At 44.9% G+C, this 72,089-nt stretch overlaps 1 protein-coding gene across 1 annotated transcript; it reads right to left on the reverse strand.

The window, feature by feature from the left end:
* Positions 1-36,453: 36,453 nt before the first annotated feature.
* Positions 36,454-55,445, reverse strand: TRIB1 (tribbles pseudokinase 1). Its single transcript, XM_058177075.1, has 3 exons — positions 54,738-55,445; positions 49,581-49,873; positions 36,454-41,738 (listed from the first exon to the last, which is right to left on the reverse strand). The coding sequence occupies exons 1-3, from the start codon at positions 55,107-55,109 to the stop codon at positions 41,270-41,272; spliced, it is 1,134 nt and encodes a 377-aa protein (XP_058033058.1). The 5' UTR covers positions 55,110-55,445; the 3' UTR covers positions 36,454-41,269.
* Between the last annotated feature and the right edge of the window lie 16,644 nt (positions 55,446-72,089).

Consider the following 72,089-nt stretch of genomic DNA (forward strand, 5'->3'; position numbering starts at 1 on the left):
GGGAACGTATATGACCCGTTTCGAAAGCTTTCTAGAAGCCAACGAACTGCAAGGAGTTCCAGATAACCGAAAAAGGGCTTATTTCTTAAGCCACTGTGGTCCGGAGGTCATTGATATCGCGGAAGCCCTGGCAGAGCCAACGCCGTTGCAGTCGGTGTCGTGGCCAACTCTACAGACTTTACTGAAAAACCACTTCGCACCAACGCCGTCCAAATACGTGCGGCGGTTTGAATTCGGAGAGCGAAGGCAGATGGAGGGCGAATCCATCGGTGACTACATGGCCGCCCTAAGAAAAGCGTCCAAGGACTGCGGATACCGCGACCTAGACGAGGTGCTCCTCGAGCAACTCATCCGAGGGGTCAAAGACATCCGTTTGCGGCGACGGCTGCTAGCAAAGAGCAACCTAACGCTGGCCAACGCTCTGGACGAAGCCAGAGCACATGAAATGTCCTCCCAAGCGGCAGAGACACTGCAGAAGCCGGTCCCACCAAAGGCGAGCGCGAAGGCAACTCCGGTGCACCAGGAGGAGGTTCAGACCGAATCCGACGGTGAAGATGAGGAAGGGGTCTGCCGCACCGAGAAACGCGACAAAGGGGACCGAGACGAATGCGGAAGCTGCGGGGGTCAACACCAGCGCCAACGCTGCAAGTTTAAGGACGCGACATGTCGGCGGTGTGGGAAGAAAGGGCACCTAGCTCAAGTTTGTCGAGCGGCCCAACCTTCCCGCCGAAAATTCAAATCGGCCAATCAGAGCGCGGAATCGGCAAGGCGACCGCGATTGGCTCAAACAAAAAGGCGGATTCCAACCAAACAACTGTGGTCATAGGCGCGCCTCGCAAAGTGGAGAAGAAGATCTTCACCAAACCAAAAATAGAGAGTACGGTGCCGGCTTGAAGTAGACACGGGATCAGCGATCACCATCATGTCCTGGGACACTTTGGCAAAGTCGCTGCCGTCCGTCGCGGCGCCACCTGCAAGCACAACGGCTACGAGTCCACGACTACCAGGGAATCGCATCCCTGTTCGAGGGACCACCTCCGTCCGAGTCGAGTACGGTCCACACAAAAGACCCTGCCCATCACGATCGTCGAAGGAACTCTGCCCAGTCTGTTGGGACTAGACTGGTTTCGTGCCCTGGGCATGGGAGTGACTGGCATCTACAGAAGTGACTGTAACCTGAAAGACATTCTCTTTAACGAGTTCAAGATGTCTTCAAGGACTGCCTGGGCAAGTACAAGGGGACCCCTATTTCCTTCAACTTAGACCCCAGGTAGCCCCATTAGGCTTAAGGCGAGGAGAGTCCCTTTTGCCCTAAAACCAAAAATCGATAAGGAGCTGGATAAGCTCATAAATCAGGGGATTTTGGTGCCAGTCGATCACGCAAAGTGGGAGACGCCAATCGTCACCCCAATAAAGCCGGACGGGTCAATTAGAATTTGCGCTGACTACAAGGCGTCGCTTAACAAAGCCTTACAGAAAAGCGCTTACCTGGTTCCCGTGGTGCAACACTTATTGCACTCTTTGGGGCAAGGGCAAGTCTTTGCAAAGTTAGACTTGGCCCAAGCCTACCAACAACTGCCCGTAGACGCCCGCACAGCCGAAGCCCAAACGATTGTGACGCACAGGGGGGCCTTCAAGTGCACCCGATTGCAATTTGGGGTGAGTGTGGCACCAGGGCTGTTCCAAAACCTAATGGAACGACTACTGCAGGGGCTCCCAGGGGTAGTACCCTACTTCGATGATGTCCTAATTTCAGGGGAAAACATAGAGGAATTGGGGGAGCGTTTAAGAAAGGTTTTGGGCATATTCCGGACAGCCGGATTAAAAGTCAAGGCAAACAAATGCCAGATAGGGGTCGAATCCGTCGATTTCTTGGGCTACCGGATAGACAAGAAAGGAATTCACCCTACTGAGAGCAAGGTCAAGGCAATTAGGAAGGCTCCAGCGCCCAAAAACAAAGCAGAGCTGCAGGCATTCCTGGGGTTGGTGAATTTTTACGCGGTCTTTTTAAAGAACAAAGCAACCGTTGCGGAACCGCTGCATAGGCTCTTAGGGAAAAATACTGTCTGGTCTTGGGAGAAGTCGGAAAATGGGGCTTTTGAAGCAGTAAAGAACCTGCTCTCAAGTGATAGCCTGCTCATCCAATATCACAACTCATTGCCCCTAGTGCTGGTTTGCGATGCTTCCCCTTATGGGGTGGGGGCTGTACTCAGCCATAGACTTCCAAACGGCACAGAAGCCCCTATAGCTTTTTACTCTAGAACGATGTCCTCCCAGAGAGGAACTACAGCCAATTAGATAAAGAAGCACTAGCCATTGTGTCAGGGGTTAAAAATTCCACGAATATGTCTTTGGGAGGATTTTGAAATCGTGACTGACCACAGACCGCTACTAGGGATACTGGCTGGCGATCACCAACGCCTGTGGCACTTTCGCCACGCTTGACCCGATGGACTATATTCTTAGCCGCTTATTCGTACAAGCTGCAGCATCGACCAGGAAAAGAAGTGGGGCATGCAGACGCGTTAAGCCGATGCCCACTACCAGGGGCGCATCAAGACCCCACTCCGGGACGCCCATCCTACTTATTGACTCTTTGGACTCTGGCCCAGTCACATCTAAGGAAGTGGCTCGGCATCATACCGGACATTGTGTTAAGGACTGTACTCGGTTGGGTACAGAGAGGGTGTCAGCCGGGCGAACGGTTCAAAGAATTTGTTAAAAAGCGAGATGAGCTCTCGGCTCAAGGGGTGCCTGTTATGGGGTGATCGTGTAATAATTCCTGATAAATTAAGGGAAAGGTATTGGACCTCCTCCACGAGGTCACCCAGGGATCGTAAGGATGAAGGGGTTAGCTAGAAGCTATGTGTGGTGGCCACTCATGGACACAGAGATTGCTGAGAGGGTAGGGAAATGCCAGGCTTGCCAAGAGTCCAGACCTCTACCCCAACGGCCCCAGTCAGAGAATGGGAAAAGCCCCAAGGGCCCTGGTCAAGAATCCACATTGATTTTGCTGGCCCTTTCCACGGCCAAATGTTCCTAGTGGTGGTTGATGCATTCTCTAAATGGTTGGAGATCATACTCATGAAATCCACTACGGCCAAGCAGTAATCGCAGCCCTCGCCACCTATTCGCAACTCACGGGTTGCGGACACTCTGGTGTCCGACAATGAGCCTCAATTCACGGCAGCCCAGTTTGAAGAATACCTGGCAGAGGAGGCATCCGACATGCCCTCTCTGCGCCTTTCCACCCTGCGTCGAATGGCCTTGCAGGCGTTCCGTCCGGGCGCTAAGGAGGCATTGTCAGGCTCAAGCCAGGTGACTGGCAAACAAAGATAGACTTTTCCTGGCGTCAGCACAGAACCCCAAGCACGGCCACAGGCAGAAGCCCAGCCGAATTGCTAATGGGACGGAAACTCCGGTGCCCACTTGACCGTTTGAATCCCATTACACACCAGAGGGTTACAAGGGGAACTAGAAAAACAAGGAAATGGGCATAGGCGACCGGGTGTGGGCCCGAAACTATGGGGACGGCCCTAGTTGGCTCGCAGGACAAATTATAAAGACAACCGCCCAAAATCGATTTGGTAGAACTACCAGACAACCGAGTGTGGAGGCGCCACATAGATCAGATAAGGAAACGAATAACTGATCAAACCGAACCAAATAAAACAGATCATGACCAATATCCGCTTGAATTCACAGCTGACAATGACCGGGAGGCGCAAGACTTAGCTGAGGTCCCAGAGTTCCAGCGACGCCATCAGGTTCCCGAGGGAAACAGCAGGGAAAGTTACAAAAGTAATCCAAGGCCGGATGGCCAAGAAAAAGAGGCTGCCAATAATCCAGGGCCCGTTGGCCCAGAGAAAGAGCTGGGAGGAGAAAACAGCCCCTCCGACCAGCTCAAAACACCACCCAGAACTGAACCGCGCAGGTCAGAAAGAACTAGGAGACGCCCAGGTTATTTGCGTGACTACGTCGAAAAATAACATGTAAATAAATATGTAAATAGAGGCAAAGTGTTTTCTGGGAGGGGAGGAGTGTTATGTATTCATGTTTGTACCTTTAAATATTTGAGCGGGAAATCAGCACGTTGCTGATTGGACAAAGCCTCCAGCAGAACTGTATAAAAGGAGAGGTTTTTCCCCCAGCCTGTTGCTGGGTTCACCCTATATTAAAGAGCTGTTGTCACTACCCTGGTCTCCAGCCTCGTTACTTCCAGAACTTAACAACCACCTTAATGGAAAGAATGGCTGGTCTGAGTGCTTAATATTTAAAAAATGACAGCGATGTTTCCAGCTGTTGACATCTATGGTGCATGGAAGTACTGCTGAGTCATGATAGAATAGAATAGAATAGAATTTTATTGGCCAAGTGTGATTGGACACACAAGGAATTTGTCTTGGTGCATATGCTCTCAGTGTACATAAAAGAAAAGATAAGTTCATCAAGGTACAACATTTACAACACAATTGATGGTCAATATATCAATATAAATCATAAGGATTGCCAGCAACAAGTTATAGTCATACAGTCATAAGTGGAAAGAGATTGGTGATGTGAACTATGAAACGATTAATAGTAGTGCAGATTCAGTAAATAGTCTGACAGTGTTGATGGAATTATTTGTTTAGCAGAGTGATGGCCTTCAGGAAAAAACTGGTCTTGTGTCTAGTTGTTCTGATGTGCAGTGCTCTATAGCGTCGTTTTGAGGGTAGGAGTTGAAACAGTTTATGATGAAACAGTTTATGATGAAAACTCAAAAGCATTCAAAGATTCACCGGCTAAGCTATTTTAATACATACATGTGGAATTTATTTAATACCGGTTAAACCTTAGGATCGCAATCAGACAATTAGGAACAAGTCTAGTCTGACTTTTTAAATGCTTGATAGTTGACCAGGGCCATCACCTTTTTAAACTAGAGTCTAGTTAGAGAAAAATCTAGTCTAGAGAAAAGGACTAGGGATGACATGATAGCAATGTTCCAATATTTGAAGGGCCGCCATAAAGAATTTGAAAAGATTAATAGATGAACAGAGTTGGAAGGGACCTTGTAGGTCATCTAGTCCAACCCCTTGGAGGTCAGCCTATTTTCCAAAGCGCCAGAAGGCAAAACAAAGAAAAAATGGATGGAAACTAACCAAGGAGAGAAGCAATCTAGAATTAAAGAGAAACTTGCTAACAGTGAGAACAATTAACTAGTGGAATGGTTTGCATTCAGAAGGTATTTTTTTTTATTTGCATTTATATCCCGCCCTTCTCCGAAGACTCAGGGTGGCTTACACTATGTCAAGCAATAGTCTTCATCCATTTGTATATTATATACAAAGTCAACTTACTGTCCCCAACAATCTGGGTCCTCATTTTACCTACCTTATAAAGGATGGAAGGCTGAGTCAACCTTGGGCCTGGTGGGACTTGAACCTACAGTAATTGCAAGCAGCTGCTGTTAATAACAAACTGTCTTAGCAGTCTGAGCCACCAGAGGCCCAGTTGTGGGGTATTCCATCACTGGAGGCCTTTAAGAAGAGATTGGACAGCCACTTGTCTGGAATAGTATAGGGTCTGAGCAGGAGGCTGGTCTAGAAGTCCTCCAAGGTCCCTTCCAATTCTATTATTCTGTAACCCACTATTTCTTAGCCTAATCTAACTCAACTGGGTTTTTGTGTAAAGACTATTCAGAGGAGGTAGGAATTTTTCCTCCCACAAAAAAAAATAAGGGGGGGGGAATTCTTTTGAATTCATGAGCAGAAAAGGTTATCTACAAATCTAATAAAATATATTTGTGCCCCTTTAGGAGTTGGTGCAGGATGTCTCCCAGGTGCTGTGAAAATTGCACGATGAGATCTTTTTTTAAAAAAAAAAACACTGCTGAAAGCAGCAAAAATTTAAAAAAGTATTTCTCCCCTTGGCAATTTTAAGATATCCAGACTTCAAACTCACAAAACCCCTGATAATTGACGTCCATTCAAAGGTGACAAAAGACCATAATCGTTTTTTTATTTGATGTCCACACATCTTAAAGTTGCTAAAGCTGAGAAATACAAGTTAAATCACAGTGGGCTACATCTATCCCCAACATTATGTCTGGAAGAGTTAATGGTAAAAGGACATCAGGGCATCAAAGAACACAGTGGTTGGACACCATCAAAGCTAATACCAGCCAGAGCACAGATCAACTCAGAGAAGTAGTGCAAGATTGGAAGATGTGGAGAGATATGACCCATAGAATCACCAACAGTTGGAACAGTGGTGGTATTCAGCCAGTTATATCCGATTCAGGCAAACCAGTAGTGGCGGCTGCAGGAGGCTCCGCCCACCCAGACATCATCACATCCAGTTTTTGATGCTCTGTGCATGCACACATGTTCACATTTGCAAACCTGTAGCGAAGATAAGTGAATGTCACCCCTGAACCGGACACAACTGAATGGATAACATCATCATCATCATCACTTGTTCGCTGCTACAGGAGTCATAGTTCAAACATCTGGAGAGCTGTTTCTGTTGACTCTCATGAAGCTTCCCTGATATGCCTGCTAATTGTAGCTAAGCAAGTTACTAAGCAAGTTAGCATTCACCACACTGTCTCGGAGTTGCAAAAGATTACCCTACGTTCAAAGGCCTTAGTAAACCACAGCCAAGTAGACTGGAATTTAAATAGATTACTGGGAGGCAGAAGCTGACAGTGAAATTTTTATCTTTCAGTTGACAAAAGAGAATTTGTTTCAGAAAGTATTTAAAAGATAAAGAAATGCTCAGTGTAATTCTCAGGAGTGAAGAGTGATCTATATATTCAGTGAAGATGTGGCCATTGTTACTGTAATGTATCTTTAAAAGTTTTGGCGGGAAAATAGCACGTTGCTGATTGGTTGAAGCCCCCGGTTAAAATGTATATAAGGAGAGGTTTTTCCCAGCACTGGCTGCTGGGTTCACCATATAGTAAAGAGCTGTTGTCACTATCCTGGTCTCCTGCCTCGTTATTGCCCGAATCTAACACTGGCGACGAAGGTGGGATCTCGAGGCTAAGAGCGCCAGGAAAAGAGCTGAACTCACCAGGAAGACGCGAACCCAGCAAACAAGGGGCGGAAAGCAGCGATGGCCAGCTACACACCGCCCGCGCCGTTTGACCCATCCAAAGAGAAATGGGGGACATACATGACCGGCTTCGAGAGTTTCCTCGAGGCGAAGAACTGCAAGGAGTTCCAGACAACAGAAAAAGGGCGTATTTCCTGAGCCACTGCGGTCCCGAGGTCATCGACATCGCAGAAGCCCTGGCAGAGCCAACTCCGGTACAATCGGTATCGTGGCAAACTCTGCAGAACCTATTGAAGAACCATTTCGCGCCAACACCGTCTAAATATGTGCAGCGTTTTGAATTTGGAGAGCGCAGACAGCAAGAGGGCGAATCCATCATACAGGTTACCTAATGGCACAGAAGCCCCCATTGCATACTACTCCCGAACCATGTCACCAACTGAAAGGAATTATAGCCAGCTTGATAAGGAAGCCTTGGCTATAGTCGCAGGGGTAAAAAAATTTCATGAGTATGTATTTGGTCGTGATTTTGAAATCATCACGGACCATAGACCCTTGCTAGGTCTGCTGGCAGGCGACCGCCCAACGCCGGTGGCACTTTCGCCAAGACTGACCCGATGGACTATCTTCCTGGCAGCCTATTCTTACAAATTGCTACACCGGCCAGGAAAGGATTTGGGGCACGCAGACGCACTAAGCAGATGCCCGTTACCAGAGACTATTGAAGACCCCACTCCAGGAATACCAGTTCTGCTAATTGACTCTTTGGACTCTGGCCCAGTCACATCCAAGGAGGTGGCTCGGGCTTCGTATAAGGACATTACAATACGAACTGTACTTGGTTGGGTACAAAGAGGGTGGCCCGCTGCGCCGGGCGAACGTTTTAAAGAGTTTGTAAAGAAACGAGGGGAACTTTCGGCTCAAGGGGGGTGCCTGCTATGGGGGGATCGAGTGGTGATCCCAGAGAAATTGAGGAAAAGGGTGTTGGATCTCCTTCACGAGGGTCACCCCGGGATCGTGAGGATGAAGGGTCTAGCAAGAAGCTATGTGTGGTGGCCCTTAATGGACTCGGAAATTGCTGAGAGGGTAGGGAAATGCCAGGCCTGCCAGGAGTCTAGACCGCTACCCCCAACGGCCCCGGTTCGGGAATGGGAGAGACCCCAAGGGCCCTGGTCTAGGATCCACATCGATTTTGCCGGCCCTTTCCACGGCCAAACCTTTCTGGTGATAGTCGATGCCTACTCCAAATGGCTGGAAATCATTCTCATGAGATCCATGACAGCCGAGGCCGTGATCTCAGTCCTACGGCACCTATTTGCAACCCATGGGTTGCCTGACACGCTAGTATCCGATAACGGCCCGCAATTCACGGCAACCCAGTTTGAGGGGTACTTGGCAGAAGAGGGCATCCGACATGTCCTCTCGGCGCCTTTCCACCCTGCGACGAATGGCCTTGCAGAACGTTCCGTCCGGAGCGCAAAAGAGGCATTGTCCAGACTCAAGCCAGGCGACTGGCAAACAAGAATCGACACCTTCCTGGCCGTCCAACACAGAACCCCCTGTGTCACAACTGGCAGAAGCCCAGCAGAGTTATTAATGGGTCGGAAACTCAGGTGCCCACTAGACCGTTTAAACCCAAACTACACACCAGACGGGTACAAGGGGGGACTCGAAAAAACAAGAGGAATGGCAATAGGCGACCGAGTGTGGGCACACAACTATAGCGAAGGCCCGACCTGGTTAGCAGGAAAAATCCTAGAAATAACAGGTCCTAAGTCATATTTAGTGGAGGTAAAGGATGGCCGGGTATGGAAGCGCCACATAGACCAAATAAGGAAACGCATAACCGAACAACCCGAATTAGACGAAACAGGCCCTGACTATACAATGTTTGAATCCGCAGCTGACTCAAACCCGGGGCAAACGCGGGACTTAGCTGACTTCCAGGAGGTCCAGCGACGCCAACAGGTTCCATCAGAAAACAGCAGGGACGACTCTGCAAATAATCCAGGGCCGGATGGCCCAGAGGAGGAGCTGAGAGGAACAGACAGTCCCTCCGGTCAGCTCGACTCACTCCCAGAGAATGTATTGCGCAGGTCCGAAAGAGTCAGGAGACGCCCAGTCTACTTGCGTGATTACGTTGAAAAATAAGATGTAAATTTTTATGTAAATAGTGGTAAAGTGTTTTCTGGGAGGGAAGGAGTGTAATGTATCTTTAAAAGTTTTGGCGGGAAAATAGCACGTTGCTGCTTGGTTGAAGCCCCCGGTTAAAATGTATATAAGGAGAGGTTTTTCCCAGCACTGGCTGCTGGGTTCACCATATAGTAAAGAGCTGTTGTCACTATCCTGGTCTCCTGCCTCGTTATTGCCCGAATCTAACAGTTACGATTGTAAAGGTTCTACTCAGTCTTCTCATCACCTTTCTATAGTCTCCCTAGCTTCCAAGCTTTCCATGAGGAAAGTGTAGGGTTTCCTGCCTGGGCAGGGGGTTGGACTAGAAGACCTCCAAGGTCCCTTCCAACTCTGATATTATTATTATTATTATTATTATTATTATTATTATTATTATTATTATTATTATTATTATTATTATTATTATTATTATTATTATTATTATTATTATTATTATTAAACAGGAAGCAGGTCTTCCCTTGTTTATTCAGCAGTGACTCATGGCAAAGGGTGTGTACACTACATTTATAGTGAACACAGCAGTATCAACGCACAGTAGTCTGAATCTAGCAGCTATTGAGGTCTGTCATTCCCAAACTTCAGTAGTTGATCTTCTGACGTATTTAACATTTATTCCCAAGCTTCAGAAAATCGATCTTTCCAAATGTTGAAAGAAATTGGCATGAAGATTAGAACTGTTGTGGGGGTGGTGGGTGATTATGGTTGATTGACCAATCAGCCAGATGTTTAGACTAAATTTGGTACTTTTTATCCCCTTATCAAGTTGTTCCCAAAGACCTGGGATAAACAGATGCCGTGTTTGATGGTGTTATAGTTGTTATTATAGAATAGAAGTTCTTCTAAGTAAAGCTACCTTTTGTGGTTGACTAACGGTGCTATCAATGCCAACGGTGTTCAAGTGATGCTCCAGATGTTTTGGGAGTGCACCCAAGGGGTCTATCTATCGCTATTGGTACCATCTTTGCTTTCTTTTGCCACAGTCATTCTATTTCTATTCACAGGACTTTGTATTTTGTTACCTTCTCCAGTTCCTTTTCTTCTATTCTGCTGTGTCCAGGTACTGCCACGTCTACTACTATCCAGACTTTTTTTTTTTTTTTGTCTTTCTTATCGACAATTCTTATTATGTTCCTTGGTATCTGCATTACGGTTAAGGAAACACTGAAACACTGCCCTGCAACAGCACCGTGTTTTGCTTTAGTGGCAGAGTTGAAAGAGCTGTTACCTCAAGTGACCGCCTAGGTTGTTTGGGCACTCAGACTATTCACCACGTTGCAACCTGTCTCCAGCAATAGCTCGGAGCTTGTTTAACCTTTGCACAGAGTGTTGCCCAACTCTACATATTTCCTCTTCTCTCCCCCTCCCACCACCTGCCACCTCCCAATGCACATACTGGTAAAGTTCAACATTTATGCTTTCAAAACAGGTGTTACTAAAAAGGCACTGTTCTTTCAGAAAGAAAGAAATTGCTGCATTGCCTTTTGTGTTCTGCGAGATATTTACTTCTCTTTTCCTGATCTGAGCCTTGCCAGCCTCTTGCAGCAGTGGTCACCAACTGGTGGTCTGTGGACCACTGGTGGTCCGCGAGAAAATGTTGGTGGTCCACAGAAAAATGATTTGCATTTTTTATATTGCACTAAATCAGGGGTCCTCAAACTATGGCCCCTGGGTGGGATACATACAATGAACATTTGTGTTGCTGCAGAGAGTCTCCCCCATTGGGGTCTTTTTGTGTGGGTCAGAGGGGGACAGAAATTCTGACTTGGGGTCTGCTTCAGCCTCCTGGGGCGGGGTTTTGGGTGAAGGCTGGAGGGAAGTGCCCCTGGAGGCGAAGAGCCGGAGGACCTTGTTCCAGTGGGACTGCATCATGGCCTGGAACTGGCTGACCATCTCAGCCCACTGAGCCTCCAGGCGCTGGTACCTGGCTTTACAGTCCTGCAGGACTTCCCTCTATTTGGAAAGCCTATGCTCCTAGTCCTCAGTGAGGTGCTTCTGCTGAGCCTCCTTCTTGGTTAAATCCAATTTGAACTGAGCTGTTTTGCCAATTCTTTCTCATGGTGGCTAATTAGCTGTAACAACTGCTTCCTGTTGGGACCCTAAGGAGCCTGGGTGGGGAGGCGAGTTGGCCATGCCCACCCAGTTACATGCCCACCTAGCCACACCCACCCAGCTGGTCATTAGGCAGATCATATTAGTGGTTCACAGGATTTAAAATTATGAACTTAGTGGTCCCTGAGGTCCAAAAGGTTAGTGATCCCTGTCTTAGAGTCCCCTAAAATGGGAATATTCAGCTTGTCCTATTATTTACAATTATGGACCTACCCCCACCCTCTGGCCATGTGGAGCCTTTAAAAACACTTGGGGGTATGCCCTCCAACACCTCACAGATTCTGTTCTTTTGGGTTTTGTGGTTAAGGCACCAGACTAGAAAGTGGAAGTTCTAGGGAAAGTTCTAGTCCCACCTTAGGCATGAAAGTTGGTTGGGTGATTTTGGGCCAGTTGTTCTCTCAGCCCAACTCACCTCATGGGGTTGTTGTTATGAGGAAAATAGAAGGAGGAAGATGTGTTGGATATGTTCATTGCCTTGAGTAAAAATAATAAAGGCAGAAAATGATAGCTAGCTAGATAATTAGATAAATAATAGATAGATAGATAGATAGATAGATAGATAGATAGATAGATAGATAGATAGATAGATAGATAGATAGATAGATAGATAGATAGATAGATAGATAGATAGATGATAGCAGGAGTGAAATCCATCGGGTTCTGACAGGTTCTGGAGAACCAGTAGCGGAAATTTTGAGTAGTTCAGAGAACTGGCAAATGCCACATCTGGCTGGCCCCAGAGTGGGGTAGGAATGGAGATTTTGCAATATCCTTCCCCCAGGAGTGGGGAGGGAATGGAGATTTTGCAATATCCTTCCCCTGGAGTGGGGAGGGAATGGAGATTTTGCTATATCCTTCCCCTGGAGTGGGAAGGGAATGAGATTTTGTAGTATCTTCCCCCGCCATGCCCACCAAGCCACGCCCACCAAGCCACACCATGCCCACCAAGCCACACCCATAGAACCGGTAGTAAAAAAAATCTGAATTTCACGATAGATAGATAGATAGATAGATAGATAGATAGATAGATAGATAGACAGACAGACAGACAGACAGACAGACAGACAGACAGACAGACAGACAGACAGACAGACAGCTGAGTCCGCGGCTGACTGTCGGGAGCGAGTCATTGGCCCCGATGGAGAGGGTGCGCAATTTGGGTGTTCTCCTGGATGCACGGCTGTCTTTTGAAGATCATTTGACGGCCGTCTCCAGGAGAGCTTTCCACCAGGTTCGCCTGGTGCGCCAGTTGCGCCCCTTTCTAGACCGGGATGCCTTGTGCACAGTCACTCACGCCCTTGTGACGTCTCGTCTGGACTACTGCAATGCTCTCTACATGGGGCTCCCCTTGAAGGGCATCCGGAGGCTGCAGTTGGTCCAGAATGCAGCTGCTGGTGATAGAGGAGCCTCGTGGCTCCCAGTGACACCATCCTGCGCAGGCTGCACTGGCTACCTGTGGCCTTCCGGTGCGCTTCAAGGTGTTGGTGAGCGTCTTTAAAGCGCTCCATGGCATAGGGCCGGGTTACTTACGGGACCGCCTGCTGCTACCGAATACCTCTCACCGACCCGTGCGCTCTCACAGAGGGACTCCTCAGGGTGCCGTCGGCGCGACAGTGTCGTCTGGCGACACCCAGGAAGGGCCTTCTCTGTGGGGCTCCGCCTCTGGAACGAACTCCCCCCAGGACTTCGTCAACTTCCGGACCTCCGAACCTTTCGCCGCGAGCTCAAAACTTACTTATTTATCTGCGCTGGACTGGGTTAGTTTTCTTAAGTTATGGGTTTTTAATGGGTTTTATCTTTAAATTTTAATTGTGGCCAATTCAAATAAGTTTTTTATTAGTATTTTAATTGTATCTACAATGTATTCATTTTTTACTTGGCTGTGAACCGCCCTGAGTCCTTCGGGAGAAGGGCGGTATACAAATTTAAATAATAAATAAATAAATAAATAAACAATTGATGATCAATATATCAATATAAATCATAAGGATTGCCAGCAACAAGTTATAGTCATACAGTCATAAGTGGAAAGAGATTGGTGATGGGAACTATGAAACAATTAATAGTAGTGCAGATTCAGTAAATAGTCTGACAGTGTTGAGGGAATTATTTGTTTAGCAGAGTGATGGCCTTCAGGAAAAAACTGTTCTTGTGTCTAGTTGTTCTGGTGTGCAGTGCTCTATAGCGTCGTTTTGAGGGTAGGAGTTGAAACAGTTTATGTCCAGGATGCAAGGGATCTGCAAATATTTTCACGGCTCTCTTCTTGATTCGTGCAGTATACAGGTCCTCAATGGAAGGCAAGTTGGTAGCAATTATTTTTTCTGCAGTTCTAATTATCCTCTGAAGTCTGTGTTTTTCTTGTTGGGTTGCAGAACCGAACCAGACAGTTATAGAGGTGCAAATGACAGACTCAATAATTCCTCTGTAGAACTGGATCAGCAGCTCCTTGGGCAGTTTGAGCTTACTGAGTTGGCGCAGAAAGAACATTCTTTGTTGTCCTTTTTTAATGATGTTTTTGATGTTAGCTATATAATCTTTTTGTATGATACTTATATATATTGTTGTGACAAAATAAATAAATAAAGTTTCTTCCCGAATACCATTACTCTGCTAAACAAATAATTCCCTCAACACTGTCAAACTATTTACTAAATCTGCACTACTATTAATCTTCTCATCGTTCCCATCATACATCTCCTTCCACTTATGACTGTATGACTGTAACTTTGTTGCTTGTATCCTTACAATTTATATTGATATTGATTGTTTCCTGATTGCTTATTTGTACCCTAGGACTATCATTAAGTCATCAGACTATTTACTGAATCTGCACTACTATTAATCTTCTCATAGTTCCCATCACCAATCTCTTTCCATTTATGACTGTATGACTATAACTTGTTGCTGGCAATCCTTATGATTTATATTGATATATTGACCATCAATTGTGTTGTAAATGTTGTACCTTGATGAACGTATCTTTTCTTTTATGTACACTGAGAGCATATGCACCAAGACAAATTCCTTGTGTGTCCAATCACACTTGGCCAATAAAATTCTATTCTATTCTATTCTATATAGTATATAAACATATATATGAGTAAATATTAGGAGGTATAAGCATATATATATATAGGAAGAAGAAAAGAAAAACAATAGGACAGGAACAGTAGGCACGTTTGTGCTCTTATGCATGCCCCTTATGGTCCTCTTAGGAATGGGGTGAGGTCAATAGGAGACAGTTTTTGGTTGAAGCTTTGGGGATTATGGGAAGAGACCACAGAGTCAGGTAAAGTGTTCCAAGCACTGATGATTCTGTTACAGAAGTCATATTTTCTGCAATTTAGATTAAAGCGGTTAACATTAAGTTTAAATCTATTGGTTGCTCTTGTATTATTGCAATTAAAGCTGAAGTAGTCTTTAACAGGAAGGACATTACAATAGATGATTCTATGAATTAAACTTAGGTCTTCTCGAAGGCGACGGAGTTCCAAGTTTTCTAAGCCTAGGATTTCAAGTCTGGTGGAATAAGGTATTTTGTTGTTTACAGAGGAATGGAGAACTCTTCTTGTAAAATATTTCTGGACACGTTCAATTGTATTGATGTCAGAGATGTGGTGATATTGTTCTTGTGTCTAGTCCTTCTGGTGTGCAGTGCTCTATAGTGTTGTTTTGAGGGTAGGAGTTGAAACAGTTTATGTTGAGGATGTGAGTGGTCTGTAAATATTTTCACAGCCCTCTTTTTGATTCGTGCAGTATACAGATCCTCAATGGGAGGCAGGTTGGTAGCCATGATTTTTTCTGCAGTTCTAATTATCCTCTGAAGTCTGTGTCTGTCTTGCTGGGTTGCAGAACCAAACCAGACAGTTATAGAAGTGCAGATGATAGACTCAATAATTCCTCTGTAGAACTGGATCAGCAGCTCCTTGGGCAGTTTGAGCTTTCTGAGTTGGTGCAGAAAGAACATTCTTTATTTGATGAAAAAAAGGACTAGGGGAGACATGATAGCAGTGTTCTGATATCTCAGGGGTTGCCACAAAGAAGAGGGAGTCAAGCTATTCTCCAAAGCACCTGAGGGTAGAACAAGAAGCAATGGGTGGAAACTAATCAAGGAGAGAAGCAATTTAGAATTAAGGAGAAATTTCCTGACAGTTAGAACAATTAATAAGTGGAACAACTTGCCTGCAGAATTTGTGAATGCTCCAACAGGAAGTTTTTAAGAAGATGTGGGATAACCATTTGTCTGAAGTGATGTAGGGTATCCTGCCTAAACAAGGGTTTGGACTAGAAAACCTCTAAGGTCCCTTCTGTTGGATTCGACGATGGAAGAGACTGACACAGCTCTTTATCTAACAACAGCTCTTTATTAGTAGACTAGTACAACCCAACAGAGTGCTAGTCTGGCAGTATCCTCTTTATATAGAGGGCTGCCAGACAGTTTAGCCAATGAGCTTCAAGTATTTTCCTGCCTTTTTGGAGGACCTGAGTGAAAACTATAGCAAACTCCTTATATGCTATATAACACCTTCCAACTCTGTTATTCTATTCTATTCTATTCTATTCTATTCTATTCTATTCTATTCTATTCTAGACATCTTTCCACTGCTTAGGAAACTTGTAAGTGACCACATGAAGGCAAAGCACTATTAGATGCTTCTACCTTGGACTGGTCTCCTTTTTTAACTGCTCCTTTGTAACTTTTTTGCACTTATTGATTGCAATCCTTCTTAAGAAAATTATATTGGCAACAGAAATGGGCAACTAGTCAAAAGAATAATTTTTAGCCCTATCAACTGGCCAAGCCCTACTTGCAAACTGAGGTTCTTGGACAAAACGTATACGGTCTAAAATTGACTTAAAAGATATTCAGGCTTCTTTTTTCTCTCTCCATCCTCTCCTTCCTATGAGGTTGTAACTGTAAAATGCTTTCACCATAAAGTGACGTGTAAAGGCCTGAAGTAATACCAAGAAGCTTTAGAACCAGCAAAGCTTTAAACACTTGATTACATGTATAGTTTCTTTGTGAGTCATCTTGGTTTTCAAAGCTTTGTCATCGCTTATCTTTGGACTCATTTTGTGAAACCTGTAGACTGAGTTTTGAAATGATTCCATTGATCTAAAAATAAGACCAGGGCTGTGTCTCAATGGGCCATTTTGTATTATGGGTGGGGTCTTCATTTTCCCCGTTATGAAGTGTCCCCTTCTCTCAGTTGGAACAGGGCAACATGGGTTTGTGTCCTTGTTTGCAAAAAAAATCAGTACTTTGTGGCCCATGGAATGAAAAAGAGGACATTTTAGCCCAGGGGTCTCCAACCTTGGGAACTTTAAGCCTGGCGGATTTCAACTCCCAGAATTCCTCAGCCAGCTAAGCTAAACTCTAGGAGTTGAAGTCCACAAGTCTTAAAGTTGCCATGGTTGGAGACCCCTAATTTAAAGGCTGAAAGCAACGTCCTTTCAGCATATGGCACTCTTCTGTCTTTGTGATAAAGGAATTCCTTTTTTTTTTTAGGCCGTTCCATAAGTAGTTAGCTGTGCTTTGGATATAGGAAATCTTCAGATCTTCTTTCTTACCTCAGACCAGTGTTTCTCAACTTTAGCAACTTCAAGGTGTGAGGACTTCAACTCCCAGAATTCCCCAGTCAGAATTCTGAGAGTTGAAGTCAACAGAATAACAGAGTTGGAAGGGATCTTGGAGGTCTTCTAGTCTGACTGACTGCTCAAGCAGGAGACCCTATACTGTTTCAGATAAAGAAGACGATCTCTTTTTAAAAACCTCCGGTGTTGGAGCACCCACAACATCTGAAGGCAAGCCATTCCGCTAATGAATTGTTCTGTCAGAAAATATTTCCTGAGCTCTAAGTTGCTTCTCTTCCTGATTAATTTCCATCCATTTCTTCTTGTTCTGCCGTCAAGTGCTTTGGAGAATAGGTTGACTCCCTCTTCTTTGTGGCAGCCCCTGAGATATTGGAATTTCACCTATCTTAAAGATGCCAGATTTGATAAACACTGCGGTAAACCCATGGCATGTAGAGACCCAACAGCAAATCCACCTTGTTTTCAGGAGAGAAGTGGCAGAGCCCCATGGGAGAACTTATACATTATACTAAATTCAGATTGGAGAAAATTCTGGAAGGAGAAAAGCTTCTAAGGAAACTTTACCCCACATCGATCCCGTTGAAATGAATGATTTCCAGAACTAAGTTTATGAATTCTTTTGCAACTCTGCATCAGTGGTGGGTTGCTAGTGGTTCGGCACGAATCGGGCGAACTGGTAGCGGCAGGCTACACTCACCCACAGGTCTCTGTCCATGCACAGACGCAGCACGCGCACACCCATGAGCAAACCAGTAGCAACAGGATTTGAAACCCACTACTGCTGTACATGTGCTTGGCCTACATTTCCCAGAATTCCATCTGCTGAGAATCCTTGGGATAAGAACCTCATATATTTGAAGGGCAACCGGTTGAGGAAAGACCGTTTCCCAGAAAAAGCCTATGTTGCTGAGGAGAAATTGCTTCCTTTGAGTTACAAAAGGGTCATTTACCATGGGGACTAGGGCTATATTTGACTTATGAAGCAATGTCAGATTTTACAGGCTTGAATTCCTTGGCTAATAGCCAGGAGCAATGTGTAATAGTTTAGCCACACTGTTGTTACTTAATCCTTCCCTAATCTGAAATTTGCGCAATGGGGCAAAAAAAAGAAAAATTACACAGAGCCGCTGAATATCATCTTAAATGCCAGAATTGTTGGTAGTGGTTGTAACAGATGATTGGAGATGTTGTTTCTTGGAAATTAAGACTTTTTTTTTTTTGTAATGGAAATTTGAACTAGTGATGAGCTGGCCTATAGCACTTTTAGTTCAGTTTTTGGTATGAAGATGTCCTCTAAAGCAGAGGTCTCCAACCTTGGCAACCTGAAGCCTGGAGGACTTCAATTCCCAGAATCCCCCAGCTAGCAAAGCTGGCTGGGGAATTCTGGGAGTTGAAGCCCGCCAGGCTTCAAATTGCCAAGGTTGGAGACCCCTGCTCTAAAATTCAAATGGTTATAAACTTTCCCTCTAATCTGGAACTATCAGATTCACCCCTAACTCAAAAAATGCCAGAATGGGATTCATATTTTAACTTACACATGCATCAGTCCATGTCTTTTCTTCCTCTTTCCTAAATGTCTACGGAGATTCTCAGTCATGGTTGTCCCAAAAGTGCTTTTTTCAAAAGGCAAGTGGACTTCCTTTGTTTTTGCTTAAAGATGTTTATCTTCTCATCCAAGGAGCTTCTTCAGGATGAGAAGCGAAACATCTTGATTGCAGAAAATATGACTTCAGTAACAGAGTTGTTAATGCTTGGAATACACTACCTGACTCTGTAGTCTCTTCCCAAAATCCCCAAAGCTTCAACCAACTACTGTTGACCTCACCCCATTCCTAAGAGGTCTGTAAGAGGCATGCATAAGAGCACAAGAGTGCCTACCGTTCCTGTCCTATTGTTTCCTTTCGTTATATCCAATTAATATAGTTATTAATACTCATACTTATATATATGCTTATATATTGTACAGTTATTTCATGCTTACGCTTATATATACTGTGTGACAAAATAAATAAAATAAATAAATAAATAAATAAATAAAAATGCACCTTCAAGGAAAGACAAAGAAAGTCCAGTTGCCTTTTGAAAAAAAAACAACTTTGGGTTCCTCTTCCCTATTTTCCTCTTCCCTTAAAAAAGCTTAAGCACACAATAGCCCATTCTCCCCATCACTCATTTTGGTGCTTAGAAAAAAGAAAAGCAAAATGAAAATATTGTTTGGAAGAAATATCCCAGTCCAGTTCCAAGCCGGGAGAAAGACATTGGAGACAAAATGGAGGCTGGAGGCTGATTGGGAAGAGGGTCCATTTATTGATGAAGCAGAAGCACATGGGTGGTTCTGGGCAGCTGACCACATGGAGTTGAGAGTGAGGGGTATTCATACCTTCTCTTGGGCTTTGAACTTGATCTTCTTGTTCCTGTGGAAGAACATGTATTCTATTGGCTGTTGTATGGGTCATAGCTGGCTCTGTAGGTTGTCTGAGCTAAGTTTGGTTGATGTTTGGAGGGTGATGCAATGTCCTTAGGAAATTGTGCAATGTGATGAGCTCTGCTGCTAGATGGTAGAGGGTTAATTCTATTATGTCCTGAGGTGTCATGTCTTAATCCCATCATCCTGGAGCTGAAGGTCTTTTGTTTTGTAGATGGGCTGGCCCAATCTTTCTCAATGGACACAAAATATCTGCTGGGAGGGAGAGAGCTGGGGCTCTGAGTTTCTGTCTCCCTTAAGATTTTTATTTCTCTTTTAGGGAAAATATTTTATTCTGCCTTTTTTTAATATTTCTCAAAATATTTCATTCTTCTCAGAGGAGGATGACTTCCCACAATATCAATTGGAACTTTGTTTAAATATTACAAAAGAATACAGTCTAAAGGAATAAGACAAAAGCCATAAATCCAATGTCTTGCACAAAAGGGAGGATCAACTATGGAAAAAGAGTAAAAGAAAAGGAAAAGAAAAAAAGGAAAGGAAACTAATAGGAAATGTAGGAAATGTGTAATCAAGAGGCCAACCCGCTCTATAAAATGACTGGGTATAATTGGAATGTTGTCTTTAAAAACTGACCAGGAAGGTTCCTTTTCCTGATCTGCCACTATTATGGAGCCATCAATCATTGGCAGTTAAGATCTTGAATTTCAGTTGGCAAGTAACAGAAAAGGAATCCCATGGAAAGATAGATTATGTGACCTCTGTGGATGGAAGCTGCAAAAATCCGGTAGACCACTAGATGGCAACCAAGAGGGACATCTAGTGGTCATGCAGAGTTTTGAAACTCAGATAGCCCTATGCATTGCTTCTATGAATTGCTTTGAAGAAATGGTTTTCTGTGCCTATATGATATTTATACCAAATAAGTTTTTTTTTTAACTGTCCAATTAATGTTCAGTATCTAGCTTGGATTTGGTTAGTACTTGAATAAAGGACAATCTAGGACCGCATTTCTCAATCTCACCAACTTTAAGCTGGCGGGGGGACTTCAACTTCCAGCTGGGGTGCTGAAGTTGGCTGCTAGGGAATTCTGGGAGTTGAAATCCACTCAACTTAAGGTTGTTGAAGTTGAGAAACATTCATCATCAACGTCTTTTAATGACCCCATAATCCCTTGCGGTGTGGTGTCTGGACAACAGAATGGAGCTGAGCAGGGGTGAAATCCAGTAGGTTCTGACAGGTTCTGGAGAACTGGTAGTGGAAATTTTGAGTAGTTCGGAGAACCAGTAGTGGAAATTTTGAGTAGTTTGGAGAACTGGCAAATACCACCCCTGGCCAGCACCAGAGGTGGGTTTCAGCAGGTTCTGACCAGTTCTGGAGAACCGGTTGCAGAAATTTTGAGTAGTTCGGAGAACCGGTAGTAAAAGTTATGACTGGCCCCGCCCCCACCTATTCTCTGCCTCCTGAGTCCCAGCTGATTGGGAGGGAATGGAGATTTTACGTTATACTTCCCATGCCACGCCCACCAAGCCATGCCACGCCCACCAAGCCACACCCACAGAACCGGTAGTAAAAAAATTGAAACCCACCACTGGTGGGAATGGAGATTTTGTAATATCCTTCTCCCAGGAGTGGGGTGGGAATGGAGATTTTGCAATATCCTTCTCCTGCCATGCCCATCAAGCCGCACCGCACCCACCAAGCCACATCCACAGAACCGGTAGTAAAAAAAATTAGATTTCATCATTGGAGCTGAGTGCTTACTGGCCGGGTACCCTTCCTGTCACCAGAAGTTGAGAAACACTGATCTAGGAAATTGAGAGATGCTGACCAGACTGAAAGAGCATCCTAAACAATGGCCGTGGTAACTATTTGCAAAACATGAGCACAAATCCTGCATGGACGCATTGATTTAAGTTAGCAGGAGCTCAAGGTGAAGAAAACTTTGTAAAGGTTTCATAAGGGCATTTCTTGCACAATGCTTTCAGAGAAGGCCTCTGCTTTGCAATTTATGGAAAGGGGCATCCATGCACTACCATGTTTAATTTCTGAATGTCCCGTACTTCCTCACCAGTTTTTATTGCTCACATTAAATGACCACGGAAAGACAAAATTGATGATTCCTTATGATTAGGTGTACTGTGAGATCTCCATCTAGAGTTCCCTTCAGTTTGAAGAAATCGAAATAGAAGTCACAATTGGTAGGGAAATGCAGACGACGACGATGATGATGATGATATCCATTCAGTTGGGTATGATTCTTGACAATTATATGGGCCAGGTCTCTCCCCATCAGAAGTGGTATTCAGCAGGTTCTGACCAGTTCTGGAGAACCGGTAGTGGAAATTTTGAATAGTTCGGAGAACCGGTCAATACCACCTCTGATTGGCCAAGCCCCCATCTAGTCTCTGCCTCCTGAGTCCCAGCTGATCGGGAGGAAATGGGGATTTTGCAGCATCCTTCCCCTGGAGTGGGGAGGAAATGGAGATTTTACAGTATCCTTCTCCTGCAGTAGGGTGGGAATGGAGATTTTACGTTATACTTCCCATGCCACGCCCACCAAGCCATGCCACGCCCACCAAGCCACACCCACAGAACCGGTAGTAAAAAAATTGAAACCCACCACTGGTGGGAATGGAGATTTTGTAATATCCTTCTCCCAGGAGTGGGGTGGGAATGGAGATTTTGCAATATCCTTCTCCTGCCATGCCCATCAAGCCGCACCGCACCCACCAAGCCACATCCACAGAACCGGTAGTAAAAAAAATTAGATTTCATCATTGGAGCTGAGTGCTTACTGGCCGGGTACCCTTCCTGTCACCAGAAGTTGAGAAACACTGATCTAGGAAATTGAGAGATGCTGACCAGACTGAAAGAGCATCCTAAACAATGGCCGTGGTAACTATTTGCAAAACATGAGCACAAATCCTGCATGGACGCATTGATTTAAGTTAGCAGGAGCTCAAGGTGAAGAAAACTTTGTAAAGGTTTCATAAGGGCATTTCTTGCACAATGCTTTCAGAGAAGGCCTCTGCTTTGCAATTTATGGAAAGGGGCATCCATGCACTACCATGTTTAATTTCTGAATGTCCCGTACTTCCTCACCAGTTTTTATTGCTCACATTAAATGACCACGGAAAGACAAAATTGATGATTCCTTATGATTAGGTGTACTGTGAGATCTCCATCTAGAGTTCCCTTCAGTTTGAAGAAATCGAAATAGAAGTCACAATTGGTAGGGAAATGCAGACGACGACGATGATGATGATGATATCCATTCAGTTGGGTATGATTCTTGACAATTATATGGGCCAGGTCTCTCCCCATCAGAAGTGGTATTCAGCAGGTTCTGACCAGTTCTGGAGAACCGGTAGTGGAAATTTTGAATAGTTCGGAGAACCGGTCAATACCACCTCTGATTGGCCACGCCCCCATCTAGTCTCTGCCTCCTGAGTCCCAGCTGATCGGGAGGAAATGGGGATTTTGCAGCATCCTTCCCCTGGAGTGGGGAGGAAATGGAGATTTTACAGTATCCTTCTCCTGCAGTAGGGTGGGAATGGAGATTTTACACTATCCTTCTCTTGCCATGCCCACCAAGCCATGCCATGCCCACCAAGCCACACCCACAAAACCGGTAGTAAAAAAAAAATGAATCCCACCACTGCTCCACATCTTCCAAACTTGCACTATTCCTTTGAGTTTTTTATGCTCTGGCTGGTGTCAGCTTTGATGGTTTACGTCAAGTGCCTGATCTTCGGACTTTTCGCCGTGACCTATTTATCCAAGCGGGACTGGCCTAAAATTTTATTGGAGTTATTTATTTATTTATTTATTTTTAATGTTTTAAACTGTTTTAAATTTGGCCACTTATAATATGTTTGTTTTAATTTCTTTTAATGTTTATACTGTGATTTTTACTTGGCTGTACACCGCCCTGAGTTCTTCGGGAGAAGGGCGGTATAAAAATTCAATAAAATAAATAAAATAAATAAATAAATAAATGGTGTCCAGCCATCATGTTATTTGATGGGCTGGTTTCCTTTACCGTTAACTTTTCCAAACATAATTGCTTTCTCCAGAGAATTTCCCCACATGGCACGATCAAAAAAACTTCCTCAAGGAAAAATATACTTCCTCTACCTGTTCATGCATAGGAATACCAAGAAATGATAGGGAAAGTTTTAGAATGTGCTGAAACGGATAAGTTAACAAAAGAAATCAAAGAGAAAGAAGAGACAGATTATTATACAATCTGAAATAAATGGTATAAATGGCTTGAATCTAGAAATAAAGGAGGAAAATAAAGGGGAGAAAATAGAAGGTATAGAATGTATTAGGAATGTATAATATGTAAATAATAAATATATAAGAATCTAGAAAAGTATAGCTATTAATATTAGAAAAAAGGAATAGTGATGAAAAGGGAGAAACAATAAGTGCAAGAAGTAGGTAAGATAGTGTATAAAAATGTATAAATTTAATTTTATAAGTGATAGGGATTATAGAATAATAAGGGATAATGGAACAAGAAGGATATAAAGATTATAAAGGGAATTTGGAGAAAACGTAAACATTACGAGATCACCGCTATGAAACAGTTGTAAAAAGGGAATGCACATTATGTGTTTTGCGTTTGTTATGTTGTATTGTGTTACAAATAAATAAAAAGGAATACCAAGAATAAAGCTATTTAATGAGTACTTATTGGACTTTTAACCGATGCTTCGGTTGATTAAATAACTTGAATGGCAAAAGCTTGCATTGATGCACTTCTTGGAGAAGAATGACAAAAGGAACAGTTCTCAGAAACTACGAGAAATTTAAAGTAAACTTCAAAATCTTCCCGCAAAGCTCTAAATTGATTCATGCAATTATAAATTTAGCCTCTCCGCAAATGTTATTTTGAGATTGTGCAGGACATCACTGATTCAAATATCAATGCTAAAGTGCAACCCATCTTAAAAATGTTTCTTTTCCGGCTGCCATTAAACGTCAGGAACTCAAAGAGCCTCCAAAACTTTATGTGGGTTGAATTTGCCTTCGAGACATCTGAAATGTCAACACTTTCAAGTCAATCCCGTTGGTTTCAGTAGATGAATGCAAGCCGATTCAAGGGGGGGTCTAAAAGGAATTTAGAATTAAGTTGTCTAAGGAAAATGTTCAAACTCCCTGTTGAGTTCACCTGTTCTCTCTCGCTGGAAATGAATCACTCAGTAATTCAGTGGAGCTGCACCAAGAATTCCAGGACATCTAAATTAAATGAGCCTTGGGCCATATCCTGTCGCCTATTCCCGTTGCAGTGCGAGAAGAAACAGCACAGTTAGCCTGTGAGTAAATCCAATCATCAGAAATACCTTCCCTGTTGGGCAAAGACACAAGGCATGCAAAGAATGCACTTGTCTCTACAACACTACCGACACCACCCTGGTAGAAGTGTTACATCTCCCTCTGTGAATTCTATTTATTTTTGGTCTTCTGTAGATGGCTTGCAGTTGTTAGGGACATGATTGCTTCACGCAGTTATGCTAATGTTTGCACTTCATAGAACGTAATTGATACCCCTGCTGCTTCCACGCCAAATATGGAAGCAGAATGGCCTTGTTTTGTTCCTCAATACTGTAAATAAAAGAAAGAGTCAAGTTACCCTCCCCCCACACAAAAAAAAAATTAAAAGGTTTGTATTTTGCAATTGGGAAAGGGGGAAAAAAAACAACCTTCAACCTCCCTCCCAATTTTTCCTTAAAAAAAAAGATTATAACCGTGTAGCTAAAGGGCAATAATGGGATTTCATGCAGTGAGCAAATGTTTTTCTGGTTCGGCAAACCCTAAACTTACAGCCTGTTCTGTAATCGTGTTAAGCTGATATATTTGAACTTAAGGCTACTGGTCTCATTGGAATCCATGGAACAAGCAAATGTTGTGCCAAAAATCTGTCTTCCCCTTTCTCCCCATTTTTTTTCCCCCCTTGAGAAAGCAGGTGCTACCACATTCTCGGGACGCTTGAGAATATCATACCAGAATTACAGAATTGGAAGGGACCTTGGAGGTCTTCTAGTCCAACTCCATGCCCAAACAGGAGACCCTCTACCATTACAGACAAATGGCTGTCTAGGCTCTCCTTGAAAATCTCCAGTGATGGAGCGCCCAACAACTCCTGAAGTTCCACTGATTAATTGTTCTCACTGTCGGGAAATGTCTCCTTAATTCTCGGTTGGATCCAGAGGTGGGTTTCACATAATTTCACCACCGGTTCACCGCTGCAACGGAAATGTGTGTGTGCACCTTCCGCGCATGTGCGAGGCCCTCTGCGCATGTGCTTTGCTCACGCACACAGTTTGCACGCATGCGTGCAGCTTAGAAAATGTGGCTAAATAGGACAGCATAGCGCCAGGGCGGGTAGGTGGCCCACCTGCAGGTCGCTATAACCGGTTCACTCGAACCGGTCTGGACCGCTGGTTGGATTTCTCTTTAATAAGTTTCTTGAGGAGGCATTTTGAGTTCGTTTCATTCTGCAGAAAATGGTGGAACATGTTAGAGTTTTGTTCCCCTTTGTTTCAATTCTACATTTATTTGATTCTCTGTAACTTCGGAGAAGCGCTAAATGTAAACAAAAAAAACACAACTGATCTAAATATCTCCTAAACTGGGTTCCCCTGTGACAGCTTTTCATTAGTTTTAACAAAAGTCTGAAAATTTAGGGAAGATGCTGGATGGATGCTGGAATTATAATTTTGCTTCAAGCAGCAAGACATTCATTCAAACTCCCCACCACCATACCCATCTCATTACCAAATTACAACCATCATTCTGGGAAAAGGTGACATTTTCTTAAGAAAGGCTATGGGAAAAAACCTAAAAATTGTTTTTGGAACAGCAGTAGAACAAATGTTGGAATGTTGGAAAGTAAAGATAAATTTCTGCCATCTAAGTGTTGGAGAAAAAAGTCAAATATTCAGGGTTCCCTCCAGAAATGGTAATTGTCTTTCAGATAACCTGGGGTTGGTATGTAATGTGTAATTTGACTTATCTTATATCCTGATATGTGTATTTCTTGGGTTCATTCCACAGTCCTTCCAGCGGTTACTACTGCTGGACAATCTATAGTTCCCAAACCATCCAACGGTATCTGTAGAGAAGAAATGGACACAACTATGAATGACAATTTGGGTTATAATAATATCAATGCATCATTGTGTGAATTTATCATTCAATTGCAAAGCCAACACAAATTAGAATTCATCACTAGTTTTTCCAGCCTGATATCAATATATTAAAATCGGAATATATGCCATCATGACAACCTTCGAAATCTGGTAGACGAACATTCATAACCTGAATCCACATAGCCTTGCTTAGGCAGAATTTAACAGAGTTAAATTGGTTTAACTATGACCATAACTTTATTTTAAATTTTCTTCGGAACTCCTTCCTTCTCCTCAAGACCATGAGCAGCTGCAAACAAGAGAAGTCCAGAAAATTAAAGCACCCAGACTTTAAGTCCTCTCCTAGGTCAACAAATGTTAAGGTCATATTTTTAATGGTGTTTTTTTTTAATTTCCTTGGCTGGACATGTATTGTATTTGTTTATCTAAAATCACAAGGTTCTCGCCGTTTTAAGATGTAGTGTTATGAAACTTTTTCCATCTAAGATATAGTGTGCACTGAATTGAGAGGGTAATCTAAATCTATCTACAAAGGTAATTTGCATATGTATACAACATCAAGATAACTTTAGGGAAGTAATTTGAGAGATGATGCTGTGGGACATCCACTCGGCAGGTTCATGGAAACTATGCTTGCTGTGTGTGGTAACATCACCAGAATAGCAAATGAAGGTGCAGCTAAGGTAAAAGTATTCTTTCTAGAATGAAGGCAAATGTGCCCCAGGATAATGTTGCAAGATCCAATCTGGGTCAGTCACCGGGATCAGAGGTTTAGTCTTCTGCACTTTTGGATTCGTGCTGGAGCCCATCTCTAGGGAACTTCTCTCTAAAGGAATGTGTGCTTTGGGCTATTTATGTGGTGCCTTCCTATTGGTTGATTGGTGTGTTGATGACTGGCAATTGGCTGTTGTTTCTTTCAGATCCTGAGTACTTGATAAGCTGGTGGCAAATCAGCACTCCTGTTAACTGACAAGGAGCCTGTTTCCTAGGCTTCAATTATTTCCCTGGCTGTTTTTGACCCTGCTCAGCCAACAGTCTTAGTAGCTACAAAATTGAATATCTGTCCTTGTTCATTGCAATGTGAGGCAACCAATGAGTTTGGGTCTCCTCATCTGACCGCTCATTTGTGTTCTTGCAGTCTGGTGGTTAGCTTCCTTGCCATCTGTCCTACATAGTCACAGGGGCAATCCATGCATGGAACCCGGTAGATTCCATTAGAAGTATCTCCCACCTCCAAGTGATCTTTGCAATGCATGATTTGTCCTCATAAAAGTGTTCTTTCTGTTCAGTGGTGGATTAAAAAAATGTTTACTACAGGTTCTGTGGGTGTGTCTTGGTGGGCGTGTCTTGGTGAGCGTGGCAGGGGAAGGAAACTGTAAAATCTCCATTCCCTCCCCATTCCGGGGGAAGGTTACTGCAAAATCCCCATTTCCTCCTGATCAGCTGGGACTCGGGAGGCAGAGAATAGATGGAGGCAGGGCCAGTCAGAGGTGGTATATAACGGTTCTCCGAACTACTCAAAATTTCCGCTACCGGTTCTCCAGAACTGGTCCGAACCTGCCGAAACCCACCTCTGTTTCTGTTGTTGGATTGCACACTTCTGTTTTATTTACCTTCTTCGGAGACATGCTAGGAAAAATTAATTAACTTTCAAGTTATATTTATTTAAATATATTGTTTTATTTCATCCCAACCTGACAAATGATTTCTCCCAGGAGTTTCGTATAGATGTTTTATGGGACCCCCAATAGTGAAAAGTCACCAAGCATACCTCTCCTCTTGCCCCTGAGTGGTACTGCCCACTCGGGGAGGAGCTAAAGTGCCTGTCCCCAAACTCCCAAACTTCATAGGGAAGTCCAGGAAGAGACCATGGTCAATAGGATCAAATACAAGTAGTCTTTGACTTATAATCAGGTGCTTAGTGACCCTTTGAAGTTATGACAAATCCTCCCCACGGTTGTTCACCCTTACAACTTACCACAGGGATACTGTAGCACCCTCCCTCGTGCCTATGGCACTCACCCATCCCTCCGGTTCTCTGCAGGTCTTGGCCGGCTTCCAACCCAGTCAGTTGTTCAAGGAACCTAAAGTTGGACAGCAGACACCTCCAAGAGTCTGCCCCATTCCTGAGGCACGCTATGCTCTGTTTAATGACCCAAGCATTTGTTTAAGGCCATATAAGGGAGAGAAGGGGGCGGGGGGGTCTTTAAGTGAGACCATCTTACTTAATGACCATAATGATCTTAATGGGCAGGCTCCATTATCGTACTAAGTCAAGGATTATCTGTACCACTGTGAGATCCAACAGGATCAAAAGGAATGCTTTCCCCTACCCAGATCTCAACAAAGATCATGGATCAGAGAAACCAAAATCTTTTTTGTCCCAGGGCTAAGTTTGAATCCACACCGAATGAATAATATTTCTCAGCTGCTAATTCCAACAAACGAATGGGGGGAAACATTCATCTCATTAAATTTAATCTTGGTTTGGGTGAGGATGTTCTAACTGGATGGGCTATCTCAGGGGTCAGCAACCTGCAGTTCAGTTCTTTCACCCCTCTGCTGCGGCTCCCTGTCATTCAAAATATGCGTCACAACTGCCAATGTGCAACACCTGCCGGCACACGATTTATTGAGCTTTTCAACCCCCAGTACAAGCCAACCATGAATAAATCCAAGAAAAGAAAAGTTTCAGAAGAAAACAGAACGTTTAATTCAACTACATATGCTAGTTTTGCATTGTAGTCAGGCACGGGAAGGGTTTTGTGGCTCCCCGTGTTTTCTTTTCTGTGGGAAACAGGTCCAAATGGCTCTTTGAGTGTTTAAGGTTGCAGACCCCTGGGCTATCTCATGGGGAAAAAAAACAAAACCACATTACCTATAGGGGTACCTGTATGTGTGCGTGTGTGTGTGTGTGTGTGTAAAAACACTCCGGCCCGTGCAATTGAGGTTCTCCTCCCTCTTTATGTAGATGCAATTAGATACATGAACTCTATTTGCACATCAAGATTAACTGGGTGTAATGATATGTGCGATTGACCTTGGGAGGCGTGGGAGGAGATACCGCCTAGGGAACTATCAGATAAACAGAGGTGGGGGGGAGCCTGCAGTTCTATCAGGGAAAAAGAAAGACATTCAGAAAGGATCCTCCCCTAACTGATCAGGCTATTAAAAAAGAGACAGTGGGAGATTTGTACTTTCAGACTTGCAAGGTTCTGTTAATGTAGTCTTACAATAAAGCAGACTTAGCTCATCTGGTTGTATTTCCTGTCCGGTCTTGCAATTCTGGAAGGACGAATCTCCCACACTCTCTTTTTACAGCCTGATCATTTAAGGGGAGGATCCTATCTGAGTCACTCTCTCTTCCCCTGATGCAGCTGCAGGCTCCCGCTTCCCTCCCCTGTTTATTTGATAGCGTTTTTTTAACACTATCAATGATCAGTTAGGGAGGGTCCTTTTTTTTTTTTTTTTGAGGTTCTTTCTCTGCCCTTTATGCAGCTGTGGATTCCCCCATCCTTTATCTGATTAATAATAATAATAATAATAATATTTTAATTTGTAAAATTTGATTATTAATTTGATTGTTCCCTAGGCAGCATCCCTCCTCCTCCCCTGCCCCACATCTCTCAAGATTATTCCCATGTATTCCCATTATACTGGGCCTGGTAAATAAATATGTAAGTGTGTGACAAAAACTCCCAAACAGACCAGTGGTGGGGTTCAAAATTTTTTACTACCGGTTCTGTGGGTGTGGCTTGGTGGGTGTGGCGTGGCTTGTGGGTGTGGCTTGATGGGTGTGGCAGGGGAAGGATACTGCAAAATCCCCATTTCCTCTTGATCAGCTGGGACTCGGGAGGCAGAGAATAGATGGGGGCGGGGCCAGTCAGAATTTTTATTACCGTTTCTCCGAACTACTCAAAATTTCCACTACCGGTTCTCCAGAACTTGTCAGAACCTGCTGAAACCCACCTCTGAAACAGACACACTGTTCTGACCCAGCTCTTCAAACACAACAAACCCTTTATTAGGAGCGCCAGCAGCCCCAGCAAAAAGTTTTTCTGTCAACGCAGGCAAACAAGTTCATCCCGCCAGAAGTTGAATAGTTGTCTGCCACATCTATTCATCTCCGCCCCCTGCCTTTGATCTCCAAAGCTAGGGTGGGGCTTCGCTAGCAGTGGTGGTGTTTCCATCCCAAGGATCAGCCCATGGATTTCCACTGCTCTCCTCTCCTCTGCCTTCTGAGCATCTGCGTGTCAGGCACTGGACCCAGCTGTTCCTCCTCTTCCTCATCAGCCACCTCCAGACCTGAGGGCTGTTGACTCTCCATCTGAGGAGTGGCAGATGGTCCAGGCTCCGCCTCTGTCTCTGTCTCTCTCTCTGTGTATCTCTGCCAGCTCCATTCCCTCTTTCCCCTCAGAGCTCTCAGGTTGCTTTGATGCTAATTCTGATTCAGCCGCCGCCGCCGCCTTTGATTTAGCTGCTGAAGGGGGCGGCGGCCAATAGGCCACAACACCCAGTCTCATTCGTAGTTAAACTACTGTGACTCTACTTACCCACTTGCCTCGCATCTTGTCAATGAGGTGTTTGTGAGATCAGAGGCGTTCCTCAAAATAGTGAAACTGTGACATGCACCTTCGTCTCAGAAGCCCTTTCGTACATTTGTGAGATGTCACAATCCTGGTACCAAAAAAAAAAAAAAAAAAGGAGCCAGAGTTTGAGAGGCAATGACACAACACTGCTTCCCTCAGCTGACCTCCCTGAGGAAATCTTTACAGGTAGTCCTCAACTTATAAAGATTTAATGAGCGTTGGAAGTTACAACAGCACTGGAAAAACTGACTTACGACCATTTTTCACACTTATGACCGTTGCGGCATCCACATGGTCACGTGATGAAAATTCGGACGCTTGGCATCAGATTCACATTTGTGACGATTGCAGTTTCTTTTGGCAAGCAAAGTCAGCGGGGAAGCCAGATTTACTTAACAAGTACGACTAACTTAAGAATGGCGGTATGGTTCACTTAACAACAATGGCCAGAAAAGTCGTCAAACGGGGCAAAACTCGCTTAAGAAATGTCTTGCTTAGCAACAGAAATCTCAGGTTCAATTGTGGTCATAAGTCGAGGATTACGTGTCCCTCAGTTAATTTTCCCTTTTCAACAATTTACAGTTTAAATGGCAGCCTAGAGAGGTCTCACAAAAAAATGGTTCTCTCTAGGAATTTTATTTCAGAAACTGCCGTGATTTTCTCATACTCCTCCAATGCAGTATAGGGAGTGAAAAAATGGTTCGGAGCGGAGCAATGGTGGATTTCAAAAAAATTTACTACCGGTTCTGTGGGTGTGGCTTGGTTGGCGTGGCGTGGTTTGGTGGGCGTGGCTTGGTGGGCGTGGCAGGGGAAGGATACTGCAAAATCCCCATTTCCTCCCAATCAGCTGGGACGCAGGAGGCAGAGAATAGATGGGAGCAGGGCCAATCAGAATTGTTTACTACCGGTTCTCCGAACTACTCAAAATTTCCGCTACTGGTTCTCCAGAACTGGTCAGAACCTGCTGAAACCCACCTCTGGTTTGGAGGCCATAAGACCCCACCCCTCTGTAAGCAGTTTCCAGTGGTGCCCATTTTAGTCGCACTACTCTGGCTCTTTTTCATTTAACTTTTTCACTTGCCTTTCACTCACTTTCAAAGAGAGGAGGAATGGATAAATAGAAATGGGACAGGAAGGAACAATTTGGGCCAATTAAGTGGACTATAAAAAATGGGTATTCTGTATCCAGCCATTCTCTATCATGCGTGAAAATGAGATGGGAGAAGGGATGGCCAGGCCTGTATTTGTTCAGCAGGCGAATAGTGGCCAAACAGCTGACTCTTGAAGAGTCTTCTTTTTTTTTTTTTGACCAGTTAAGGAAAACAAAATCACAGCACAAATAAAATCTCTCAGCTGAGTAAATGCTTGCATTGCTTCACTTGTTGACTAACCTCTCTGGCAGCAGGACTGGAGGTGGTGCGATGTATCCCAGATGACAAACGGCTTGCTGGAGCTCAATTACAATAGATGTAACCTTCCTGTAATTTGCCTATACAATCCACCTACAGAAAAAAGAATGCTTGCATATTCGCTTGCTGAGAAGGCTGGCGCAATTACCTTTTAGCCCTTTAAGAGCAGGAAAGGGATTGAAAAGAAAGGTTTGGGTAAACTCTTCTGCTCACCAACTAACCAAGTACGTTTTCTTGACGTGTGTGTTAAGTGAATCACTGTCATTGTTAGATTAGTAGCACTGTTTAAGAGAATCTGGTTTCCCCATTGGCTTCGCTTCAGTGGTGAAATGTAAAATTTGTTACCACTGGTTCTGTGGGCGTGGCTTGGTGAGGTGGGGGGGGGTAATGTGACTGGGTGGGCGTGGCCAACTTTTTTTTTTTTACTTTTAAAAGCATTTTTTCTACAACCTCTTCGGCTTTTAAAAGGCTCTGATGATTTCAGAGGAGTTGCCTGATTGTCAGAGGCTTTTGTTTTCTTTTAAAAGCATTTTTTTTTGCCTTTAAAAGAAAAAAAAGCCTCTGATGATCATGCGGCTCAGCTGGGATCGTCACAGCCTTTTAAAAGCATTTTTTTACAACCTCTTTGGCTGGAGGTTGTAGAAAAAATGCTTTTAAAAGACTCTGACGATCCCAGCTGAGCCGCGTGATCATCAGAGGCTCTTTTTTTTTTTTACTTTTAAAAGCATTTTTTCGGCTGAAGAAAAAATGCTTTCAAAAGTTAAAAAAAAAAAAAACTCTGATGATCGCGTGGCTCAACTGGGCATGGGGGGGTGGCAGAGATTTTTGCTACCGGTTCTCCAAACCACCCGCTGCCATCACTAACGGATCAGGCGATTTAATCCGAACCGGAAGCATTTCACCCCTGCTTCACTTTTTAGAAAAGGGCCTTTTTAGAAAAGCAAAAGGGGATCGCAGTCACTTTTTTCAGTGCCGTTGTTGTCACTTTGAACGGTCACTAAATGAACTGTTGTAAAGTCGAGGACTACCTGTAGAACCAGGAATAGGCAAGATGACACACGCAGGCAGAAATGTACTTGCAGACAACAGCCCTGATCCTAAAGATTGATTGTGTGTCTGCAGCGGTGGGCTTCACTTATTTTTACTACCGGTTCGCCCCACGTGCCCACCTTCCTCGCCTGCGCCTGGCCTTCCTTGCATGCGTTTTGCTTGCGCTCGTGCACCTTCCGCACATGCGCCCAGCCTCAAAAACGTGGCTAAATAGGATGGCATAGTGCCAGGGCAGGGGGGGTAGCCCCACCCGTGATTTCCCCTACCGGTTCGCCTGAATCGGTCCGAACCAGCTGAATACTACCTCCGGTCCAAGTAACCAAGAATGACACAAAGAGTTACATCAGAGCAATTTCTTTATTGCTGCTCGCCTATGACAAAAATCTTGCCAGGCTTAAGCACTGCATAATGATTAGAAATACCCTGTGAATTGCTAGGGAGTCTACCTTCGTTCTCTTTCTGCATACCAAAGATTCCAAGTTTCTTTGTCACTTTGCTCCCTGGGAAAGAGCCTCTCCCTCCTGTGATTCTGGCCCACATTCCATATCATTCTTATTAATGTGGTTATTGTGAGTTGGGGGATTCCAGACTTACATAGGACAGCCGCAAATGAGAGGAGGACATAGGATTAACACAGGGGTGTCAAACTCAAGGCCCGGTGGCCGGATCCAGCCCATGGGGCGCCTAGATATCTTGGGTCTAGAAAACTTGGAACTTCGTCGCCTTCGACAAGATCTGGGTTTAGCATATAAAATCATCCGTTGTAATGTCCTTCCTGTCAATGACTTTTTTAGTTTCAATAACAATATCACAAGAGCTACCAACAAATTTAAACTCAATGTCAACCGCTCCAGTTTAGATTGCAGAAAACACGATTTCTGTAACAAAATTGTATATGCTTGGAATGCATTACCTGACCTGTGGTTTCTTCTCATAACCCCAAAGGCTTTACTCAAAAACTGTCCACGGTTGACCTCACCACTTTCCTAAGAGGACTCTAAAGGGGCGTGCATAAGAGCACAAACGTGCCTACCGTTCCTGTCCTATTGTTTCTTCCCCTATGTATATATATAACATAACATAACATACATAATATAACAACAGAGTTGGAAGGGACCTTGGAGGCCTTCTAGTCCAACCCCCTGCCCAGGCAGGAAACCCTACAACATCTCAGTCAGATGGTTATCCAACATTTTCTTAAAAATTTCCAGTGTTGGAGCATTCACAACTTCTGCAGGCAAGTCGTTCCACTTATTAATTGTTCTAACTGTCAGGAAATTTCTCCTTAGTTCTAAGTTGCTTCTTTCTTTGCTCAGTTTCCACCCATTGCTTCTTGTTCTACCCTCAGGTGCTTTGGAGAACAGCCCGACTCCCTCTTCTTTGTGGCAGCCCCTGAGATATTGGAACACAGCTATCATGTCTCCCCTAGTCCTTCTTTTTGTTAAACTAGACATACCCAGTTCCTGCAACCGTTCTTCATATGTTTTAGCCTCCAGTCCCCTAATCATCTTTGTTGCTCTTCTCTGCACTCTTTCTAGAGTCTCAACATCTTTTTTACATCGTGGCGACCAAAACTGGATGCAATATTCCAAGTGTGGCCTTACCAAGGCATTATAAAGTGGCACTAACACTTCACGTGATCTTGATTCTATCCCTCTGTTTATGCTTATCCCTCTGTTTATAGTTACATATGTATATGTTTTTAGTACCTCGTTTCTCCTCATATATACGTTCATATATTATATAACCCTTTATGCAACGCTTGTATATATATATTGTTATATTGTTATGACAAATAAATAAATAAAATAAATAAATAAATAGATCTGGCCCGCGAGGCTGCCCTGGAAACAGCGAAGGACCAGCCTGCAGTGCTTCAGCCAGCAAAAATGGAGTTCGGGAGGACTGCATGCAGACCCCGTCTCAGCTCCATTGTTGCTGGCACAGGGTTTCAGGATACCGTCATAGCCAGAAACAGATCTTGGGAGCCTGTTTTCACTAGCAGAGCGCTCGGGGCACCACAGGTGCCCCAAACACGAGTGACATCAAGCTGGCCATGCCTATCCTGGCCATGCCCACCATGGCCCAAACACAACCCTGATGTGGCCCTCAATGAAATAGAATTTGATACTCCTGGATTAACAGGACTGGATCAAGATTAGGGGGAGGGTAGGTGGGGGGGGGAGAAATTAACTGTTGCTGATGTACAGTTCTTCAGTAAGAACTCTACATCGCTACTCCAAGTTGTTGAGAAAGAGAGAGATGATATTTATCCTATAAAGGTCTGGATGGGGGGGGGGGGAAACAAGTTCTAATGCAGGGGTCTCCAGCCTTGAAAACTTTAAGTCTTATGGACTTCAACTCCCCGAATTCCTCAGCCAGCTTTGCTTTGCTTTGCTGGCTGAGGTATTCTGGGAGTTGAAGTCCACAAGTCTTAAAGTTGCCAAGGTTAGAGACTCCTAATCTAGAATGACACATTCTGGAGAGAGAGGGAAGTTCCCAGAGGATGGGCTCCAGTATGAGTCCAAAAGCTTGTGAAGAATATTTTTTTTCAAGTAGCACCCAAAGTGATGGAATAGGACTTCCTTGAGACCAGAGCAGCCCCTCCCTAGAAACTTTAGAAAGTTATTAAAAACGGAGCTTTTTTTGGAATTTGTTTCAATAGCATCATCTACACCTCTTGTTGTTATCATTTTTCTCCTCTCCCTTCCAGTTTTGATTTTGCAATTTGCCTCGTGTGTTGTTTTAACTCTGTCGTGTTTGTTTTCACTGGGACATTGACATTTTAAGTGCCAAGTGTTGCGAGATTGTGGCAGGATCAAAAATGAGGAAATCACACAAAGCTTCAAAAGAGGCGAGCAATTTGTTATGAAACCAGATTTATTAAAGTTTTTTTTGTACAGGAATTTTACAACTTTCGTCATGATAATCCTCAAAATATGTACATATTTACAGAGTTTCAACAGTGTTATTAACTTTCCACCTACCAAAATATACAGATTTCTAGGCAGGTCCAAGGATATTTAAAAAAAAAAAAAACCTGTATCACAGATACAAATATATTAAAGCAATCACAAGAAGAGCCTTAGTGCAATTAAGGTCAACAACTTTTCACCTCTAATTATCTTGATTTATCAAGTTAGTATTGCCAGCCATCATTCACATTTAATCTGCTCTTTGCTAACTCAGGTTTGTTGAGGGCACACACAGCATAGTTATTAAATTAGAAAAACAGAACTCAGTGACAAAACACTGCATGGGACATACACAGGAGATAAAAGCACACTGAATCTTGAGAGCCCTTTTTATTTATTATTATTTTTTTTGCAAAAGCCTTGAAATAGTTATCACATGAGATTTTTAAAACCTCATTATCGCTTTTTCAGCTCCGTCTATCAGAAATGATGGCTACTGCAGCCATTGTATGCTGCTTATTATCAGCAATGGCTTCACAGAACTACATTTCCCATTTCACCTTGAAAGATAAAGCTACATAAATCTGCCGTGCGTTCTTAGCCAGCATCTAAGGCCTTTCACATCTATCTGAACTACAATTCCCAGCATGCCTCACCAACAGCCATACTGGGAGTTGTAGTTTTACTTTTTGAAAGCCGCTGGTTCTTACTCCTAGCCCATCCCCCTCATCAGACAGTTTTAGAAAAGTAAGCGAAGTGCGTTCCCATCAAAAACACTCTTTTTTGTGGATTCTGCACAGACCACACTCACAAGCCACAGCAGCTTCAGCTTATTTTGGGGGGACTGTGATTAGCAAAAAGAAAACAACTTATCTTCCAATTATCAGAAGCTTCTTTCAAGTTTCCTGTCTGGAGAAGCTACAACTCAGAAAAATGAGAGTCTGTTTTTACACTTAATAGGAATTGACACTGATGTCAAGGACTTCATTATCCCACTCAGGAAGCCAGTGCTAAATGCAAAATGCATTAATTATGGACCACGAATTAAAATAGGACCGTCTCTTACTGCCAGAAAGAAACAAAAATGCAGAAGACAGAAAGACGGAAAGGAGAGTTTTATAGATTAGAGTTGGCAAAGTCAAAAGGAAAACACGCAGGTATTGCTTCCTGGTTGAGTGACTGGGCAAGGAAAGAAGGAGAGGGAGCCAGGGCATTGCATCACGCAACTTGCACAAAAAGCCAAAACACAACTGCCTTTCAGTCTACACAAAGAGATACAGCTTATCTTCGACTCTCAGGTTAGGCCACCCCACCCTTGGCTGATGTGTTTCATATTCAGATGTTGAGGCTGCTTAGAGAGGCGACACCCAGTTCCAACAGATACAAGGGAACCAAGCAAGGCCTTTTCAGATGACTGCTTGAGAAAGCATGCTTAAAACTGACGGCTTCCGCTAACATTTGGCATCCAAAAGCCAAGACTCGAGCTTTGAGAGTGTTATCTGGAATGACTGGATTCTCAGGAGGTGCACAGATGGGGTGCGGTCTCGGGCAGAGAGGGGTCTCCAAACTCGGCAACTTTCAAGACGTGTGGACTTCAAGTCCCAGAATTCCTCAGCCATGGTGCCATTCTCGCCCTCTTGACATCGCCAGCAAAAAGGGCTGGATGGCTGAGGAATTCAGACAGATAGACGACAGATTAATAGAGTTGAAAAGGACCTTGTAGGTCATCTAGTCCAACCCCCCACCCAAGCAGGAGAGCCTACACCGTTTCTGACAAATGGCAGTCCAATCTCTTCTTGAAAGCCTCTAGTGAAGAAGCTCCCACAGCTTCCAAAGGCAACTTCTGTTCCATTAGTTGATTGTTCTCACTGTCAGAAAATTTCTTCTTATCTCTAGGTTGAATCTCTCCTTGATCAGATTCCAACTATTATTCCTTGTCTGGCCTTCGGGTGCTTTGGAAAATAGCTTGACTCCTCCCTCCTCTCTGTGGCAGCCCCTCAAATATTGGAAGAGTGCTATCGTGTCTCCCCTGGTCCTTCTCTTCACTAGATTAATTATGGGAGTTGGAGTCCACAAGTCTTAAAGTCGCCATCTTTGGAGGCCCCTGGTCTTGGGTGGGCAGCGACAAAACCAGAGTTGGATAGAAATCTTTTTTTTTCTCTCTTTGTTTCCTGGAAGCCATTTTTGCTAGCGATGTCAGAGGGTGAGAACGACACCTTGGTAAACATACACAGATCCTCCCTTGGCTAACACTTGTACTTAAAGACACCAGCATAAACAGTGCATTATTGTCAAGTCACATGCACGCCCACAGCTGTTTTGACTGCTGAGTCATGGAAGAAGTTGAAAGCTGGCTTCACCACCTTTTCTGTCGAATACAGGCAGTTCCTTGCCTGACGAGCACAGTTGAGCCCCCAATTTTTCCATTGCTAAGTGAGACGGCGAGTTTCCCCCCCCCCATTTTACAACTTTTCTTGCCACGGTTGTTAAGTGAATCGCTGCAGCGGTTAACTTAGCCACACCGTTGCGTTAAGGCTCCTCACTGACTTTGCTTGACAGAAGGCCGCAAAAGGGGAATCACCCCCCCCACCCCACCAAGGGCACTGCGACCGTCAAAAAAACAAGTCAGTTGCCAAGCGTCTTGGTTTTGATTGTGCAACAGTGGGGATGCTGCAGCGTTCCTAAATGTGACAAACAGTTGTAATTCACTTTTTTTCAATGCAGTTGTAATTTCTAAGTAGAGGAGAACCTGTATATGTAATGCACTAGGGCAGGAGTCTCCAACCTTGGCAACTTTAAGCCTGGAGGACTTCAAATTGCCAAGGTTGGAGACTCCTGCACTAGGGGCATGTTTCTGTCTACTTTAAGGGTTAAAATCTTATGGCTATTCAAGAATGTAGCTGCCAGAACAGCACTGAGAACCCCCTCACTCAGATGGCATGGACGCCATTTTAAGACGTCCAGTGAGGTTGTTATGTATGGAGAGAGGCTCGTGTCTTTTCCCTAAAGCCAGAGATTTTCGTTTTAATGGTTCTGACCCTTTCAGTAGAAAAACACTGGAAGCTAAATATGGTTTGGCACCTTTTGGGATTGGCAGCACAATGCAAGCTTTTGATATCTGCAGAAACTCTCCAGAGAGTGGCAAAGCGGGCCTAAAACACCTTCAAAGTGTCTCCAAGTCTCTGTATTCAGACTCAAGGCCACTTCGTTCTAGATTATCAAGGCTCCCACGGGTCAAAATAACTAAAGATTAGCTGCCGGATTTGTCCCTTCGACGACAAGCTCTGTTGAAAGGCTAAGCGGCAGCCTTAAATCTGGATTAACCAAATTGGGTTTCAAACTGTAAATCCAGCTGTTCAAAAGGCTATAAAGCCTCTGAGATCAACAGGTTTCGCAAGACCGGGATACACAACTTGTCGCCTTGAAAGTCGAAAACGTTCAAGTTGGACTTTCTGTTGTCAAAGAAACCAACAAAAAAAACAACCGCTGGACTCTGCCCTGAAAGATACGAGGACCACGTGAGGGAAAAGAATTATTGGAAATTATCGTTAGACTCCTATTCCATACCTCCATTTTTTTTTATATATATATATATGCCAACCTATCGTTCTAGCACTGGGATCATCCCCTGATCCTGCCCGGCTTCGTAAGAACCACAACTGCATTTTCCTCTTACATCACTAGCAAAAAGATTCTGTAATCAAAGGCCAGCTGGTGATCCTGTCATCTGCATGATGGATGGGAGGCAGGAGAATCCTGTTGGCACTTCTACCATTGCTGTAATAGTAAACTGGGCAGCAAAGCCAGGCCATGTGGATGTGAATAGGCACAGGGGAGCTCAAAAGCTCTTTTCTGTGAAGCGGAAGAAAAGAAGGAAAGCAACAAGAGGCTGCAATGCATATACAGGAAGTCCTCAACTTAAAACCACAACCGAGACCCAAAATTCCCACTGCTAACTAAGCAAGGCGGTTGTTTAAGTCAGGGGTCTCCAACCTTAGCAGCTTTAAGACTTGTGGACTACAACTCTGGGAGTTGAAGTCCATAAGTCTTAAAGTTGCCAAAGTTGGAGACCCCCTGGTTTAAGTGACTCACGCCCCATTTTACAACCTGCTCGTTAAATGAATCACTGCAGTTGTTAAGCGATTTAAGCAGTTGTTAAGCCAATCCACCTTCCCCTCACCCCACCCCCATGCCGGTTGTCAAGCGCCCAAATTTTGATCACGTGATCATGGGGAAATGCTGCCATGGTTGTTAAGTGGGACAACTGGTCATAAGTCGCTTTTTCCCCCCAGTGCTGTTGTAACTTTATAAACGGTCGCTAAATGGATGGCTGTAAGTCAAGGACTAGCCATATTGCAAATTCCAGCTGAAGCAATCTGATTTTTCCAATGAAATCCAACATTAGCTTGCCGTTTTCTCCAGATTCTAAGTTCAAAAGTTCAGCATGCTTGCGCCGGATGGATGGCAGTCCCCGCTCCCACCCCCCACCCCTCAGAGACCAAGGGAGAATCCGTAGACTTAGCAAGCCAAGATTTCAAACTTTCGTGGATGTGGAAGAAGATAAAAAGGCCTTCCACCTTGTGGGATAAGTGCATTTGAGGTCTCAACTGTCCTGAGCAGTGGAAGGCGTTCGGAAAGCGATGCATTTACAAGATGGACACACACACACACACACACACACACACACACACACGTGCACCGACACGACGACGGACACAAAAACGCTGAAACGCAAGAGCAACGTCTCTCGTTCCCCCGAGGCAAAGTTGAGTAGGTGGAGCTAGCAAAAGAAGAAGCTCATATCATCGTCCTCCTTCAGCTGCTGCGGGACCACTTGATCAGAGATACGTACATCCTGGTCGGCGTACCCAGATTCCAAAACGGCATCGAACCAAGGATGGAGCAAAATTTCCGGAGCGGTGAGTCTTTCCGAGGGTTCTCGCCTAAGGAGGCTGCGGATGAGACACCGCGCTTTGGGAGAAACATGGTCCGGGATGCAGAACTGTCCACGCCGGATTTTGGAAAAGAGGGCGGTAGGATCCGAGTCATGAAAGGGATACCGTCCCACTAGGAGAGTGTACAGCATAACTCCTAAGCTCCAAACGTCAGCCGACTTCCCGGAATAGGTTCCTGTCGTGTTTAAGATTTCTGGACTGACATACGCCGGGCAGCCGTGTTTGTCTGACAACGCGTCGTCCTCTCCTTTCATGATGTGGGTATCTTCCAGGCTTTCAAGTCTCAGCTGCATCCTGGAGGACAGAAGAGGACAAGACCTCACGTTAGAATGCCAGAGAGGTAAACGCCACGCTCGCGCAGATGGGTGCAACAGAGCCCATCCGCACTTCTCTTAAACCTCGGCCACTGTTCTGAAACAGCAGCCTGCATTATCAAAACACCGCTGAGAGTTTCTACGCAGGGTTAATCTGCAAAGATGATAAAATAAGGCACATGCTATGGAGTTCACCTAAGTTCATCAGCCTGTTCCCTTCTCAAGGACATTGGCACTTTTATGGTACGGGTGAGCCATTGTCGATCGAGTGCCACACTCAAAATGCTCAGGAGCACGGCTTTTGAACCCCAATGGCCACTTGAAACAGGGGTGAAATCTAGCAGGTTCTGGAGAACTGGTAGTGGAAATTTTGAGCAGTTCAGAGAACCGGCAAATACCACTTCTGGCTGGCCCCAGAGTGGGTTGGGAATGGGAATTTTGCAGTATCCTTCCCCCAGGAGTGGGGAGGGAATGGGGATTTTGCAGTATCCTTCCCCTGCCACACCCACCAAGCCACACCCACAGAACCAGTAGAAAAGAAAATTGGATTTCAGCATTGACTTGAAACATTAAACAAATGGATATCATGGATCAATGAGTAAAAATGCATTTCTCCTCATTCAATGACACAGTGCCCTTGACTTGCAACTATTTGTTTAGTGACCATTTAAAGTTACAGCGGTATTGAAATAAAGGAACTTAGTACCGTTTTTCACACTTATGACCCCCACACACACTTATCACCCCAGAGTCACGTGATCAAAATTCAGGTGCTTGGGCAACTGACTCGTATTTATGACGGTTGCAGTGTCCCGGGGTCATGCGATCACCTTTTGCAAGCTTGTCAAGCGAAGTCAATGGGGATGGCAGATTCGGTTAAAGCCGTGTCACTAACTTAACCGCTGAAGTGTTAACCGCTGTGTGCCAAGAAAGTTCATTAAATGGGGCCAAAACTCACTCAGCAACTGTCTTGTTTAGAAATGGAAACTGTGGGCTCAATTGTGGTCGTAAGTTGAGAACTATCTGTAAGGCCGGTAAAGGGAATAAATTAGCCATCATTTGCTTCCTTCAGAATTGCCACCTCTTCAAAGGGAAAAACAAAAATCACAGCAAAACTTCTATGCATGACAACTTCTATGCCACAAGAGAGCCGGTATCCAACGCGCTACCTGGCTTGTCAATGGGTTGTCAGTCAGTCATCAAAGGAGAAAGGAGTGAAGGAAATGACATGTGCAAATGAGAGAGAGACTCCATTACAGCGAGACACATTCACAGGGCAACGGATGATCTTGGATGAAAGCCAGTTTTGTCTTGGTGACACCAAGCCTTAACTCGCTGATGGGATTGCAGCCAAAGCTTACATCCCTTTTGTTCCTGAAATAGTTGTAACTCTCTCGTTCAGTTTATACAACATCCCCACCCCTCAATTCACAACAAATACACAGAAAGAACCTTGCAGGTTCCACAGCTTTTATTTTAGGCTGAATTCTCGTCCCCAAACCTTGCATTGATAAGACTCCTGGTCTTGTATTTGTGGATTAAATATTTTCCGTGGGGCGGTGTGCCGCTTTCCTGACACCGTTGGCTGGCCAGCCTCCTTGCCCTGACCTTCCCCCTCCCTTCCCCCACCTCCCAGCTGGTCCTGCACATGGAAAATATGAGTCAGATTGTCCAACCTACTTTCCAACTGGCTGGTGGGACTCAAATTTTCACACCTGTGCTTACTAAAGGCTAATCTCTTGCCCAACATTGCTTCACCTCCGGGGTTACCAACCGCGCTGCGCACAACATCAGCCCCTGCGCAATTACCAAGTTTCTAAATTAGCAGCACGGAGTGGCAATGTGCTCTTTCAGCAAGCGATTCAAATTTATCACAGGCAGCCAAACACACAACCGTTTTCCTGCAAGGAGAAACAGTTGCTGTTTTTTTAGGTCAACGTGTACTTTCTGATAGATTGCTCTGGTCCCCAGGCCCCGCTGGTTGCCAAAAAAAGGCCATTGTTTCGCTACAGGCTTTCAACCTTGACTTTGATTGACTGATTCACACATGCCTGTTAAAATCCTTGTTGAGGAAGTTCTGAAGTCACCTAATGGCCCTGAAAACACTAAGCAGGAGAGCAGCTCAGAAGCGTCATCCACTGTGCAGAAACCCGGCTGCTCATCTCAGCATGAAATCTTCCATTCAGCAATCTCTTTGTCCCAATTGTGACTCTGGGTGCCCACAGTCATGTGCCAAAGCAGGACATTTAATAGAACAGCCTGATTTATTTTTATTTTTTTTACAAAACTTGTCCCAAAGGGGCTTTTCCCAGAAGGCTGAAGCCTCTTGGAGGAGAAGTGAAATGTTTTCAAAGGGGAAAAAAATAAAATAAAATAAAACCCAAGGAAGTCCAGTTGCCTTTTGGAAAAAAGGCACTTTTTTGGGGCAACCATGATTGGCTGATTTGAGAATCTCCAACAGAGCTTCACAAAATAGCAATAGCACTTAGACTTACATACTGCTTCATGGTGCTTCACAGCCCTTTCTAAGCGGTTTAAAGAGTCAACATATTGCCCCCAACAATCTGGGTCCTCATTTTACCCACACCGGAAGGATGGAAGGCTGAGTCAACCTTGAGCTGGTGAGATTTGATCTGCTGAACTGCAGCTAGCAGTCAGCTGAAGTAGCCTGCAGTGCTGCACCCTAATCACTGCGCCACCTCGGCTCTTTCCGATAACAGGTGTGTTCACCTATTTTCAGTTAGCCAAAAAAAAAAAAAGAATCAACTAAATCTGCACAACGTGTACATGCAATTTCTATGAGCATCACACATCAGAGTGGATGGAAGTACTTTTACAAAAACATACCAACAGGCCCTCGCTCTGCTCACAAAAGCCCATTTTAGCCTGCGGACTGCTTGCAGCTCCTTCCTTTCACTTTTGTCATCTTTTTGCATCATATTCTCGGCAATTATGAGTCCTGGTGGCCCAGTGGTTAGAATGCCGTATTGGATGGTTGACTCTGCCCACTGCCAGAAGTTTGATCCTGAACGGCTCAAGGTTAAGTCAGCCTTCTGTCCTTCTGAGATTGGTAAAATGAGGACCCAGATTGTTGGGGATAATACGCTGACTCTGTAAACTGCTTAGAGAACACTATGAAGGGGTATGTAAGTCTTAAGTGCTACTGCTAATTATTTGTAGCTCCTCTTGCCTGCAGAGACCAAAGTTGGGGCAATGCACCTGATCTACTGCTTTCTTCTTTGTTGTGTTAAAACTGGACTATATGTTTGGAAAAAGGCAGAGGTAGTCCAAATCCACCTCTCAAGCTTTCTTACTCAGCAACATCAACTTCCAACTTGCTTTAACATTTTTATCGAGTTATAGGGTAAAACAAGATACAAAATACAAAAGTAAATAGGAAAACAATAGGGAGGAAGAGGGGGAAGAATAAGGAACAAGAAAAAGAAACATTGACTTCCGACTTGTTCTGTTGCCGTAAAATAAGGCATTAACATCAAATCACAAATTTTTTTTTTGTTTTTTTCATAAGAATATGAAACAAGCCATTTCTCCCAACTTGCAAGAAAACTAAAATAGATTTTAAAAGACCCATCTCCACAAATACGATGGCTTACCATCAGTTGGGCAATCATTTAGCCAGCATTGTGTCCATAGGCATCCCCCTTAAATGTCTCCTGAACAAGTGATTCTATCCCACTGCTATTTAGAAGTGCTAATTGTGCAGCAGGAGCCCTGAACCCCCTCCCCAAAAAACCCCAAAAAGGTTTGGGACTAAGAGAGACACAGGAATTACAAATGTTATCTACCAGATAAGACACAGAACCACCAGTCCATAGTGAGAAGTAACCCCTACCAGATTGAAGAATTCAGAATTAGGCCGGGAATCATTTGTTCTTTAATGTAACACAGAACAATCAGCTGCTCCTTCACCCAAACCAAAAACACTGAAATTAAACACCAAAGGCTTTAGAGCATGCAAGGCCCACATACAGGGAGAATTAACGACACAATCCCTAGCATTCACAAGCAACTGTGCTCCATCACTTCAAAGTAATGTACGGATTGCAACAATCAGGCGTGAAATTGCTTTGGATACCAAAAGCAGGACTCCCACCAAGTTCAAATGGGCTGCTTTTTCCTACCTATTCTGGGCCTGCTGACACATGACCCAACTACAGTTATCTTCAAAGAGAGGATCTCAAAAATTCCTCCCTTCCTCCCTTCTGCCCTTAGCGCTCTTTCTTTAAGGGGTCCTACAGTTTATCTCCAGGGGAGGGCAAAGAAAAGTAACCTTGCATTGTTGGCACAATTGTGAGCTTGGGTGGAGCAGCGTACATCCAAGCCTGTGAAATACATCCATTAAAACTTCACAACCTTTTCTCTCCACCTGTCCTTAGGGCAGGGGAGAAATCTACCTATTTTCCCTACCGGTTCGGAAGTCATGTGCTATTTTGGACCCTCTGTGCATGCGCAAAGCTTCTGCGCGTGCGCAGAGGGTAAAAAACAGGTTACTTCCTGGTTAAAAACAGGAAGTAACGACGTCCAGGCAGGTGGGCGGAGCCTCGTGCTGCTGCTGCCGCTACCCGTTCTCCAAACCGGCGCTACAGAGATTCATTGGATCTCTGCCAAGATCCAAAGGACCACCCAATTCTTTCAAGAGAGCCAATAAACTGGGCCAGCTCTCAGCGAAAACATCACAAACTGTGATTAATAGAATAGAATAGAATAGAATAGAATAGAACAGAATAGAATAGAATAGAATAGAATAGAATAGAATAGAATTTTATTGGCCAAGTGTGATTGGACACACAAGGAATTTGTCTTGGTGCATATGCTCTCAGTGTACATAAAAGAAAAGATACGTTCATCAAGGTACAACATTTACAACACAATTGATGATCAATATAGCAATATAAATCATAAGGATTGCCAGCAACAAGTTATAGTCATACAGTCGATGGGATTCGTTCTCTAAAAATACAATGCACACCTACATCGGGGAGGGGGTGTAGGAGGGAGATGGTGCCAAGCTGTGCATCACTGGTAATCCTCAACTTACAATCATTTGTTTAGAGACGTTCAAATTCACAACAGCCCTGGGGAAAAAAATGGCAGTTTGTCACACTTATGACCGCTGCAGCATCCCCATGGTTGCGTGATCAAAATTTGGACACTTGGCAACTGACTCCCATTTATGACGGTTGCAGTGCCCCAGGGTCACGCGATCCCCTTTTGTGACCTTCTGACAAGCCAAGTCAATGGGGAAGCCAGATTCACTTAACAATCACGTCACTAACTTAACAACTGCAGTGATCCACTTAACCACTGCGGCAAGAGAGGGGCAAAACCCACTTAGCAACTGTCCGGTTTAGCAACAGAAAATTTGGGCTGAATTGTGGATTAAAACTTGACCCCGACACTATTCCTTCTACATCAAATCAAAGTGGCATGTGACCTTCAAGTCTCAAGGCTTTATTGAAACAATAGATTAGCAGGGCACACAAATAGGTTGTACACAATTGCAGAAAACACACTCATTCCTTCCCATTATGCCACTGATGGCATTCCCAGCTAAGCCTGTAGCTTCCATTCTCCCAACCCTTCCATTCATAACAGATTCTTTATGTAATTCCCATTTGCCATCAATGCCCAAATACAATTCATTTAAATGCACGACACTTAAAAGTACATCAATCTTTAATTCATGTCTACTACGCCGCACACCTAACCTTGTAATCTAAGTCAAACCGTATGGGACAAAGTCATTCATAGACCAGTTATGCTAGTTTTCTTTTCTTTTTTTAAACTCATTTGGATGGAAGCCAATTAACCATTGGGAGCTTCAGCTCAATCAAGAGGAAGCATTTTGGATTTCAAATAGCTCAGCCTCCAACCTCATGCCCGCAACCCGAGTCTGTTTAGTCAAAATTAAGGTATTCTATCCACTTAGCAATCAGAATCTCGTCCCCATTTCTGTAGTGAATTTGTTTGCAAATATGGCAACTTAAGATCCACGGCACACATGGCATGTTGTGTACAAACGAGCCCCAGTGAAAAAGCTTAACATTCAAACATCCAACAAAGATTAACCTAGTCATGTGTGCCCCTGCTGAGAAGCCAGGATCTGGCACCATACTGCCAGTTCACAACTCTGGGACAAACGAGCTTCTTGTTCGTACACCATCCTACATTATGTATTTATTTGCTCCAATAAGAATGTAGATTTTTTTTTAAAAAAAAAAAGCACAAAAATGACCTTAAGAGATGGAAAGAATTGCAATTTAGGTAAACAAACACACATGCTTCTCTAAGAACCTTTTTGTGATTCCTTTGAAAAAGACATTTAAGTGATATTTGTGGAGGAAGAAAAATGTAGAAGTAAGGAAGCCGTCTGATAAAAACAGCATCATTAGGTTCAAGGTCTAAAAAGTAGCCCAAATCCTGGTTTCAAAAATTATTTGTGCTATGTCTACATTGCAATCATTCAAAATTCAACATTTCACTAGAACAAACTTTGTCAACCTTGCCAGCCTGAAGATGTATGGACTTCAACTCCCAGAATTCCCCCCAATGGATCAATTCAATCAATCAAAAATGGAACAGCTGCTGGGTTAGTGTAAGAGGCAAAGTCTCCATTACAGGTGGTCTTCGACTTACGGCTGGCTGTTCCAAGTTATGTCAGACCCCACCCCCCAAAGCAATTTATAACCCGGATTCAAAATTTTAATGCCTCCCACTGCAGTGACATGTTGGGTAAACAGGCTGCAATTACAGCTGTTGGTAGCATCCCATGATCATATTATTTTTTTTTGCCAGAAACTTGGAATTTATATCTGATTTCCAGCAACAAAATACACTTTGGGGACAATGGGTTCACTCAACCACCATGACATCTGCTTAATGACAGCCACCAAAATGTCATAAGCTTGGGGTCAGTTACGTGAGTGTCTCGCCTTATGACCCTCATAACGTACAATGAAATTCTCAGCTCCCTTTTAGTCGTAGGTCAAGGACTATAATTTGTTGTCTACTTGTTCAGCCTGTTTTGCTGATCTAAAGAGGCAGGCAGATTGTGTCACATTTGGGGCATTATTTTATGGCTGCTCACAACCACCCAATGAGTAATCCCCAACTCCTATTAGTATTTTTATAGCAGTAAGGATGCATTAGGAGGGGGAGTAATGGCACCCAAGTCTACCCTGGTCTTGGCCTGGAGGATGCCAGCAAACCAAGGCAGAGTATGCTGCCTGGGGAATTCTGGGAGTTGAAGTCCATATATCTTCACGATGAGACATTTATACATTCTTCAGTGTAATAGTTCTTTGGATCCCAGCCAGAAGTGAGGCAGCTGTTTATATAACACCACTCACTTACTAGCATGGCAAGAATGTTGGACTTGAAATAAAGAAAAGGGAAGGTCATATTTTGTGATTGCATTGTCCCTTGAATGTGCTCTGCCTATTTGCCCTTCCCAATAGCGTTCAGGGTATAAATTTCACAGGGTATGATCAGAATGGTTCTGGCTTGCTACACATTATGGGAGGTGATATTATTCCCTACAGAAAAAAAATAAAAGTACTAGTTTCCCCACACTGGATCACCATAATTTTCCTCATTCTAAAGAGGTACAGAGAACTGCTCTAAGATTGGCAGCAGGGGCAAGCAACTGGCCTCCCCTGGGCCAAACCCGGCCTAGCAACGAAAACCAAAACCACAAAGGCTACGGTTAAGCATTAGACACGGCAATTGGGAGCACGTGGTCTGAGGATCCTCTTTGGAGAGAGACCTGAAAGCCAACCATCACCTAGGCCCGTCCGCTCACCTTTCTTCATTAGAAAACACAAATTTCCTGAGTTTGAGGTCCCCCAGCACGATGGCGGACTGGTGGCAATGAGCAACCGCAGAGACAATCTGTTTGAAGAGTCTGGCGGCTTCCTGCTCTGGCAGACGCTTGCAGCTCCTAACGTAGGAATGCATGTCACCAAAGTCCTTGTCGAAAAAGACATACGCCTTTGTGTCTCCGAGGATGACCTCCACAATCCTGGTGATGTTTCGGTGCGACGGTAACTGGATGTAAGGCCTGATTTTGTCCTGGTAGTGTTTGAGGGGGAAGACCTAGAGATAGAACCAAGAGGGGGGGGGAAGAAATTAAATAAGGTTTTATTGGAGAATACAAGCAGCACGATAGATTACCTTGATGGATCCCGATTAAAATATCTGCAGCCGTGGGGTCCTTGGTGTTCCCTGAGCTTGGCTGCTTTCTTGTGGACATTTCATTACCCAATTAGAAAACATGATCAGGATTTTATTAGAAACCTCACTCCCTTCTATCACTGGTTATCACCTTTAAAGCGCTCCATGGCTTGGGACCGGGATATTTACGGGACCACCTACTGCCACAAACAGCCTCCCATCGAACTTGTGCGCTCTCACAGGGAGGGCCTCCTCAGGGTGCCGTGAGCCAAACAATGTCGGCTGGCGGCCCCCAGGAGGAGGGCCTTCTCGATGGGGGCTCCTGCCCTGTGGAATGAGCTATCTTTGGGGCTACGCCAACTCCCTGACCTCCGGACCTTTAAGTGCGAGCTCAAGACTTTCTTATTTCATCGGGCAGGGTTAGCCTAATTGCAATTTTAATATGGGTGGTTTTTATAAGGGTTTATTTAATAATCTCATTTTGGTGTTTTAAATTTATTGGCCTATTTGAATTAGTTTTTTTAAATTGTTTTTAATGTATGTGATGTGTTTATTTTACCTTGGCTGTAAACCGCCCCGAGTCTTCGGAGAAGGGCGGTATAGAAATATGAAAAATAAATAAATAAAATAAATAAAATTATGTTACCTGGTGGGGTAATGAAATGTCTACAAGAAACAGCCAAGCTCAGAGAGCACCAAAACCCCATGAATTTAACCTTGAGTTACAAATGTTCTCTGCTATTGGTATCTCTACATTCATTAAGCCATGTTCTTACAATTGCTAGTAAATGGGGACTCTCCATCAAATCGCCCACCAAAAAGGAGATGGCAGAAGCTGCCACCTTGAAGAACGCGGCTATGATCCAAACAGAACAGCATAGAAAAGAGATAAATCAAGCTTTTGGAAGAATTATACACTTCCTGGACCAGGCAACTGAAGTAAGACGCATTTCGTTTCTGTGCAAAGATATTTAGATGAGGAAGGGGGAATTATTTTGGGAACATGATGGAATAACAATAGTCCAAGTAGCTGCAAGAAAGGGTGGCAACTTGGCCATCTCCCAAACTGTTGAACTATGACATCCCTCATACCCCAAGATCCGCATGGTGTCTTAGGCTACTGGGTTTTAGAAATTACCACCTCCTGGAGGTACATAGAGCTAGAGAGAACTTCTGCCTGTAGAGCAGTGATGACTAACCTTTTTGCCGTCGTATGCCAAAAGTGGGGGGAGCGTGGGGGGGTGTCACACATGCGTGTGCCCACACCCATAATTCAATGTGCCCCCCCCAGCACCTGCGCATGCGACCCTTCCCCCCCACGCTCCCACTGCTTTTGGCACACGATGGCCCGGTGGGCCCAGTGGGTCCATTTTTCGCTCTCCCCAAGCTCCAGAGACTTTCTAGGAGCCTGGGGAGGGCAAAAACGGCCTTCCCCACCCCCCAGAGGCCCCCCGGAGGCCGGAAACAGCCCGTTTCCCGACTTCCAGTGGTCCCGGAAGGCCCAAAAATCAGCTGGCAGACTGCACATGCGCACTGCAGCTGAGCTAGGGCAACGCTCGCGTGCCCACAGATATGGCTCCACGTGCCATCTGTGGCACGCGTGCCATAGGTTCGCCATCACGGCTGTAGAGCATTCAGCATTAAACACTTAGCACAGACAGCAAGGAAAGTCTTAGTTCTCTAACAAGCACAAGAAGTATCCAGCTAACAGGCTACTAAAAACACAATACCAAATAAATCACACCCTGATCTAATCTGGGAAAGTAGTTCTGATGTACCAGATTGTTTGGGATCCATCTCTCCAGACACCGCTTAAACATGACACCCCTTTGCGTTACACTTTTAATATCTGCAATTCCCGCTTTTTGCATTCGAGGAAGAAAGGGGGGAAAAAAACCAGCCCCTGAATCTTTGCACACTCACTGTAAACACTGGCCAGCAGTTCCCTGCCAGCACATATGTACAGTAATGCCCCTTCTCCAGAGCGTCAAGAAAAAATGAAGGGGCGGTGTGTTTTGGGGGGAGGGTTTGAAGAGGTATTAAAAGCCACCAAAGCAATCACCTCCCAGTGAGTCAAACAAAGGTGAAGGCAACTGAGAACTGAAATTTCAAAGCACAGCAAGCATTTAGGCAAGGAAGAAGAGGATTAAAGTTTCTCATCCTTTATTCACAAGACATTTTGCAAGACTGCAGTCATGTTCTGGGACTTGCGAAGAGCTTACTCACATCCTAAGCCAAGCTGGAAATGGTGACTCTTCCAACTTGGCACAAATTCCCAGAGACAAAATATATTGCAAAGGGTCTCCAAACAATCAATCACACACACAGAGAGAGAGCCTCTTCTTCCTGGCTACTTTCTCTGTGGGGGGAGGGGGGGTCGCATCATCAAAGTCCTCTTCTCTATCAGAACTTTGTCTCCCATACAGCTAAAGCCATGCTAGGCTACACCAACCTGGTTGCAAAGCCAGCGAAATTTAAAAAATAAATATTTCAAGAGGATGAGACAGATTTTCCTGACTTGGAAAAGAGCAATTCTCACCACAGGTCATTGCTGAAGAAGAGTTTGCAATCCTCTAAAACTGGGGGTCTCCAACCTTGGCAAATTTAAACACTTGTGGACTTCAACTCCCAGAATTCCTGGGAGTTGAAGTCCACAAGTCTTAAAGTTGCCAAGGTTGGAGACCCCTGCTATAAAAGATTCACAAGCCGGATGTAGGGGCAGCTAGCTAACACATGTTTGCCTCCAGACTCCAAATCCAACTTAAAAACAACCCCCCCCCAAAAAAATTGACCCACCCATTTACGTTCCTTTTCTACTCCTTTCCCTGTTATTTTCTGCACTGTGTTAGAATATAGATTGTAAGGTGTATCAGGGAAGTCCATCTGGCAACTTAAGAGCCTAACCGGAGGCACGCCTGCTAGTAAACTGCTACACTTTAAGGAAGAGCATGCGGGGTTCTAACTATATTTAGGCTGTTTCTAAAAGCAGGAGAAAAGCAGAAGGAGGTTACAAGTGGAGGGCAATGGTCAAAAAGCTCTCAAGAGCAGCGTTTCCCAACCTTGGCAATTTTTAAGAAGTGTGGACTTCCAACTCCAGAATCTGCAGCCAACATGCCTAACTTTGGTAACTTTTTAAGATGTATAAACTGGCTGGGGAATTCTGGGAGTTGAAGTCCACCTATCTTTAAAGTTGTCAAGGTTGGGAAAAACTGCTCTACTGTAGAGCAGGAATCTCCAGACTTAGCGACTTTTAAGACTCATGGACCCAGAACTCCCCAGCCAGTCCACATATAAAAGTTAAGTGTGCCGGCTGGGGGATTCTGGGAATTGGGAGTTCACGAGTCTTAAAAGTTGCCAAGTTTGGGGAGGGGACCATGACCCCCTGCTTTAGAGGGAGTCCATTATATGGCAGCAGGTGAGCCGTTTGGGATTTTCACACACACACCCTCCTGCATCACCAGGTGGCTCAGTGACTAAGACGCTGAGCTTGTCGATCAAAAAGGTCGGCGGATGGTTCAAATCCCTAGTATATGTTTCGTGGGTGAGCAGGCTAGATGACCTCCAAGGACCCTTCCAACTCAGTTATTAATACAGCTCCTGTTATTGATCACAAGAGTTCCACCGTGGACTTTTAACGCTGGAGCAGCCCGATTTGTTACAGAAAGAGAGAGCAAAGCAGAGAGCCGGGCTTGCTCGGAGTGGCGGCCGGCAGGTGGCAGCAGGAAACTTCACGGCTGCAGCTTCGGCCTCTTCTCTCTCTCCCCCGGCAAGGAGAGAAAGCGAGGGGAGGCACCGCGCGTGTTTTATTTAAAGAGCCGAGGAGACACCTCATGGAAAACTTGGAAAGCTCTCCGCTGCTCTAGTGGCGTCCATTCCTGCTTGCGTACAAGGCGGCAAGGAGGGGAACGGAAAACAAGAGGAGGATGACGGAGGAAACCTTAACCCTTCCTTACTCCCAGGACCTTTCCCGATGCAGTTAAAAATACACACACACACACACTTCGCACGCATCCACCCGGGATCCGATTCTTTTCTTTGCAGGGATTCGCTTCTTCGTGCATGCAGCCCCCAAAGATCGCGGGGGGAAAAAAAACATTTCTGGCCCAAAGTGTGCGCTTGCAAAACGAATCGGGTCCCAATTTAGCACATTAAGAAAGGAAAGCATCGCGTCTTTCTTTCTTTCTTTCTTTCTTTCTTTCTTTCTTTCTTTCCTTTTCTTTTCCGGGCCCTTCTTTTTTTGTCCCGATCCCGGCACAAACCGATGCCTTCTCGGCTTCCAGATGTATAAGGTTTCCTCGGAAGAACCACCCCACCACCCCCATAGGGGATCTGGGTTGTTCTTGGTGGGTTTTTTGTGTGTGTGTTTTTTTTGCTCTTTGCTTTTTAAAGGTCCCTTTAAAAGCCAAAGGCAGAAGGGAATTCATCCTGTTCGAGAGGCAGTTTTCGGACCACCTTCTCATTTAACGTTGTTTCTCCCCCCCCCTCCCCGTTCACACAAACACACACACACAAACACCCAGCCCCTCCAAACGTTCCCACTTGCAAGTCAGATCTTCGCTTTGCGATGCACACACAACATCCGATCCGGCTGCTCTTGAAACGCCGGCTGTTCGAGGAGCTTCATCCATCACGCCCGCCTTTAACCGAGTCCCATTCAGGTCGAAGAAGAAGCACCGCGCTGTTCTGTCTCTTCACTCCCCCGAGGAAGGTCGCTCGCCCACCCGCCCCACAAGCCCCGAAGGAGGCTGCAGACTGACTGAGGCTTCCCAGATCGCGCCCGGCTTACCTTGCAACGCAGCTCCCGGCCGGTGTTGATGTCGAGCGCCCTCGAAACGTGCTCCCGGTCGAGCAAGGGCAACAAAAGGTAGCCGGCCACCAAGCTGGGACCCTGGGCGCTGGGAAGCGAAGCCTCGCCGGTCCGGACCGGCGGGACCGGCGCGCAAGGCGACCCCGGCGCGCTAAGGCAATCCTGCGGGACGGCGCTGGTGTAATCGACGGCCAGGCGGGCGCACTTGGCGGCGGCCGGAGCTTCCTCGCCGGCGACAGCGGCGGCGTCGTGCAAAAGCAGGCGCTTGGCAGGGGCGCTCCGGCAGCGGGGAGCGGCCGCCGGCGAGTGCAGAAGCGCGGCGGGGCTGCGGGGTTCCAGCTGGCGGCTCATGGAGCTGGAAGGCGGCGGGCGAGCGAGCAGGAGGACCTCGAGCTCCTGCGTCAAGGAAGCCGGACGGGAGCCGCGCCGGGCTCCGGGGTCAGCGACGGAAAGAGCCGAACGGGCCGGCTTGCTGTGCCTTCTGCTTCACCCGCCGCTGTTCTCCTTTTCCCTCCACCCCTCCACCCTAAAGGTAGCAAGCAGCCGCGCGGCCGAGCGAGCGTTGGGCGATGCCGTCCGGGCTGCCGCGCATCCCTTCCTGGGCGCCCCCCCCTCCCCACACACACACACACAAGACAGGAGCTCCGAGCGCGCCCAGCCGCCCTCACCATCTGCCGGCGCTTCTGCCAAACTCCTGGGAGCGCATCAAAGTGCCCCGTGACGCAAAGGGAAGTGGGCGGGGCTGCGGGGTGCCAGCCCGCCGGCTCATTGGCGGCTTCGGCTCCATTCAGAAGCCGCGGGAGCGAGCCAAGCGGGCGGGCGGGCGAGGGCGCGCGCGCGCTTTCTCTCTCTCTCTCTCTCTCTCTCTCTCTCTCTCTCTGCCTGGCCGCCGTGAGGCGCTCCACAGAGACCCAGACGAAGCATGGACGGGTGGAAGGGGGTGGGAGACAAAGGGGTGTGTGTGTGTGTGAAGGTCACAGTCACAGTCCCAGTCCAACCTAGTTGTGTCCTGTGGTAAAGTCGATTGCGGCGAACCGGCTGAAGCCAGCTGCCCCTGGAAGTGTTGCTCCGGAATGGGACAGCTGGCTTCAGCCGGTTCGCCGCAGCCGACTTTACCACAGGACACAACTCGCTGGAGCAAGGGTCTGCAACCTTGGCAACTTTAAGACTTGTGGACTTCAACTCCCAGAGTTCCTCAGCCAATTACCAAAGTAACAACCCAAAAGTTCACAAAAAGAACTCTGTGAGAACATTATTCAGATGAATACAAATATACTGTAGCAATCCAGAACATCTGTATATCTTCCAATACAAAGGATATCTGTGCATGATTACTGATCACTCAACCCATTACAGCATAACCAACACAAACTATGAAAAGGGTGACACAACCATACATCAAAAACATGTCAGAAACAACTGACGGACTATTATAACCACATGGCATCACTGTAGCACACAAACCAACTGAAGCAAGGGTCTCTAACCTTAGCAACTTTAAGACTTGTGGATTCCAACTCCCAGAGTCCCTCAGCCAGCTTTGCTGGCTGAGGAACTCTGGGAGTTGAAGTCCACAAGTCTTAAAAGTTGCCAAGATTGGAGACCCCTGCACTGGAGGACAATTCAACCACTCAGTTTCATTATTTCAAAGGATTTAAAAAAGGTTTACTTTCGGTCGTTCACTTTTTGTTTGCCCCCTCTTTTGGCGGGCTTTCTTTAATGATTCAAAAACGCATCACAAATGCAAATACCGTTGACCAGTGCTAATGGTGGATACGGTTCCTAGGTACCAAGTACCTTCTTAAGATGTACGATGTTCCGAGTAGCGCATTTTTTTGCAGTTCCGCTGGTGTTCTCGCAGGAAGCTGAAATTTGTTGATGTATCGTATAAAATTCTTGGACCATGTACCAAGTGCCCCAATCAGAGGTGGGTTTCAGCAGGTTCTGACTAGTTCTGGAGAACCAGTAGTGGAAATTTTGAGTAGTTTGGAGAACCGCTTATAAAAATTCTGACTAGCCCTACCCCCATCTATTCTCTGCCTCCCAAGTCCCAGGTGATCGGGAGGAAATGGGGATTTTGCAGTAACCTTCCCCTGGATTGGGGACAGAATGGAGATTTTACAGTATTTTTTCCCTGCCATGCCCACCAGGCCACACCCACAGAAAAAATAGTAAAAAATGTTGAAACCCACCACTGGCCCCAATGACAATGGGTATCACTGTTACAGGTTTCATTCATAATCGCATAGTTTCGATGGCCAGGTTGTGATATTTCGTGCTTTTTTTCCCAGGTTTTTTTCTTCAACTCTGGCATCTCCTGGTACAGCAATTCCAGAGTCGAAGAAAAAGAACTGGAAAAAAATCACGAAATATTGCGATAAAATATCGATTTTATGATGTTATTTGCCATGGTGGTTACACAAATCACTCGAGATGTTAAGTGAATCGAGTGATCATTAAACAAATCTGCCTTTCCTCATTGACTTTGCTTGTTGGAAGCCAGCTGGGAAAGTCACAACTAGCATTCATGTAACTCTAGATTGCTGCAATTATTGTAAATACACATGTGTTGTCAAGCCCCTGAATTTTGATAACATGATCACGATGGTTCTGATTGCAGGAACCTGCCATAAGTCACTTTTCGGTGCCATTGTAACTTTGATTGGTTGTAAATCAAGGACTTCCTGTAATAATCCCTCTGTAGAAACTGTTCCTTGCACCCTTCCTTGTAATGAAGACCAGCTCAGCACGGCATCCAGTGTGTCGCTTGCTGAGCAACCTGTCCAATGGAGCATGACAACCAACAATTCACACTTTCGGTAAAAGCTTCCTCAGCTGTTTCCATGTGTCATATTTGAGTTGTTCAAAATGAATTCCACTGGCCTCTCTCTCTCTCTCTCTCTCTCTCCCTCCCTCCCTCCCCCCTCTCTCTTTCTCTCTCTCTTAATAGGACAAAATGGACGAGATGCCAACTCTTCATAAATGATGTAGCAGGGTTCGCTGCAGGATGTGATATTAAAAAGTCAAATTAGCAAACAGGGCAATCAATGGCTGCTGTTTTTTTAAAAAACTTGTGTCACCTGTGCAATGGACCTATGAAAAGGACAGAGCTTCAGTCGGATTGCCATCACTGCCATCGTAACTTTCTTTACCATATTCTCCAAGAAACTCCATTTTATGCCATCTAAAATAAGAGTTGAAAAGACAACCCTGTAAAGCAGAGGCGGGGAACTATGGCCCCCTTTATGACTTGTGGACTTCAACTCCCAGAATTCCTGAGCCAGCATGGAGATCCTACATTAGCATGCGCCCCGCACATGCACACCAGTGGTGGGTTGCCCCCCGGTTTGGACCGGTTCACAAGAGTCGGTAGTAAAACCGGTGGGAGTCTCCGCCCACTAACTCAGGCGTCATCAAGAAGCTGCTGCACACGCAGTCCGGTTGCAAACCGGTAGTAAAGATAAGTAGAACCCACCCCGATGCACACACATCCTCTGCATGTGCCCCATCCCCAGCATGTGTGTGTGGCCACTCTGCATGCGTCCAGCTCCCGCACATGCATGGCAGAGACCTGAAGATCAGCTGGTCGGTGGGAGGTACACGCGCAGAGGTGAGCTGGGGCGACGACTCCCATGCCCACAGAGAGGGCGCTGCGTGCCACCATAGGTTCACCATCATGAGCCTACACCATTCTGGACAAATGGCCGTCCAATCTCTTCTTGAAAATTTCCAGAGATGAAGTACTCACAACTTCTGAAGACAGGCTGATCCACTGATTAATTGTTCTCACTTTCGGGAAATTTCTCCTTGGTTCTAGGTTGGATTTCTCTTTAATGATCTTCCATCCGTTACTTCTTATCCTGCCCTCAGGTGCTTTGGAGAACAGGTTGATTCCCCCCCCCTTTCTCTGGAAGAGCCCCTCAAGTATTAGAAGATTGATATCATGTCACCTCTAGTTCTTCTCATCATTAGACTCAACACATTTAATTCCCTCAACTGTTCATTGTATGATTTGGTCGTCTTATCATCTTTGCTGCTCTTCTCTGCACTCTTTCTAGGGTCTTAAACTTAATTAATAAATATATAAATAAAATTCTATCTTGTGTCCAAATTATTTGATTATCAGTATGGGGCTATGACTTTTTGCATGTCTACTTCTAGGGTCTAATGGAATTAGATGATGTGTAAGCCAGGCACACTCCTGGGAACATCGCACAAGTGACTTCTCACACTTTCTCAGGTCACAGCTGAAGACTCCATGGTTGAAAGATGATTGTTTAGCAACCCTTGACAAAGTTTGCATCCCTTCTAAGGAACCTTTTTTAGGTCAAAATTACAACTAACCTCTTACCCAACACATGCTTGGAGCAAATGCTTGGTGACCCAGCTCAAGAAGAAGGAATTCAGAATGAGTGAAGGGGTGATCTATATTGGATGGAACTGGATAGGTTTTTCAACAAGCTACATGTAACATTCCAACTCTGAACGATGGAAAACCATGGTAGATCATCTTATTCCTACTTGTCTATGGAGGTTCTGTCATCCAGGTCATGATTGTCCCAAAGGTACTTTTTTAAGAGGCAACTGGACTTCCTTGTGAAGAGGGAAGTCACATCAAAGGAAACCATGATCTCATCAAGGTCTAGTTTTCAAAACTTCCTGGCAAAGTCTTGTACATTGTTGATGTGATGGGTGGTGTTGCCAACTAGAGGAGCTAATAAGGTGGTTAGATGTTTTGCGATGTTGCAGGTGACAGAATTGATGCTGCTGACAATTAGTCTGAGTGGAGTTCCCTCTTTGTAGATTTTGGGGAGTCCAGCATAGCATGGCTTCCCCAGGGTAAAGACTGTCACTCTGTCAAGGACCTTGGAGTACTCATATCAAATGATCTAAGTGCCAAAGCCCACTGTAACAACATCGCCAAAAAGGCATTAAGGGTTGTAACCTAATCTTGCGTAGCTTCTTCTCCGGTAATATTACACTACTAACCAGAGCATACAAAACATTTGCTAGACCAATTCTCGAATACAGCTCATCTGTCTGGAACCCGCACTGCATGTTGGACATTAATACAATTGAACATGTCCAGAAATATTTCACTAGAAGAGTCCTCCACTCCTCCACTCGCAACAAAATACCTTATGCCACCAGACTTGAAATTTTGGGCTTAGAAAATTTAGAACTACGCCGCCTTCGTTATGACCTAAGCATAGCTCATAAAATCATCTGCTTCAATGTCCTACCTATCAATGACTACTTCAGCTTCAACCACAACAGTACAGGAGCACACAATAGATACAAACTTAAAGTGAACCGCACCAAACTCGACTGCAGAAAATATGACTTCAGCAACAGAGTTGTTAATGCCTAGAACACACTACCAGACTCTGTGGTTTCTACCCCAAAGCCTCAAAATTTTAACCTAAGACTGTCAACTGATGACCTCACCCCATTCCCAAGAGGTCTGTAAGAGGCGTGCATAAGAGCACCAGTGTGCCTACTGTCCCTGTCTAATGTTCCCTTTAATTGTATTCATTTTATGTATTCAACTCATGCTTATACTTATATATATTATCTAATATATACTCGAAAAATAAAATAAATAAATATTATTGTTTGTCGATGGCGTTGTACTTCAGTAGGTGTTGCAAGATATCAATGACCTTCTTCTTGTAACTGCTGGTGAGATTTCTCTTCAGAGTCTCGTGCATGACAGTGTCCTTCAGAACAGGGGTCTCCAACCTTGGCAACTTTAAGACTTGTGGACTTCAACTCCAAAGCTGGCTGAGAAACTCTGGGAGCTGAAGTCCACAAGTCTTAAAGTTGCCAAGGTTGGAGACCCCTGCTTCAGAAGATTGTTCACCTTGGGCTTGTCATCTGTATTTAGGATGACAAGAAAGTCCAGTTGCCTCTTGAAAAAGCACCTTATTCTCACTTGCTTTCAGCCAGTAGCACACTGTTGTGTCTTGCCCGCTCTCACCGCAGCCGGGGTCTGCTTATCTGCTTCCGAACGCTGAAGAATGTCCTCCCGGCCCCAGCCCTGGCTCCATGCCCAGACAGGCTGAGGAGGGGGCATCTCCCGGCCCCAGCCCTGGCTCCATGCCCAAGCAGGCTGCAGAGGAGGGAGCACCCCCCGGCCCCAGCCCTGGCTCCATGCCCAGGCAAACGGAGCAGCTAGACCCCTCCCCCTCCTCCACAGCATGTGAGCCTGAGGAAAGTTTATTTCCAACAGCTGCTGATTGGAGTGACCCTCGCATCAGAAGACTGGATAGGCGGAGGCAACAGAAGGAAGGGAGGGGCAGGCCTTAATGAGTGCTGAGTCATGGAGCCACACCCCATGGCCTATATAAAGGATCTGCTTTCTGGCAGTCTCTGAGTCAGGCAAAGTCGAACTTATCTTGCTGAAGTCACTTACTGGTCTCCTGCCTGCTCTGAGGACTTTGCTAGGACTTTGGGCAGAGCTGCAGAGGCAAGCCTGATTCGGATTTCCCTGACCCGGCCGTCAGCGGAGGAGTGGGACACGACACACACTGTGTGTTACAAATCTAGCATTTGTACAGAAATCAGGCAACGCCAAGACCTCTCAAAATGGATGCTATGAGTGCTAAAGGTTGCTATAAAAACTTACGAATCGACTCACAAAATATCTCTCTCTCTTGCTGTGAATGTTTACAGACTTTTCAATTCACCTAAAGCTGTTTGTAATTTATGGCACTTCAAATAGGGGTTCAAGATGAAGAAACAAGATTTCTTTCACAGTGTGGTGTACAAGTTTCAGTCTGGTCAGCTGGAGGTGTCTGACTTCCTGCGGGTTCTCAAGAAAGTGCTTGTTTGTGAAGCAGAATGGACATATTTGCAGAATAGGCAGATTTTTCAAAAACAAACCAATTTCAACCTGTAACAATCAGGCAGGGAAATTCATAACCCTCCAACTTAAACCACAAACTCTTATTCTGATGAACCAGTTGCTGATTTGCAGGGCAGTTGATATTCTGTGTAAAATTACTCACACAGATATTTCAACAGAAGTACGACAGATGGGACAGAAATGATAGATAGATAGATAGATAGATAGATAGATAGATAGATAGATAGATAGATAGATAGATAGATAGATAGATAGATAGATAGATAGATGATAGGAAGGTAGAAGATGGATGGATGGATGGATGGATAGATAGATAGATAGATAGATAGATAGATAGATAGATAGATAGATAGATAGATGGATGACAGGAAGATAGGTAGGTAGGTAGGTAGGTAGATAGACAGAGACAGATAGACAGACAGATAAATGATAGATAGATGGATGGATGGATAGATAGATAGATAGATAGATAGATAGATAGATAGATAGATAGATAGATAGATGATAGGAAGGTAGAAGATAGATAGATAGATAGATAGATAGATAGATAGATAGATAGATAGATAGATAGATAGATAGATAGATAGATAGATGACAGGAAGATAGTTAGGTAGGTAGGTAGCTAGACAGAGACAGATAGACAGACAGATAAATGATAAATAGATAGATAGATAGATAGATAGATAGATAGATAGATAGATAGATAGATAGATAGATAGATGGATGACAGGAAGATAGTTAGGTAGGTAGGTAGCTAGACAGACAGATAAATGATAAATAGATAGATAGATAGATAGATAGATAGATAGATAGATAGATAGATAGATAGATAGATAGATAGATAGATAGATAGATAGATAGGGAGGGAGAAAGGAAGGAAGATGTTATAGATCAGTGTTGGGGAACCTTTTCGGCACTGAGTGCTGAAACGTGAACACGTGCACACACGCGGGGGAGCACTGAAAACTGGAAGAGCAGTTCCCCAGCGCGCATGCGTACGCCAGGAAGCTGAGCTTCTGGTTTCTGGTACACATGCATGCATGAAGACCAGCTAACCAGTGGGCATGTGCGTGCCAAAAACCAGAAGCTTAGCTTCCTGGCATGTGCATACGCGCCAGGGAGCTGCTTTTCCAATTTCTGGAGCTCCTGTGTGGACGAAGACCAGCTGGCCAGTGCACATGTGCGCGCCAGAGCCCAGAAAAGCAACAGGCAACAGCTGGCATGCCCGGAGAGATGCCACAGGTTCGCCATCACAGGTATAGATAGATGACAGATACAGAGATAGATCAGAGATAGATGATAGATAGATGACAGATAGTTGTAAAACCTAGTGTGGTTTTATTTACTTGTTCTCATACACATACACACACACTCCAGGCTGACTTAGTTGTGACAGTGGAGCTTGGCTAGTAAGTGATTTATCAGCCAGATCCTTGGCTTAATTGCATGTTCAGCTGGTGCAGGGGTCTGCAAACTTGGCTGTTTTAAGACTTGTGGACTCCAACTCCCAGCAAAGCTGGCTGAGGAACTCTGGGAGCTGAAGTCCACAAGTCTTAAAAGAGCTAAGTTTGCAGACCCCTGAGCTGGTGCAGTGAATACCACCTGGAGCAGTGCATCAATGAAGATTCTCAGTCATTCAGGTAGACCTGCCTGGAAGTGGAGTCATGGCAACTGGAGTTACTTTGGTTGGGTTTGAAACATTTCGCTGCTTATCCAGGCGGCTGATTTAGTCTGCTTCCAGACATCTGGAGCAGCGTTTCTGAACCTTGCAACTTGGACGTCTGTGAATTTCAACTCTTACAATTTTGGGAGTTGAAGTCTTCAAGGTGCCAAGGTTGAGCAACACTTGATTTGGAGATTCTCAAAGGAGATACACACCTTGAGGCCAACCATTTGTAGAATTTTGGGCTCCAAATATAGATATTTGTAGAGTTTTCAAATTGACCTATTCACCAACCACACAGCAGTAGCCTGCATGCCATCTGCTACTTTCAGTTTATTTTAAGAGGGACATCATGAAACCTATTTTGCAAGAGGAATCATTGCGTTTCAATCCCATTAAGGCCTGTACATGATTAGGAGGGCTATTCCATGCATTCCATCTGCCATTTCCTTCCATAACCTAGGAAAAAGCTTTTACAAATCCTTTTTTCCAATAGCAACTCATCTTGTCTCTCTTTTATACTTAATGCTCTCTTTTTTTAACCCTTCCAGACTTTCTTTTCTAAACTGTAAATTGGGATCCTGTAGTTCAGTTTCCAGATACATTAAGACTTCACGACTCTCAGAATTCTTAGTTTTGGGATGATAAAGAATTCTGGGAGTTGAAGTGCCAATATTTATAATACGGCATCAAGTTGGAGAAGGCTCAGGTAGCAGAATGCTTATTAACAAGATCCAGCTTGAAGCACATTCAGTGTGATTCAAAGAACATTAATGCAATCTATATGGTTCGGGATTAGTGAGTTTTGTGGACCAGTTGATTGCAGTTTGCAAACCCCAATTCATAGTTTAACGTGATGATACAGCTAATCCATTATGCTTTGGTTTTGTTATTTCTCCCACTGAATCAGAACAAGGCTCTGCAGTTTTCTTGGAAAGATTTTGTCATTGCCTCCTTTCTAGGGATGAGAAAGTGACTGGCCCAACAACATCACCTATCTGGCTTTGTGCTCAAGGCAGGACTAGAACTCACTGACTCCTAGGTTCTAGCTTGATGTCTTAACCAAACTTGCTCTCATGCTTTGTTTAGGAAACCAGAATTAAGGAAATGGTGCTTAATGTCTGGTTTCTCTATATGTGCAATTTAAAAAGTTTTGTCTGCGTTTCTGGAGGATTTTCACATAAATCCTGCGTTTCTGGAGGATTTTCCAATAATGGATGGGTAATGCAGTAGCCAAGTCACCCCTAGCATTCTTTTAAAGTTTTATTTGGCTTTAGGCCTAATTTATTTGGCCTAATTTTTTTTCTGCCAGTTCTGCCAGGCTTGGTGGCTTGGCTTGGTGGGCGTGGCTTGGCTTGGCTTGGTGGGTGTGACATGGGAAGGATTTTGCAAAATCTCCATTCCCTCCCCACTCTGGGGCGAGCCAGAGGTGGTATTTGCCGGTTCTCCGAACTGCTCAAAATTTCCGCTACCGGTTCTCCAGAACCCATCAGAACCTGCTGGATTTCACCCCTGGCTTTAGGTGATCCACTTCCCATGCTCTTAGAATTAGACCAATTTTTAAGATAAAGCTTTCAAAGAAGCCATATTATTCTCTGTCTCTGAACAAGCTCCGCTCTCAGGAATAGGCGAACCATCCCAGACACAGCTGCTGTGTTAATAGAAGAGGCACATTCTTTATTATATAATTGTTGTCAATTTGTTCAGCCGGTTTGGCCGATCTAAAGAGGCAGGCAGATTGTGTCACATTTGGGACGTTATTTTATGGCTCCTCTTTGTTACAGGGCTGAGTGCTTTCTCTTCCTTGACCTCACAACCACCCAGTGAGTAATCCCCAACTCCTATTAGTATTTTTATAGCAGTAAGGATGCGTTAGGAGGGGGAGTAAAGGCACCCGAGTCAGGCCTATGCCATGTCCTTAGCCTAGAGCAGGGGTCTCCAACCTTGGCAACTTTAAGACTTGTGGACTTCAACTCCCAGAATTCCTCAGCCAGTTTTGCTGGCTGAGGAATTCTGGGAGTTGAAGTCCACAAGTCTTAAAGTTGCCAAGATTGGAGACCCCTGGCTTAGAGAGTGCCAGCAAACCAAGGCGCTAGTGCTTCTTGTTAGACAGGAAGCAGGCTATGCTGCTGGGGAATTCTGGGAGTTGAAGTCCACACATCTTCAAGATGCCATGGTTGAGAAACACTGCACTAGACACGTAGACATTCTTCAGTGTAATGGTTCTTTGGATCACAGGCAGAAGTGAGGCAGCTGTTTATATAACACCACTCACTTACTAGCATGGCAAAAAATGTTGGACTTGAAATAAGAAAAGGGAAGGTCATATTTTATGTCCGGGATGTGTCTTGTCCGTTGAACGTGTTCTGCCAATTTCCCTTCCAAACTGCATTAAGGGTATAATTTCACAAGGCTATCATCAGGATTATTGTGGGGTCAAAGACAAACGGCATGGAGCGTGTGAGCCACCAGCCAATTTGGGACAAAAAATGGAACAGAGTGAAGATTTCAAGCAGAGTCACAAATGGTTGTCAAGTCAAAATATGGTTGGCTAGATCCTGGCTTATGCTTTGCTTGGGATGCAGGATTTCTGGACTTGTTTGTGATCAGGGTGGTAATATTTTTTTTGAAGGTAGAGCAGAACAGGCCCTGCATTCTAATTTGTTTGCATTTGTCTTAGTATCCAAAGACTGCAGAGGACCTGTTAACAAGGGGTGAAATGCTCCCGATTTGAACCAGATTGCCCGATCCAGTAGCGATGGTGGCCCCCCCGCCCATGCCCAGCTGAGCCGCGTGATCATCATGCCACCGCCCCCCCCCCGACATATAATTCTTACTTTACTCAAAAAGTGAACTCTACTTATGCAGAGGAAGCCTAAAAGACCATTAACTTGGTTTAAACAAGGTTCAGCCAAAGAAAAAAATGCTTTTAAAAGTAAAAAAAAAAGCCTCTGATGATCGCGTGGCTCAGCTGGGCTCATCAGAACCTTTTAAAAGCATTTTTTCTACAGCCTCTTCAGAAGAGGTTGTAGAAAAAATGCTTTTAAAAGTAAACAAAAAGTTGGCCACGCCCACCCAGTCACATTGCCCTCCCACCAAGCCACGCCCACAGAACTGATAGTAACAAATTTTACATTTCACCACTGCTGTTAACCCTTTGGAGATAGAGCCAGCATTTTCGGCCCTCGGGAATGGATGGGAGGTTATTCAAACTTAGCTTGACTTTGGGTTAATTTTTTTAAGAAATGGAAATTGTAAAGTTTGTCTTGTCAGAAAAATGGAGCTGGGGGCCGCACAAGAGAGTTGTTCATCTTTCAAGGTATTGCGAGAATATGGTTGAGTTGGCCCGCATGAGGGTCAGTCGGAAATTATAAATCAAATGTAAATAAGTGTATGCCATTCACACTATACAATTGCATTGCTTTTATTTTGAAGGTGACTGCTATTTTTTCCCCCAATTTATGTGTGTGTGTGTTTGCATGTGCATGCCTATGTACCTACACAGTAATGTGTTGGTCCTATTGGTTTGGCCCTCCACAAAAATCCCAGTTTCTCATGTGGCACCTTGGGAAAATTAATTGCCCACCTTGTTCTAAACACCCACCTTCTTTCTCCTTTCTGTGGTACTAGAGCCGTGTTTCTCAACCTTTGACGAGTTTAAGATGGGTGGACTTCAACTCCCAGAATGCCTCAGCAGGCTGGGGCATTCTGGGACTTGAAGTTCACTGATCTTAAATTTGCCAAGATTGAGAAACACTTTACTAAAAAAATAAAAGACGGCAAATGTTTCCATGGGAACATTGGCTCAGCATGGAGGGTGGAGGTTAGATGTTCCTCTTTGAGGTGGAACTTCTTTGAGGAACAGTCCTGAAGGTACTTTTTCAAGAAGCTTCTTGGATGAGAAGCAAAACATCTTCAGGGAAAAAGCAAAACAAAGGAAGTCCAGTTGCCTTTTGAAAAAGCACCTTTGGGACAACCATGACTTGGATGACTCAGAATCTTCATAGACATTTGAGGAACAAATATAAAAGTTTAGGAGTTCTCCAAGAATGAAGTGGTGACTATTTTAATGATAACTAGATGGAACTTCAGTATTCTAAAATAGTATATGAATGAATGCTTAGTTAGTGGGGTACATAAACAGGAAGGTCCAACCAGGTTCATGCTAAATGTATGGATTTCTTTGGAGTCACCTGATTGGCCAGTGTGGAAATGAAATATTTCTGCTTTTTTTGGGTTCTTATGCTGTTATAGTTAATTCTTATGACTGGAGGTGGTATTCAACAGCTTCTGACTAGTTCTGGAGAATCGGTAGCAGAAATTTTGAGTAGTTTGGAGAACCGGTAAATACCATCTCTGACTGGCCCTGCCCCCATCTATTCTCTGCCTCCCGAGTTCCAGCTGATCAGGAGGAAATGGAGATTTTGCAGTAACCTTCCCCTGGAGTATAGAGGGAATGGACATTTTACAGTATCCTGCCCCTGCTATGCCCACCAAGCCATGCCACACCCACCAAGCCAAGCCCACAGAACCGGCAGTAAAAAAATTTGGATCCCACCACTGCTTATGACAGTTGAACCCAAAATTTCCATTGTTAAGCAAGGCAATTGTTAAGCATGTTGTGCCCCATTTTACAATCTTTTTTTGACATAATTGTTCAGCGAATCACTGTTGTTAAGTGAAGTATGCAGTTATTAAGCATAACTGGTCAGCTGGGAAGATTGCAAATGACCCTGGGACAGTGCAATGGTCGGCCGTTGATCCCATGGGGATGCTGCAAGAGTGGTAAATGTGGAAAACGGTCATATGTCATTTTTTTCAGGGCTGTTGTAACATTGAACGGTCACTAAAGAAATGGTTATACGTTAGATAATGTAATGTATATGTGGAATGTATATTTAATTCTACATGTTTTGATGGCAGCGAGAATTGTATTTGTACAACACTGGAAAAATGAGGAAACTCCTTCAGATGAAAATATAATCAAAAAAATATTAGATTGTGCGGAAATGGGTAGGTTAATGCTAAAGACAAAGGATAAAGAAGACACAGAATACTTTTTAACTTGGGATTTGTTTGATCAATGGTTAGATAATAAAGCTAGAAATTAGAAGCTGGAAGAATATTATTATATACAAGTACAGAATATGATTATTGCTATTATTATGTATGGGTAAAATGACCCAGAGTGGGACATGGTGGCTCAGGGGCTAGGACGTTGAGCTTGTTGATCAAAAGGTCGGCAGCTCGGCGGCTTGAATCCTAGTGCTGCTGTGTAACGGGGTGAGCTCCCGTTACTTGTCCCAGCTTCTGCCAACCTAGCAGTTTCAAAAGCACGTAAAAATGCAAGTAGAAAAAATAGAGACCACCTTTGGTGGGAAGGTAACAGCGTTCCTTGCGCCTTTGGCGTTGAGTCATGCTGGCCACATGACCACGGAGATGTCTTTGGACAGCGCTGGCTCTTCGGCTTTGAAACAGAGATGAGCACCGCCCTGTAGAGTCGGTAATGACTAGCACGTATGTGCAAGGGGAACTTTTACCTTTACTTAAAATGACCCAGACAATATACTGTTTATTAAATACTTATATGTTAAAGAAAAATGTATAAATCATTTTTAAAAAAGGAAATGATTGTACATCGAGGATTATCTGTAGAGCAATCTGTGTTACACTAGCAGTCTGAGGCATTCACACCTCACCTGGTACACCACCACCCACTCCGAGAGCTGAGAGTGCAACTCAGAGAAACCTCTGATTGATGGAAAGTTTGAGCATTTGAAAGGAATTCAAAGGCAAAAGACTGACTGAGAACATCCTGAAGACTCAATTCTGTACATTAGGGAACGTTTATGTGCCGGGGATTGGGGGTGGATAGGAACCACAGCACCCCGTCTTGAGTCAGCATCCATAAATGTCGAGATTCAATCACACGGATGGTCCGATGAGGCCTGGTACGGGGGAAACAGCCTGAAACTTTCAACTTTCAACAGCTCAGTCTTTCAACTAAAAACGTTTTACAGAAAATCCTGATTCTCCCGATTTTTTTTTTTTCCTTTTCACGCTGTCAAAGTCATTTCACAAAATACACTGGAAGTAGGAGCGGAGCTACTACAGGACGGCAGAAAGTATTTGGGTTTCCCCTGACGAGAGAGCGACAAGTTGCTTCATTGCTTGTGTGGTAGCAAAGAAAACTGACAGCAAACTGCTAGGATGACTCATGGTGGGAAGAATTCTCCCTCCCTCCTTTCCCCCCCCCCTCAGAGAGTGACAGAGGGTGGGAGGGGAGGATGGGGAAAAGAGGGGAAGAGAAGGGGAGGAAGGGAAAGGAGGAAGGAAGGGGAGGAAAGGATGTGAGAAAAGAAGGGGAGGAAGGAAGTGAGGGAGGGAGAGGAGGGGAGGGGAGGGAAGGGAAGGAAGGAAAGAGGGAGGGAGGGGAGGATGGGGAAAAGAGGGAAGAGAAGGAGGAGGAAGGAGGAAGGAAGGGAGGAAGGAGGAGGAGGAAGGAAGGAGGAAGGAAGTGAGGAAGTGAGGAGGAGGGAGGAGGAAGGAAGGAAGGAAAGAGGAGGAGGGAGGATGGGGAAAAGAAGGGAAGGGGAGGAGGGAAGAAGGGAGGAAGGATGGAGGGGAAGAGAAGGGAAGAGAGGAGGAGGAGGAAAGAATGTGAGAAAAGAAGGGAGAAAGGAAGTGAGGGAGGAGGAGGGAGGAGGAGGAAGGAAGGAAGGAAAGAGGGAGGGAGGGGAGGAGGGGGAAAAGAGGGGAAGAGAAGGGGAGGAAGGGAAAGGAGGAAGGAAGGGGAGGAAAGGATGTGAGAAAAGAAGGGGAGGAAGGAAGTGAGGAAGTGAGGGAGGGAGGGGAGGGGAGGGAAGGGAAGGATGGAAAGAGGGAGGGAGGGGAGGATGGGGAAAAGAAGGGGAGGGGAGGGAGGGAAGAAGGGGAGGAATGGATGAAGGGGGAAGAGAATGGGAGAGAGGGAGAAAGGGAAAGGAGGGAGGGAGGGGAGGAAAGAATGTGAGAAAAGAAGGGGAGAAAGGAAGTGAGGAAGTAAGGGAGGGAGGGAAGAGAAGGGAAGGAAGGAAAGAGGGAGGGAGGGAGGGGAAGAAAGGATTGGGGAAGAGAAGGGGAGGAAGGAAGGAAGGAAGGAAGGAAGGAAGGAAGGAAGGAAGGAAGGAAGGAAGGAAGGAAGGAAGGAAGGAAAAAGAGAGAGTAGAAAAGAGAGTAGAACCCCTCCAATAGAGGTCATTTTTGCCATTTGTTTCAAGTTTTATGACGGATGTTGATGCTCTTATGGCCTTTAAAAAAGGGGCTTAACTCGAGCCATGATTCAATGGGCGCCATTAGAAATTGTTTGGTGCGCTGGACATGAAATGCCGGGAAGAGGGAAGAGAAGGGAGGAAAGAATGTGCAAGGGGAACTTTTACCTTTACTTAAAATGACCCAGACAATATACTGTTTATTAAATACTTATATGTTAAAGAAAAATGTATAAATCATTTTTAAAAAAGGAAATGATTGTACATCGAGGATTATCTGTAGAGCAATCTGTGTTACACTAGCAGTCTGAGGCATTCACACCTCACCTGGTACACCACCACCCACTCCGAGAGCTGAGAGTGCAACTCAGAGAAACCTCTGATTGATGGAAAGTTTGAGCATTTGAAAGGAATTCAAAGGCAAAAGACTGACTGAGAACATCCTGAAGACTCAATTCTGTACATTAGGGAACGTTTATGTGCTGGGGATTGGGGGTGGATAGGAACCACAGCACCCCGTCTTGAGTCAGCATCCATAAATGTCGAGATTCAATCACACGGATGGTCCGATGAGGCCTGGTACGGGGGAAGCAGCCTGAAACTTTCAACTTTCAACAGCTCAGTCTTTCAACTAAAAACGTTTTACAGAAAATCCTGATTCTCCCGATTTTTTTTTTTCCTTTTCACGCTGTCAAAGTCATTTCACAAAATACACTGGAAGTAGGAGCGGAGCTACTACAGGACGGCAGAAAGTGTTTGGGTTTCCCCTGACGAGAGAGTGACAAGTTGCTTCATTGCTTGTGTGGTAGCAAAGAAAACTGACAGCAAACTGCTAGGATGACTCATGGTGGGAAGAATTCTCCCTCCCTCCTTCCCACCCCCCCTCAGAGAGTGACAGAGGGAGGGAGGGGAGGATGGGGAAAAGAGGGGAAGAGAAGGGGAGGAAGGGAAAGGAGGAAGGAAGGGGAGGAAAGGATGTGAGAAAAGAAGGGGAGGAAGGAAGTGAGGAGGAGGAGGGAGGGAGGAAGGAAGGAAGGAAAGAGGGAGGAGGGAGGATGGGGAAAAGAAGGGGAGGAGGGAGGGAAGAAGGGAGGAAGGATGGAGGGAAGAGAAGGGAAGAGAGGAGGAGGAGGAAGGAGGGAGGGAGGAGGGAAGAGAAGGAGGAATGGATGAAGGGGAAGAGAAGGGAGGAAGGAAGTGAGGAAGTGAGGAGAGGGAAGGAAGGAAGGAAAGAGGGAGGAGGGAGGATGGGGAAAAGAGGGAAGAGAAGGAGGAAGGAAGGAGGAAGGAAGGGAGGAAGGAGGAAGGAAAGAGGAGGAGGAAGGAAGTGAGGAAGTGAGGGAGGAGGGAGGGAGGAAGGAAGGAAGGAAAGAGGGAGGAGGGAGGATGGGGAAAAGAAGGGAGGAGGAGGGAAGAAGGAGGAATGGATGAAGGGGAAGAGAAGGAGGAGGAGGAAGGAAGGAGGAGGAGGGAGGAAAGAATGTGAGAAAAGAAGGGGAGAAAGGAAGTGAGGAAGTAAGGGAGGGAGGGAAGAGAAGGGAAGGAAGGAA

The sequence above is a fragment of the Ahaetulla prasina genome, chromosome 3 (assembly GCF_028640845.1).
Source record: "Ahaetulla prasina isolate Xishuangbanna chromosome 3, ASM2864084v1, whole genome shotgun sequence".
Classification (NCBI taxonomy): domain Eukaryota; kingdom Metazoa; phylum Chordata; class Lepidosauria; order Squamata; family Colubridae; genus Ahaetulla; species Ahaetulla prasina.

Coding starts and splice junctions, on each gene's coding strand:
- TRIB1 (XM_058177075.1), bottom strand. CDS start 55,109: ATGAGCCGCCAGCTGGAACCCCGCAGCCCCGCCGCGCTTCTGCACTCG. Junction 49,874..54,737: donor GCCGGGAGCTGCGTTGCAAG/GTAAGCCGGGCG, acceptor TTCTATCTCTAG/GTCTTCCCCCTCAAACACTA. Junction 41,739..49,580: donor GTGTTTTCTAATGAAGAAAG/GTGAGCGGACGG, acceptor TCTGTCCTCCAG/GATGCAGCTGAGACTTGAAA.